This window comes from Amblyomma mixtum, chromosome 3 (genome assembly GCF_055824585.1).
Source record: "Amblyomma mixtum isolate Tamu chromosome 3, ASM5582458v1, whole genome shotgun sequence".
Lineage (NCBI taxonomy): Eukaryota > Metazoa > Arthropoda > Arachnida > Ixodida > Ixodidae > Amblyomma > Amblyomma mixtum.
Window position 1 is genome coordinate 344,115,658 of NC_143014.1, and position 72,089 is coordinate 344,187,746.

A 72,089-nucleotide genomic window follows, 5' to 3' on the forward strand; every position below is an offset into this window, starting at 1 on the left:
GCAGCGCCGCGTCGTGGTGGCTGCAGGAAGACATCGCCGCTGTGACCACGCGAGCGCGCGCCCTCGGCACACCAGCCAGTATATCCTGGTACAGTGCTCTAGAATATTGTATTCTAGAGCACTGTAATTCTGGGTCATGCGAAACTGTGCTGCTTAGTCGGCTTGGCTTCGGCTTCAAATAAGGGACTCCATAAAACACGCATCGCGGCGACAACGATCCCGACGGACGAGCATGGAGAAAAGAAGACGACGAAGCGCCGCCTCGCATAGAGTAATATAGAAGTAAAGAGCGGACACTCCCGTAGGCCCCAGCGGCCGACTTTTGTGCACAGCGCACCTAGCGGACCCGGGGAAACGCACTGGCCTCAGAGATGATAGGCGTAAACAGGAATCTTGGAGGCTTTAGTGTGAAAACCTGGTGGTGGGCATCTGCCCTTGACGCAGCTTTGTTGCCTCTTTGGAAGTGCTTAGGAAGAGCCGCCGCCGCCGCCTTTAAGGCCGACAGCTGCAGCTTCTTGTTGGACAGTTCACGGGGTGGAAGAAACAACCGTCGCAGCACCACAGCAGTACACAAAACGGACGTGCCCACGAAGCTTGCAGACGCCGCAAAAAAATACAGCCGCTCACACCGTCGGTCCGTCGCACACTGCCGCCTGGGCGTGCTTGCCCGTTGGCTTGACGCACTTAAAAGACGCCGCTGTTGCTGACGTAACTGCGACCGTAGGCGCGCAGCGCACGTCACTGCAAGCCAAGATATGCCAAGACCATACTCTTTTTCTTTTTTTATTTGCACGTTCAGTGCCATCTGGCAGAAACGGGGAAGCGCCGAACTCGGCCGCGAAAGGGCCCGAGTGTCCGCTCTTTACTTTTATGTTACTCTATGCGCCTCGTGCCACGGGGCGCGTGAGTGAAAAAGAAGAAGGCGCAGATCGAAGACTGACGTGGACGGAGATGTCTCGGCTTAGTAGACAGGACTTCTTCAGGATGTCGCAAAGAGCCAGCAGCCGCCCCCTGAAGAGATCTGGAGTGGCGCCTTCAGGGCGACGGCCAGATCCGGTGAGGACGCCCCGCCGGCTCCAGCTTGGCTGCCCCCTGAGGTGTGTCCCACGGATGTCTTCCGCCGTCCCTGGCTTCTGTAAGGGCCAGTCACGAGCGGCATCGCTGGGTGGCCCTGACGCAGCCGCGACGATGTGCCAGCGATACCCAAGGCCTCGATTTCAAGGTGGGCGCTCTTACCCAAGCGGCGTGTTTAGATCAACTGGAACTGGAGTGCAAGGGCAATAGTCATGTGCATGTCTAGCGGTGGCTATGTTAGTTATCACTTCACCTCGCCCGTGAGTTGTCCGCTTCTCTGCGTGTGTCAGGCGCAGTAATTCATGCTGTTAATTGTATTTCGGGCGCTGATCTCACCTTCTGTAGGGCACAGACATTTATGCTTGAGGGCCGCTACATTCCGAATAGACGTGGATCTCATGTGGCAGAAGCCGCTCCGCATCCCTCTGCTCGCTAATGCTCTTTCGATGAACCTCTCAGGGGGTGCAGCCACCATATCTGCGCCGCAGCTTGCCGCCTCAAAAAAGGCTGGTCCTGGAATGGCACCGGGACGATGTGCAATCGACGCATGCTTCGCTGACTGCACAACGTTCGATGGTGAGAATAGGCCACCTTCCTTTTCCACTCTTTGACGCTTAGACCATTGCTACCGCGAGAAACGCGAGCACAATTGACAACCTTCCAGCTGTAAGCACCGATGAAATTCACGCTCGGGTCTAAGCTGACATGCATTTAATGCTGTGTACTGTCCAATCACGGAAATAAAACGCGTCTCATGCACTCTTCCTGGCCGCCTCTGCGTTTTGGGTTGGTCGAATTCATTTGCCCATTACCCGTAATTGGCAAGGCTCCTTAGAAAGCCCTTGGCCAAGAATTTTGGGATCGTGGTGTGGTCGTTGTACACGCCGCGAGCTAAAACTGTCGCGTTTCCATGCGGCTCAACGGGTTGCACATACGACTTCAAGTATGCGTCGTATGAGGAAGCCGACGGGGGAAGCACTAAAGTGGCATTGCTCTCACTGTTTTGTTTCCACAACAGGCGAAATGTTTCGGATTTCTTTTTTTATTCCCATACTCAATTTCTCTTTGAAAACAGCGCAGGCTGGGTCCGCCGACGTTGCAGTGATGACGGGAGTGTTCGGCCTGGAGCTACACGACACCACCGCAGTGTACCACCGAAGCCGTGCGCTGGAGCTCTGCGCTGGAGTAAGCTCTCGTGCGCTTTTTCTTTTCCGTTCTGTTAATGATTCAAATTTCAGCTTCATGTTTGATCCTGGATTTACGCGACTCCCTTACTTAGCTCAAAACATAGTCCACGATGGTGGCTCAGTGGTTATGGTGCTCGGCTGCTGACGCTAGAGACACGGCTTCGATCCTTGCCACGGCGGTCGACTTTCGATGGCGGTAAAATTCTACAGGCCCGTGTTCTGTGCGATGTCAGTGCATGGTAAAAAATCCCAGGACTTCGAAATTTGCGGAGCCCTTCACTACGGCGTCTCTCATAGCCTGAGTAGCTTTGGGACGCTAAACCACATAAACCCAACCAAACGAGATCAGACAATAGATATGCCTTACATACGATATTGTTACAGTTGTGGGATTGGCTCTATGCCTCCTGCTGGCGTAAAAATATCGATATCAATCAATAATTTCCTTTCTCCCTAAATTGCTCACAAATAACACTTTATACACACGAATAACGTGCAAAACTGTTGGCACAGAGCGGAAGTTGTGATTTTAAGTACTGATTTTAAGTACTAAGTACCCGCATAGAGCGTCATTGATCACTTGCATAGCCTCTTTTACTTAGCTTAAATTTCAGTCAGCGCCAATGGAAATGAGTTTACATATGAATTTGTACTGATATTTCAACTTGCTGGTGCAGAATCTTGGGAAAAAACAGCGGGAAAAGCAACGGATATGGAACGAATAATCACAAGAAGCGCCGACTGGCGACTGATAATTTATTCACAAAACGAAGAACAAGTACACAGGGCAAAACACATATCTAGAACGACGGAACTGAGTTTTCCGCAGCTCCTAAAGCCGATGCGGCAAGGAAGGCAAGAAGTGACGGTGAAATCGTATGAGTTTTACTGCACATGCTTACATCCAGACTATATTTAACCATATGTTATCGTTAGACAGCGCGTATTCATTTCAAAACACGCCCAAAACGTGTTCTAGGCAAGCGTTTTACCCTCTGTACATACTCAGAACACAGCATAAGAGAACAAATCAAGGAGGCGCATATAGGTATGACAACTCCCTTTCATGGAGGACAGTTGTTGGGTCACTAACACATGCGTGCTCATTCATAGATATAATAGCCCTCTGATATCTCCCTTGTTAATTGATTAGGATTCTGAGCCAAAATTGTGGTTTGGTCATGAAAAACACTGGTCTATAAAATTCCGTTCTCCTGTGGTGTATGTATATCTGACAAACTGGCCGGTGCTTCAAAGTACAATTGCAGGACCATAACCAATCATTGAAGAAGCCGCCGTTTTCAAATCTAGCGAAGCAATGTAGTGAATGCCGTGGTTTTCAGCTTTTTATTGAGCAAAGCATAATACATATTCGGTATACTAATCAATTAACAAGGGAGTTGTTAGAGGCTTATCATATCTGAAAGAACGTGCACACATGTGTTAGTGACCCATCAGTTGTCCTGCATGAAAGGGAGTTATCATATCTAGATGCGCCTCATTCATTTCTTCTCCTTTGTTTTTTGTGTACACTTTCTTTCAGAGCATGTACTTATTCTGCTTTAAGTGAATATACGCTCAGTTGCGAGTCGGTTTGTGATCTCTAATCTTTTTACGTCCGTCGCCATTTTGCGCTGTTTTCTCCAACAACAGTTTGCATATGAACACAGAACTCAGAAAATCTCACCTACTAGAGCCACTGACTGACCTTTGTTCCTTTGTTAAAAACCACTAAAGTCGTCGGTACAAAAAACTCACAGGACAACCAAAATTATAAGCAGCTCTCCTCCCTTCTCTCTAAAACTGGTCTTGGACATTTTTTGTAGAGAGCATGGCTTACTTCTTTCACAGTCTCGCAAATAAGCTGAAGCATATGAGTTTCAAGCAGCAACAAAAGAAATGTCGGAAGGGGCGCTCAGATGTGCGTTGCTGTAAATCATTCTGGACCGACAGGGCATAATTAGAACTTGGCCCTGGCAACTTATGACGCCAGAACACTATCTCCCAAACTCAATTCTTAGGTGCCTGGAGAGCATGCATGCAGTTTTAAAGGAACTAACATCAAATTTAGTCCTCATAGCAGTGCTTTCATGGTTTGAAATTCTATGAGCAGAGACTTTTATCGGATGTATACCTTAAGATATGCAGTGGGAAGTAGCATCCTTTGCATACATAAAAACAAGCGGCGAATATTCAGAATTATTTGCAAATGCCGTTGGGGTTGATGTCGCAAGGAAGGTGAACCAAAGGTTCGAAATGCAGGCTCTACATTCCCAGTTCACATCACCAGCCACATTGAAAGGGCAATAAAATAGAGCGAAACATACTTGCCTTCGAGAAGCATGTGAACAACAAGGTCAACAAGGCTCTCTTCTGCGGTCGAATGTTCTGCCTTAAATAAGGAAAGCTGTATCTCAAAGAAATGAATGCCAAGGTAGCCAAAGTTATTGTGAAGTGCGCATTAGAGTATAGAGCTAGACATGAGGGAACAGTTGGAAATTCTCCCGAAAGCAATGCACTTTCTTTTTCAAGGTGCAAAGGCAAACCTCGAGCCACAAACGCTAGAAAGACTGGCCTAGCAGAAATTTCAAGTCTGATGATGCACAGAAAGAAAGCGGCACTGGAAATACTTTCTCCAAATCTCACATAAGAACACCCACAGATCACAGACAGCAAGGAGTGGCATATTGCCAAGTATCCGTTATGTTCTTGAAAGTTTAAAACAGGCCCAACAACCTGACGTGTTAAAGTTCGGGTGCTCGATATGGAAGGTAACATGCGCCGGAGGAAAGTCGGCCATATTGTCTTTACACTCTAGTACATTGCTGCGAGGTGCTCACTGGTGTTGCATGACGCTAGAAAGAGATGAAACGAAGAGATCAAAGCGAGTTTTTATTTTAATGGCGGCCCAGATTGTGCGTGCCGATTCTCCTTGTGGAAACACGCCATTGTTAGCATTGCCATATAAGGAAATGGAATTCCTGGCATCGGTGGCACCGTTTAACGACTTAAACAATGTAAATGCAGCGCTTTATATTCTGTTGATTTATTTTTCACGGATGGTCTTGTTCTGTGTGGGCCACCTGATTTTCTGTTGTGTATACCAATGCCTCCCTGGTCATGGCTTCTAGTGCGGTATTAATGGCCAAGAATTATCGAAATGTGTACGAAGCACACGTAAATGAGCTTTTAAATATTCAAACGAACCTCCGGAGCGAATGTAGTCGTCTACGTTAGGGGCTATACTCAACAGTGATTGGCAATCGGAAAGATATTTCAGTTGTCAACCACTACATGTCTGCAAGCGGCGATAAAGGAACCATTAGGCACATATTCAAGCTGTGGAAAATTGAACAGCAGCACTACATGAAGCACGGAGCACGGAAGTAACCTAAAAGCAGTGAATCGAAAAATAGGTATAGCTAAAAACCGGATGTATGCGCTAAGAGACAAAGAGGGCAATGTCATTAGAGACATGGAAAAGATATTTAAAGTAGCCGAAGAGTTTTACGCGTCTATACAGTAGCGAATGTAACCCCAACGTTACTAAGAGAGGCAGTCGAGCACAGCAATGGGACCACCTGCCACTAACGAAGGAGGAAAGAAAGAAAGCCTTAGGAGCAATGGAAACGGGTAAAACAGCTGGTGAGGATCAGATAACAGGAGATTTGTTGAAGGACGTAGTGCAGATTGTGCTAGAAAAAATAGCCACCGTGTATACGCAACGCCTTGTGACCTCGAGCGTACCAGCAGCTTGGAGGAACCCTAAAATTATCTGAATTCATAAGAAAGGAGACGTCAAGGACTTGAAGAATTACAGACCAATTGGCTTACTGTCAGTACCCTATTGGAAAAAAAGGCAATGATGTAAATATTGGAAACCAACACTGGAAACCTTGGTGGATTATGGTAATGGAAAATGCGTTGGAATGACTGGGCATGTTGGAATGACTGGGCATGTTGGAATGACTGGGAACGTTGGAATGACTGGGCATGTTGGAATGACTGGGCATGTTGGAATGACTGGGGCATGGTGGAATGACTGGGCATGTTGGAATGACTGGGAGATGTTGGGGCAGGGGCCATGCAGCAATGTTATGTCTGTCGCAATGAGACAGCAAATTTCAAAATAGATGAAGCTCCTACAGCCAGTTTTATTTTGTGTTCATGCTCCTCTTGCTCTTCTTTAGCCACTTGTCAATGCAGCTGGGCCCCATGAAACAGCCTTGTTGATGTACCACCGGTGCATGAGGGCTTGGGAAAACTGGGCGATGCACTCTGCAGAAAAGATTGAAATGAAAGAATTAGGATCCACAAGTTTTTATTCTTGCCAGTATTAGAGTGCTAAAAAAGTAAACTCCGTATTGTGGCCACAGGAATAAAGTGAGCCTAAATCAAAAACTACTGAAGCTATTCGCACTCAAAAAGAAAAATAATTTGAGGTTCTTATTCAATATATCATATGCTCGTCATTAAGTACCATCATCAGCAGCATAACTAGCACCACTGCAAGACAAAGGCCTCTCCTATATCCCTAAACATAAGCCTGACGTGTGCCATAATGAGCAAAATAAAAAGGCCATCGTTTTCTGTCCTCTGAAGGCTTTTAGTGGGGTATTAATAAGAGGGACAATATAAAGGTAACATCAGAAGGGTGACTGCAGTAGCACAGCTGAGATGTCGCAGACGATACACTACGAAAAGAGGCATACAATCCATTGATACATCAGTTGCAAAAAATAAAAACAGCAGCAAAGAAAAGGTAAAACAAACCATTGTCAATGCTCCAAGCGATATCACTTATTTCCATAATTTTGAGGGACCACATGCAATGAAAATGTGGTGAGGTAGAGTCACAAGCGAAGGCCATTCTGTTCTCGATTTAATTATTACTAACTCTATGCAGCTGAATGCTTTTTCTGGTGTTTTATCTTGTTGTGTTAGTGACCATCTTCCTGTGTTTGCTTGCATTGAGAACGCTAGTACAATAGGAAGTAAGTCCACATCAATCACATACCAAGCTATTACAGAATCATCATTGAAATCCTTTAGGGATGCGCTCATGAAAGTATATTGGAGTAAGATAGCTGAACTTCATGATGCAAATGTTGCCTATAATACGTTTGTCGATTGCTTTAAACAGATATATCACGACTGCTTTCCTCTTGTAACACGCGTGAAAAGTCGCAGAATCCGCAAGCCATGGGTAACGCCAGAGCTTCGCGGAGAAATACAAATGAAAGACAAGCTGTACAGAAAATTTTTGAGCAGCCGGAAGGTTGAGGACCTTGCGGTATTTAAGAAATATAGGAACAAATTGACTAAAAAACTGCGGTCTGCACGAACAGCCTATCACGTGTCACTTCTAGATGTTAAGAATGCTCGAAATGGTGTACTATGGTCGAGATTAAACACACTTCTGCAGCGGGACAGTTCACGCACTGCATTAACAAAATTAAATATTGATGGAAAGGAAGTTTCTGGCGTCGAACTGGCTAATGTATTCAATACTTTTTTAACGAGCTTGGCTACCCGTGCTATAACACGTGCTGCCGGATCTGACGCTTGCAAATATGTTCGAATTCAGAATGATGAAACAATTTTTCTGCACCCAGTCACGGTAGACGAAGTAGTGTCGGTGATAACAAATCTTAACAATAGCAGTAGCTGTGACATTGATGATATCCAAATACGGCCAGTCAAGCATGTAGTTGACATAATTGCTCCCATACTTGCTCACATCTTTAACATCTGTTTAGAAACTGCAGTTTTTACGAAAAAAAATGCAATTAGCAAAAGTTGTTGTTCTTTACAAAAAAGGAGATCGCAACGCCCTCGCCAACTACAGACCAATCTCTATTTTGCCAGTGTTTTCGAAAGCATTTGAGAAAATGCTGCATCTAAGAATGTCAAATTTCATCCATAAATTTAACTTGCTAACATCATTTCAGTTTGGCTTCTGCAAAAGCAAATCCACTGAACTTGCATTACTCCAACAAAAGGAATATATAATAAAGCAACTTGAAAACAAATCTATTGTCATTGGTGTATTTGTGGACTTCTCAAAGGCTTTTGACCTGGTAAATCATAAAATCTTACTAAATAAATTACACTACTATGGTATCCGAGGAAAAGCGCTCTCATTGTTAAGTTCTTGTTTGTCGTTTAGACAGCAAGTGGTGTACATAAATGGTATACAGTCTGAACCGAAGCCGCTCTTCTACGGTGTCCCCCAAGGCAGTACGCTAGGGCCTCTGCTCTTCAATATTTACCGAAACGATATTGTCAACATTAGCGATAATACAAAGTTTTCCATCTATGCAGACGATACGAGCGTATTTTTTTTCGGGTGAAAATGTTCATGAACTTATCAAACAATGCAATGCCACAATGCCTCTTGAGGTCTGGTCTGCAGTTAACCTGATGCAAATAAATGATAGTAAGACCAAAGCTGTCATATTTAGGCCGAAAAATAAAGTTATCCCACTGCACGAGAATATTATATTAAACTCGCGGGCTGTAGAAATTGTTGAGCAGTTTAAATGCCTTGGGGTCATATTTTCTGCCAGTATGTCATGGGATTATCATGTCAATTATATCTTGAAAAAAATAGCTCAAATCACTGGTGTTATAGGCCGTCTAAAATACATACTTCCCACAAAAACTAAGATGCTGGTATACAATTCAATATTCAACTCGCATTTAAACTATTGCCAGTTGGTGTGGGGCACTACAACATTCACTAACCTTGAACGTATTCATTTAATGCAAAAAAGATATCTCCGAAATGCATATAATTTACCGTTCCGACATCCCAGTGCAGCTTTCTTTTGTCATTCCAGAGTTATTAAAGCACATAATCTTTATAAATATCGCCTCAGTGTTACTTTTAAAACAGAAATCAAGAAGAATGTAACAAATCTTAAAAATTTTGCAGAACTAAGGAAAAAAGAATCAGTCTATCCAACAAGACGTGGCGAAGAATGGACAGTGCCAACACCTCGACTAAATCTTGGTAGGGAATGCCTTCAGTACACACTTCCATCTCTTCTAAATAGGTATATCCACATTAACCTCGATTTGTTTTCTTTTCCACGTCATGAACTACATAATTTGTTTTTGCATAACATTGTTTAAGTTTCATTATGTATACATATTGCTGTTTCGTGTATTCTCCGGTGCTTCCTTGATGTGCTTGTTTTTTAAAATTGTATAAACTCTTGTGTTGCCTCCCTGTCAATAATAAGGATTGTAGACTCGTCAAGCTGCCCAAGGGCAGCTTTTTTCTACGATTCCTCAATCTGTAGTGCTAGATGGGAAACAAACTTTGATTTGATTTATTCTTCAATGGGAACAGGAAAAATTTCTTGATTTAGTTGTGATGGCATCCTGGTCTGAAGCGGGGCAGCAACATTTAACATTAAGTTGTGGAAAAGTATTGTAGAGTATATGGAACACACCTAAACGAGCGTTTCCCCTTTTATGCAGTGATGTCTGGTGGTCAAATGAGATGACTGATTACACATATGCTGTACCAAGTGTCGCTGTTGGATTAAAGGGAGTTGGTGGCGTAGCATCAAACAGTTTGGTGCAAAATTGAAAGAGCTAGGGAATACTTCAGTTTGGAATCAATAAAATTTTTATGCATAAACTGCGCAGCATGGCAAGAGCACACAGATCATGACATCTCCTGATAAACCCGAGTGCCCTTGTGGTGCCAGCAGCATGTATCGTGACATGCTCCAAGTATGTGGGGCTGCATCTGGTTAAGGTTTCTCCATACCATTAACCCTAGAGGTGGGAAAGGAGGTCAATACGTTGTGACAAAACAATGCAGACAAGACAAGGACAACGAAGGAATAAATATGATGGCATGAGTGCTGACTATCGCCAATGTGTATTGGAAACCACGTCAAAATATATACACTGTGGCCTAAAAAAACAACGAACAAAGGGCACTTTGTGTCAACCACATTGCATGAGTGTAAAACAAAACAAAAACTGACAAAGAAGCATTTAAGAGCATGAACTCTTCCTTAGGAAGCGATAAAGAAGATGTGCTAACACAGTGATTGCGGTTTTTTTTTAAATTTCAGTGGCCTCGATTATCTCACGCACAAACTTTTCTGTGTCTGTCAGGCAAAATGCAGAACATGAATTCCGGTTCACAGCGTTTAGGATCTGGCAAACAATTGCAATTGCGACAGTGAATCATCAAAGTTCTCCCGCAAGCTTTGTTCACATCGTCGTGGTGGTCTTTTAAACCTCTCAGTGACACACTTGCCTGTTTTCCCAATGTAAACATAGCCGCATTTCAAGGCGTTCGAACACACTATGTCTTCTGTGCAGTGCACGAAGAGACTTTGATGGATAATCTCGGTTGACTACAGGTACTGAAACTTCATAGGGTTAGAAAAACAATATCGACGCCAACTCGACTGCCTATTTAACCGGTGCGACCAATTGTGGATGAAGGGAAAGGTACGTACAAACTTCCTTTTGGGAGTTACAGTCTCGACGGGGGCACAAAAAGAATGTTTCAACTTCTGCTTAAAGCAATCGGCTAAAGACACTGACAAAGGTTCTGAATATCCAGTAAAGGACAAACGGCATATGAGCTGGGCAAAACTGGATGTCATGGCAATCAAACAGGATTTCATTAAGGAATTTTTGAAGCAAAGGTTAGTGACACCTCTTGACCAGCTTAGACTGAACCGAAGAAAATGGTAAAAGTAGCTTGTTTTCCCTTGGTTCGTAAGCCCAACAAGTGTAACCACCCAAGATTGAGATCCAATAAATGTGATGACATATTATCCTCTATAATTTCAGTGGTGATTCAAAGTGGACTGAGGCTTTGACTGAACTCCTCTCTCACCTTAGACAATGCTTCGTCAGGATTGGAGATCCTGCAATAAGCCACGTAACAGCGGCGCTAATAGTTTTTTTTTGCAAAAACAAGCTATTCTGAAATGTAATAAAGGTGGACTGAAGGTATGAGCTTAAAAGTGCGACAAAATTATTCACCAAAACGCCTGAGACGTTTGGAATGCCACTGCTCCATTTAGGTTAATGAATTCTTCAACACATTATTGATCCTGATTGAGGGATGGTGTAATATAAATCCTTATGTCAACATAGCACCCCATGAAACTGGTGCGAGAGTTATTGTGTAGAAACTGCGTTACTTTCTCTGCAGATCTTACACGAGAGGAGTCATCAATGCTCAGCAACTTAATTTTATGTCGCAAAGAGAAGGCGATTTGTTTCTGACAGGTTCCATTCTCTTAAACTACAACCCTCAAGGAGCAGTCACCTTTATGGGTCTTTGCGGTAAAGAAGATAGCTGGACAATTTTTCTTACTGAAGTTGATGGCATTAGCCTGATGGTTAAACTCTAGATTGTTAATGTTTCTTGGCACTGGACTTTGCTTTTAACAAATCAGATAGTAAGTGGCACTCAAATTCAGAATACACTGCATCTGTGGCCTTGGACTGAAAGGCGCCTTTCGATACGACCACAAAACCACCGTTTATCAGCAGTTGAAAGCAAGAGGGCCCACCCTCTTAAATACGACACAGTTTGGCCTGTGGGCAAGTTCCTAAAGAGGGTTCAAACCGTGACACTGCATCAAAACATCCCGAAACACACCTGTCACACTCAGGTCTGTGCGTGGAAAAGGCAACTCGTCAAACCATGGCAAGCATCTCCACAATAGTTCTCTTCGGAGGAACGGAAAATTTTGGTCCATAAGCACTTCAAGGACCAGACGAGGCAGCGACTCCAAGCTGAAGGTGCGCACCTTGTTGTCAAACTCTTGTGCCTGAAAACAAGCCAGGGAGTGGCTGGTTGACGGTGTCACGCACCGTTGACCAGGTGAAAGCCATCTGGAATGCCACTTTGCAGCCACTTTGCGCTCACTAGCCCGGAGCAGAGAAGCCAAGGCACGAGTGTCTGAAAACAAGGTGCACAATGTTGACACTGAGTTGCTGCCTCGTCTGCTGCTTGAAGCATATACGGGCCAAAATTTGCCATTGTTCCTTCGAAGAGGACTATTCTGGAGCTGTTTGCCATACTTTGACGTCTTGCCTTCCTGTGCCTGGACCTGAGCGTGACAGGTGTGTTTCAGGGGGCGTTGGTTGATGGGGTGTCGTGGTTTGAACCATGCCAGGAACTTGCCCGCAGGCTGAACTGTAACGGGTTTAAGACGGTGGGCCCTATCGCATTCAACTGCTGATAAAGAAGGTGGTTTTGTGGTCATGTCTAAAGGCGTCTTTCTGTCCAAGGCAACGGAGGCAGTTAATTCTGAGTTCAAGTGTCACACAACAGCTGATTTGTTAATAGCAATGTCCAGAGCCAAGAAACTATGTAATAATCTAAAGTTGAACCATCTGGCTAATGTATCAACTTCAGCAAGAAACTAGCAGAGGTGCCAATGAGAGGTCAAAAGACCACCGTTACGATGTGAACAAAGCTAGCAGGGGGAATCTGATGTTTCATTGTCGCGACTGCGATCGTTTGCCACATCCTTTATGCTGTGAGGCGTAATTTCTTGTGCTGCATTGTGCTAGACAGACACAGAAAAGTTTGTGCATGAGATGATCGAGGCCACTGAAATTGTAGAAAAAACGCAATCAATGTGTTAACACACCTTCTTTATCGCTCCCTAAGAAAGAGTTCATGCTCTTAAATGCTTCATATTCAACTTTCGTTTTGTTTTTGACAGATCCAAAGTGAATGTTACAAGGCGCCCTTTCTTCATTCTTTTTTTAGGCCACAGTGTATATATTTTGATGTGCTTTCCAATAAACCTTCTTGAAAGTCAGCACTCGCACCGTCGCATTCCTTCCTCATCTTTCTCTTCTTTGCGCTGTTTTGACACGATGAATTACAAACAAGCCCATTCATCTGTCTTGCAAAAGTCAATACAGTCAGAGTAGCTGAGATAGTTGGGGCATCCTTCAGAATAATGCAGTCATAAAGAAAAGGTTGGGACATAAAGACAAAGACTGTTATTGAATGGCTAATATTAATGTAGTTTAGTAATGTGCTTGGTTTGGTTTATGGGGGTTTAACATCCCAAAGTGACTCAGGATGAGGGACGCCTTATGATTTTGCATATTGATATGCTGGGCTTCATAAGAGAAGAAGTACAATAGTTTTTTAAGGCCAGCCGTAGAACAGGAAGCAATGAATCTACACTAATATCAAAGAATGAAGGCTCAAGCATGAGAGTGTAGCTAAAAGGTTATAATGACAAACATGAAAAGCTTTGGAGAAATTCAAGTCGATGACACTTGCCTAAAATAAAGAATCTAAATTTGGGTGAAAATCTGTTGTGAATTCAAAAAGTTGGATTGCACATTAGTAAAGAGAATGGGAGCCGTGATGACTGGTATAGAAATATTAGTTTGAATTATGGTGGCAAGTAATATGCGGACTCATTTCGTGCTCTAACAGTTCATGCAAAATGCACATCAATAAAATAGGAGAAGAGTTTGGGTATCAGAACGGTTTCCAGCCTTAATTATTGACAGGTCAGCTTCAGGTTGTCAGGGATAGAACCAAGAGGTTTGGATTGGCTAACAATTATTGGTAAAATCTGTCTTCAGATATCCTCAGTAGTTTAAAGTATGTCAGAAGGCTTCTCACGCAGCCCTCAGGTACTCGAAAGCTTGTGCTTATCAATGACTTTCGAGACATGATGAGAAGCAATGGTTAATGCAGTGAAATGGGTAACAAATAACTGATTTTTCTCAAGAAAGTGCCCATGGAATATGCTGTCAAACAAATTCCCAAGGATCCTTCAATTAAGCCCAAAATGACAGTTTATGGGTAGCCACTTTGTTATAACCATCACATACAAAAAAAGAGACACCAGAAGCCCTCCTTATTCACTGAAAACAAGGGAGAATTATGAGACATCATTCCGGCACACAAAATCACACGGATGAAGAGAGTAGACTCCATGGACACCATATTTCAACTGAGGTTTATTCCACAACACAGGCTTTTTATGTGCAAAGGGGTACTAGTGATCCCTGGGGCTGAAAAGTATTTCAGCCACCAGATAATTATTCAGGACGGCAAAAACCAAAACACAAAAAAACATAGGGGTAAAGGTATCTTGCCACTCACATTAAACACATCGGCACGCCTATGCATCACCTACCTGGCTGACCCAACAAACATATTTGCCTCCAGATAATCTATTTCTTTTTCTGGAGCGCTGCAGAAGGGCTGCTGACGTAATTCTCTTTTTCAACAGAGATACAAAAGGCTTAAAAAATTTCCCAGCCCTTTCAAGTGCTAAACTTGCATAAGGCATGTGTTTCTTTCAAAAACGCCTTGCATGCTCGCTTGTGCGAGCAAAGGCGAATGTGCTCAGCTAAATGACCTCTGCCACTTAATGAATCAGCTGTCCTGCAATGTTCAAGCAAGCGTTCATTGATGCAAGCCTCGTCTGTCTAATGTAATGTTTGCCACAGGCAAGGAGAATGCTGTACACCATGTCAACCTCATGTTTAACGAGGGGTTTGGTGTGCTTAGTTTTGTAGGCAGGCTTTTTCGTAACGTCATTTATCAGGTGGCACATGCATCCCAGCTTTCCCAAGCTGAAAATACGACATGTACATCGTGTTTGTCACTGGCCTTCTTGAGGCGGTGTGACACCTGATGGCAATAGGGCACAATGACAGGTCACTGTTGCGAATGTGCGTTGTCTTCCGGCTTGCGCTGCCCAGCACACTTCATCTCTCGAACCTGGCTTTCTACCACTAAGGCTACAATTTCTCCTGTGAAAACTGCCTGCTCCAGTCTCCTTACTTGCGCATTGATGCTGTCACAGAGTCGTGACAGCGTCAATGCCGAAGTAAGGCGACTGGAGCAGGCAGGCAGAAAAAGAAATAGATTATCTCAACGCAAATGTGTGTTGGGTCAGCCAGGTAGGCAATGTTTAGTCACGCCAATGCATTCAACTTGAGTGACAAGCTAACCTTACGCCTATGTTTTTGTTTTTGCAACATTGAATAATTGTTACCTGGTTGAGGAAACACTTTTCAGCCACAGGGGTCACTAGTACCACTTTGCATGTAAAAAGCTCATGTTGTGGAATCAACCTCAGTTGAAGTATGGGGTCTATGGAGTCTACTCTCTTCGTTCATGTGTTTTTGTACACTGGAATGATGTCTCATAATTCTACCCAGAACCAATTAGCTCAGCTCTCCATGCTTAGCAAAAACAAGGCAGCAGTAATGAAACCAGTTCTCATGTGTGCACTTTTTCTTTTACATCTGTGACCTGCGATGAGTGGCATAAAAACACATATTTAAGTTAACACACATGCATCATAATGTTAATATTCGTAGTCAAATAGTATCACATAATGCAGCCAAAAACATGCAGACATTTCGCACTTCATGCATAGAATGCAACGGTTAAAAGACGAGCAATATTGAATGTAAAACTTCAAATGGCCTGCAACCGGCCCATTGTGACAGCCAACTAATATTACTCATATAAACATGTAAACATATCAGGCCAGAGCTATCCAAACTGCTCCAAGCAGTAGCATTAAGGAAAAGAGCAATGAAAGTAAGAGAACATTTCATGGCAACCACAAGAACAAAGCACAATGCAGTAACAACTTACAACACAGCTTTTGACTTCATCTGGTGGCCACGAAATCCATGCCATTGACTCGGACTGGAAGACAGATGTGCCACCTGCGGATACCAATTTCCCATTATCACTGACAGGAGTACAAAAACAAGCATGCGAACTCGGTCCAACAGTGAATATCACATGAATGTAAAAAGATCAGGAAAAATATACTTGCCCAAGTATACGCCTCAATACAAAGGAAAACTACCCTGTTTAAAATGCATCAGTTCCCCTAGCACTAGTAAAGGAATCTTGCTATGAGCAAAACAAATCTGCGTTCGAAAGCGTAGATAAACATCGTAATAACTGAGACAATTATTGCGTCACTTGTTTTCCTCAGAAACCAATTTTCAAACAGCAGAGTGATCGAAATGCAAGATCCTATACTCTGGGTAGCCAGAAACGCTATCGGTATCATAAAAAAAGAAAATCTTCACATACTCATTTAAAAATTAGATCCTGACGGCCGGAAATTAACTTTCGTTGGTAACTGCAACCTGAGACAGTGCTTTCTTTATAGTGGGGTTTGAATTCAGATGCGGAAAATGGGCACTGATCGTATTGGAGGGTTCCGGATTAATTTAGACCACCTAGAATTTCTTAACGTGAGCTGACATCGCACAGCACAGGGGCATTCTTTTTTTCATTTCACCTAAATCGAAATGCGGCTACTGCCATCAGGATCGACCCCACGACCTAAGGTTCAACAGTCTAGGGCCAAGCAAAAACCGCGGCGAATAAAAAGTGTTTCAATCCCCCTCAAAGTGCTAACGCTATCTTGAAAGACAATCATACATTTTACGCACAGCCAAAGTGCCGGTCCTTGAAACGTGCGCGGTGGTGTGAACAAGCATGGGCAGAAACGCGTAGAACGAGGCATATACGAGGACAAATCTGTGCTCAACAAGAAACAAAACGCGCAAACATGCGCATACCAAAATCATGCAAAGCTAGCGCACGCACGGTCGCATCCCCTTCGCCAAAACAAGTACCGACAGCGACAATTCTTGGCAGAGCAACTCACCGCGGCGACAACAAAAGCGCCTTAAACGCTTTTTATAGCATTGAACACGAATACTGCAGCAGTACGACAGGTCACCGTTCCAGCATTATATGCTTCGGATAATGCACGAGTACTGCTTACCTTTTCAGATGATTGCGTAGTCGTGCAGAACGCTGTTTGCCTTCGTGTCACGGGCACTACACCAACCAGTGAGATTTCAGCACGAGTGCTACGTAGCCGGCACTCTCTACCACGTAGTCACACAGAAGAAAATATTCCGGGCCTTATTTGGAACATTTCCACCGCGACACTGCCCGCGCGTCTTTGTGCCTGGACACCCATCCTGGACTACACAAAGAAGCGCACAGACTGAAAAGTTAGAGAGACCAGAAAAATGACACTTTGCCTCGAATAGGCTACGTCGACAGCACTGCGCGATTGTGCACCCTTGAGCAAGAAGAAACACACGCAAACAACAACACAGTTCACGACGGCTCACAATCCAAGTAGCGAATTGTAGCAAGCGCCGAAGCGCGATGCACGCGACGCAGCACCCGCAGCACCCGAACCGCCATGAGGGTTATACAGAAAAACAGCTACCGACAGCCACCTGGCGGTGACAACCAGTTTTTGTTTCGGTTTCGTTGTGAAAAAGCTTGTATCCTACTTTTTATTTTATTTTTGGTATTTTTATTGGGTATTCAGCCGTATCGGCATCCACAGAAATTGCAGCGATTGCGAGCAATTACCACTGATAGAAACGCTCGAATTAACGACCTGTTGCTTGCGCTGCGGTTGAAAAATGCCTGAGTTCTCACGGCAGTATGGATTGCTGCTTTGCTCATTCACGAAATTACATGCCGATTTCTGTTTGTATGGGGAAGTTTTTTTTTATATTGATGGGAGATCAGCAAGGCTAACAAAATACCCAACGCAGCAGTCGTAGAGAGTAGGTTGTCGTAAAAACATGGTGACGCTGTTTGATCGGCAGCACGACGTGAGAGGCGGCAGCGTTGAAACGCGCGTCGAGAGAACAACCTCCACGGTATATGCTTTCTTGAGACTACAGTGAAGGTGTGCATTTTTTATAGTGGAGTTCTCTCATCCAACGTGAAAACCAAATCAATTCTTAGTATGAAATATGCTGTGTAATTTATATCCTCATATTGTGTTTATATATATCTGCATTTCTATTTTGAAAAACAGTGTTGTACTGGTAATTGTGTACCGAGGTGCATGTATAAGAGTGCAGCCTTGTCGAAATATTCTGTGTATATATTTGTATTCGTAACCCTTCTACAAAGAAGCTGTGTGGCCAGCTATGTGGTTAACAATTTGTTAATTGAATTAGTATATGTTTTGAAATGCACGCTCAATAAAATTTTCTGAATGAAATTGAGAGTTCGGATTCAGGAATGCAGGGCTCTGCAAACCTGCAATTTATTATTTTGTGAACAATGAAGTTAAACTTTTTCTCAAATATTTTGCTAATGATAATCTAAGCCCAAGTATATAAGTCATTACTTTTTAAAAAAAATTTCTGAAACTGTCAAGTCAACAAATGCACGTGTAAAAAAGAGAAATTTGTCTTGCAGTTTTTATTCTAACAGCATAAAGTGCCAAGTGTACAGTCTTTGTCAAAAGTAACCAGGCTGCATGGTTTGCTTCTAGCTTGTATAGTGGAGCCCTTGTGTTATTCCTAAGGATCAAAACGTGTTGGAAGGTAATAAGACCCTCAGTCCTTACCTTTAGCTACCATTCCAGCTTTAGGGAAGCTGTGAGGGATCCACTGTACGAGCTAGAAGCAAACCATGCAGCCTGGTTACTTTTGACAAAGACTGTACGTTTGATGGATTTGACCCACTGAGATTGTTAGTGCATTGATGAGTTTCATTTTGTCAACCATATAGGCACATGCATGCAGTATCTGCTGCCCAGCATCGGCCATTCAAATACAGCCATGGTTTGTGCCATGCCAAACAAGTAGGTACAGCTCGTGGGTAAAAAAGATTAGCACACATGACGGAACACCAGAGCGCCGGAATGACAACGCCTGGCACTGCGGGTGGCGGAGAGGCTGATAACGGGAGTGCCGGGCCGTTCCCATTCTACAGTATTAAGGGGGTCTGCCACGGACAGTAAAATTACTGCGGACTGCCACGGACAGCAAATTAGCGGACTGCCACGGACAGCAAAACTGCTGACTAAAAGCAGCGCTATTATATATTGTTCCCGCGAGTTCCTTTTGACAAACCATCGCGGACATAAAAAAACAGTAATAAAAAGAAGCCATCTGTGCTCATGATAACCGAGCCAAAATAAATTCCGCAAGCACAGTCACGTAGGGTCGGCACTTCAACGCTCGGGCGGTGCACGCTTGATAAAGCTTACTTCCTGCCCCCCCCCCCAGGCTGCAAACATGGAAACGGCCCGTTAGGCAGTTCTGCCTACCGCAGCGCCGCGTGGTGAGATATACGAATTCTGATCGCCAGTGATCTGTGCTAATATTTTTTGCTCGCGACTGTACACATCCATAGGCTCCCACCGTGGTTTCCACATAGTCCAGTGTTGCCTGCCAGGCCCACCGAGATAATCACGATGGATACCACCAAGCCCATCCCGTCCCATCGTGTTCACTGAAGTGTCCAGCGTGGTTTCCATTCAGCCCAATATTGTTTACTGAAAGTGCCAGTGCAGCCACCACAATTTCCACTCAATCCAGGGTGGCCCAAAGTCGCCATTAGTGCATCCAACATCTCTCCCATTCGCTCCAACAGCACCCAGCGTGGAAACCAACACTTCCAATCAGCCCACCGTTTTCTCCAACATGGAAACCAACACTTCCATTCGGCCCACCGTTTTCTCCACCGTGACTTTTGCTGGAATTTTCAACAGGGTATGCCGACAAGGTAATCGCTAATATAGTTAGGACAACCCTAGCCTTCAATCAACCAAATGTTCAGGCAGGTTTTCGTAAAGGATACTCGACAATAGACCATATTCACGCTATCAATCAGGTGAGAGAGAAATGCGCAGAATATAACCAACTCCTATATATAGCCTTCATTGATTACGAGAAAGCGTTTGGCGCAGTGGAAACCTCAGCTGTCACGCAGGCACTGCGGAATCAGGGTGTAGAAGAGTGTTATGTGAAAAAAAGAATGATATATATATAGCTACCATCATCATCAACATCAGCCTGACTACACCCACTGCAGGGCAAAGGCCTCTCCCATGTCTCTCCAATTAACCCTGTTCTTTGTCAGTTGCCGCCACTGTATCCCCGCAAACTTCTTAATCTCATCCGCCCACCTAACTTTCTGCCGTCCCCTGCTACGTTTGCTTTCTCTCGGAATCCACTCCGTTACCCTTAAGGACCAGCGGTTATCTTGCCTTCGCATTACAAGTCCTGCCCAAGCCCATTTCTTCCTCTTGATTTCAACTAAGATGTCATTAACCCGCGTTTGTTCCCTCACCCAATCCGCCCTCTTCCGATCTCTTAACGTTACACGTATTTTCCTTTCCATAGCTCGCTGCGTTGTTCTTAACTTAAGCTGAACCCTCTTTGTTAGCCTCCAAGTTTCTGCCCTATAGGTGAGTACCGAATAGGTGAGAGCTACCATAGACCTCCATAAAGTCAGCAATAAAATTCCAATATGGAAAGGTGTGAGGCAGGGAGACACGATCTCGCCAATGCTATTCACCGCCTGTTTAAAGGAGATATTCCGGGGCCTAAAATGGTAACAGTTGGGCATAAAAGTTAATAGAGAATACCTAACTAATTTGCGATTCGCTGATGACATTGTCTTGCTAAGTGAAACGGGACATCAATTGCAAAGCATGATCAGTGAGTTAGACAGGCAGATCAGAACGGTGGGGTTAAAAATTAACATGCAGAAAACCAAAGCAATGTTAAACAGTTTAGCAAGGGAACAGCAGTTCGCAATTGGTAGCGGGGTGCTGGAAGTAATAAGAGAATATGTCTACTTAGGGCAGGTAGTGACCTCTGATCCGGATCATGAGAAGAAAATAACTAGAAGAATGTGCATATGGCAGGTTCCCTCAGATCATGAATGACAATTTGCCAATATCCCTCAAAAAAAAGTCTACAACAGCTGTATTATCGGTACTCACCTATGGGGCAGAAACGTGGAGGCTAACAAAGAAGGTTCAGCTCAAGTTAAGGACAACGCAGCGAGCTATGGAAAGAAAAATGATGGGTGTAACGTTGAGAGATCGGAAGCGGGCGGACTGGATGAGGGAACAAACGCGAGTTAATCACATCTGAGTCAAAATCAATAGAAATAAATGGGCTTTGGCAGGCCATGTAATGCGAAGGCAAGCAACCGGTGGTCGTTAAGGCTAAAGGAGTAGATTTCAAGATGAGGCAAACGTAGCTGGGGGCGGCAGAAAGTTAGGTATATTAAGAAGTTTGCGCGGATACGGGGCGCAACCTCCAGAAGACAGGGTTAATTGGAGAGACTTTGGAGTGGAGGGCAAACGGAACGGAAGGTGAATGCCGATTTAAGCTTAAAGCGATAGAATCAGTAAACCTTAAAGCATAACGCAGATGACGCTTGCGCTAGTGAGGCCAGGTTGAAGATGAATCACTTTGGTTTCTTGATCATGCGGTTATTTTTCTAATCGCAGTGCTGGGCTAGTTGAGCGATTTTCGAACGCTAAACCTCAGGCTTACATGAGCACTCGTTATGAAACTAAATAAGACGGTCGGGGCAGCGAAGTTTTTGCTGTAGTTTAAAAAAAAAGACCTTATAAAACGTGTCCTGCGCGTCAGCCATGCGCTCCCTTTATGACACTTCACCTGTCTTGAGACGAATTCCCGCCTCGCTGCTGCATACTGCTTCCTGAAGGAACTGATGTGTGATTAATTGGTGTGTTGCCCGCTTCCCTTCAGGTCACTGCTGTTCGTCGTTGCATCCGGCTCTGCTGCAGCTGCGGCTGCACTCCCCAGACTGCTGCCCGGAGCCTGCTCTGTGCCTCGGCCTCGTGCCTGGGCGGCCGCTGCTCTACCACCATCCGTTGTTCTCGTAAAGACGGCCTCTTTTATGCATCTGCGGGCATGTTGTTATTGCAGCTTCTTTACTTGTTATGCAATTCCTCTATTTGTAATGGAAAACATACAATGGATTGACTCGAGAGGATGCAGAGGCAGCTTTTTAATTAGGGAGAAAGTTGTATGTGAATGTATTCTTCCACTGTGCACTCTCCCGTCTTATCAGTGTACTCAGCTCGAACAAACTGCCTCTTCTGACAGCCGTCCATGTGCAAACTATGAACAGGTTCGAACCTACGGGTGAAGCTGAAAGACTGCCTCTGCGGTCCGCAGGATGAATGGACTGATACTTTTACTTAACCATATGCGAGTGGTTGTGTAGCACGACCCATGTTATCTGGAACCTGCAACTATTTATTGCATTCACTGCCATTTTATACCGGGTGTCCCAGCTAACTTGAACCAAGGGTTTAAAAATGAAATATTGGGGTCAGGAGAGTGAAACTACCTGCATATTGGTGACAGGCATTTGGCGCACCACAGGAAATTTTTTGTATTGCAATTACTTAACTAGTAATTAAAATAATTTTTTTTAAATTTTTAATATTGACTTTAGACACTAAGTGTGATTCGCAAAGTTGGAGAGCACTTTCAGAAACCCCCATTCCATTATTCGCCATAAAGAAAACCTTACGTGTACCTCTTTTTTCGAGCTCGAAAGAAAGCCCGCGAAATACAAAAAAAACCACGTGACGAGCGCATTCGCGCGCCGCGATCGTGCTGCTCTCAACCGTGCTTTCAGTGAACGAAATCAGCTCCGGTATTCATTCGGCGGCCCCGTTTCAGAGGCAGGCCGATATCTTGGTGGTGGTTTCTTCGGCCGTGTCAGCCAGTTCGCGCGTGACGGTGTAAATTGCAGCGAGTGCGCTGCGCTTTGCAGTCGCGATAAAGACTGCCAAGCTCGAAGTTTTCAAATGAGAGGAGTTTTATTTGCCAGTTGCAAAGAAAATAAAAGTGGCGGTTTATGGCTTGGCTGTGCGGCGATGACAGCCGTGGCATGCGGTTGTCCTGACTCCATTTCATTTCGGTTTCTTACCAATTATAAAAAGTGCTCGAATAGGTCACCTTGTGCGACGATACAGCTATGGCATCTTGTAACCAAATCAGCCGTTGCATTTCGTATGACAGCCTCAGGCATGTTTAAACAGACTTCCGTTATTTTGTCTTTAAGGTCTTGCGGTGTGGAAGTTGGTGTGGTGTACACCTTGTCCTTGATATGACCCCACAAAAAGTAGTCCAGAGGTGTCATATCAGGAGACCTGGCTGGCCAGTTCACGGGACCTAGTCGTCCTATCCATTTCTGCGGGAACGCTGCGTCGAGCCAGGTCCGAGCCTTGGCGCTGCTGTGCGCGGGGGCGCCATCGTGTTGAAACCACACATTTGTGGCCCTGGCGAGCGGTAGATCCGAAAGGAAGTCGTCAACGGGTCCTCTGAGGATATCATTGGTGTAGCGATCTGCTGTCAGCGTCTGGTCGAAAAACACAGGCCCGATCAAACTACCGTCGAAAAGTCCACACCAAACACTAAATGACCACTGGTACTGGTGCTGCGTCTGTAAAACCCAGTAGGGATTTGAATCGCTCCAGTAATGAGCATTGTGCAGGTTCACCTGTGAATTGCGCGAAAAACTAGCTTCGTCACTCCATATCACTTTGTTCAAAAAATCCGGGTCGTCCTGCATCTTTATCAGAATCCAATTAGCAAAATCGGTCCTGTTTTGGAAGTCCCGTGGCAACAGATTTTGATGAAGCTGTACGTGGTACGGATGCAGGCGGTGTTTGCGCAGTATTCGCCAAACTGATGACCTGGAGACTCCGGTATCCTCGCTCACGCTGCGCACGCTTGCTTGGGGTTCCAGAGCGAACAGCGATAAAATATGCGTCTCGAAGTCCTCGTCAAAAACAGGTGCTCTGTGTCGTGTGGACGTAAAACTGCCCATCCGTCGCAGCGTCTCGAAGGCACGCAGGATCGTTACTGAACTTGGCCGCCTGCCTGGGTGCCATTGTTGCATAAGGTCTGCAGCGCGCCTTCTGTTCCCATGACATGCACCTAGAGCCAGAACCATGTCTGCTTTCTCTTCATTTGTAAACGGCATGTCTGCAGTGCTAGTAATCACTACACCAAAGATTCAGTCTCGCATGAGAGTGGCATAAGAAGAGCACACGACAAACTGTGCTTCACCGCTGCTTCCAGCTTTCAAAATCCTCATTAGGAAACTGCAACACACAGCCGCCAACACCTCGCGGCGAAACATTATTCCCTGTATTTCTCTTTTGCTTCTGAGTGACAAAGCAGACTCGCCATCTCAGTATCTTATCAGATTGGGACTAAGTCGTCGTCGCCGGGTGCCAACTAGCTGACGCGGACGAAAAACCCCCGCCAAGATATCGGCCTGCCGCTGCAACGGGGCCGTCGAATAAAGGCCGGAGCTGATTTCGTTCACTGAAAGCACGGTTGAGAGCAGCACGATCGCGACGCGCAAATGTGCTCGTCACGTGATTTTTTTTGTATTTCGCGGGCTTTCTTTCGAGCTCGGAAAAAGAGGTACACGTAAGGTTTTCTTTATGGCGAATAATGGAATGCGGGTTTCTGAAAGTGCTCTCCAACTTTGCGAATCACATTTAGTGTCTAAAGTCAATATTAAAAAATTTAAAAAAATTATCTTAATTACTAGTTAAGTAATTGCGATACAAAAAATTTCCTGTGGTGCGCCAAATGCCTATCACCAATATGCAGGTAGTTTCACTCTCCTGACTCCAATATTTCATTTTTAAACCCTTGGTTCAAGTTAGCTGGGACACCCGGTATACTCAAGAGAAGGCATCTTTTTGCCCTGTGATAAACTTTACTCGTGTGCCTAAAAACCAACTTCGGTCCTTGCCATTTTGTGTTGCAGTGAAGGAACTGAATTTCTCCTCGAATAAAATGCTCAACATAGTGACGCTTTTAAATAGAAGTAATGCTTTGTCGCATAGACTCAGGGGACCAAAACGAAGCGTGGCCTTGACGGAAGCATGGCCTTGTGGCAGAGCATCCGCCTCGCATTCGGGAGGTGCTGGGTTCGATCCCCAGTGCCGCCGGGTACCCACCGGTTTCTTTAATGGGTACAAGATTTCGCCTGGCCTGGTGCTCGGCTCTTTTAGGGTGAAATGCTTCGGAAAAGTGTCTTAGACCAAACAGTTGCCTTGGCGGATGAGTGATAAGTTCCCCCGCCAAGCAACCATAAGTCCGCCTCGTGCGGCATAAGCCCAATTTGTGGCCCTTTTTTAACCGAAGCGTGGCCTTGTGGTAGAGCATCCGCCTTGCATTCGGGAGGTGTTGGGTTCGATCCCCAGTGCCGCCGGGTACCCACCGGTTTCTTTAATGGGTACAAGATTTCGCCTGGCCTGGTGCTCGGCTCTTTTAGGGTGAAATGCTTCGGAAAAGTGTCTTAGACCAAACAGTTGCCTTGGCGGATGAGTGATAAGTTCCCCCGCCAAGCAACCATAAGTCCGCCTCGTGCGGCATAAGCCCAATTTGTGGCCCTTTTTTAACCGAAGCGTGGCCTTGTGGTAGAGCATCCGCCTTGCATTCGGGAGGTGTTGGGTTCGATCCCCAGTGCCGCCGGGTACCCACCGGTTTCTTTAATGGGTACCAGATTCCCCTGGCCTGGTGCTCGGCTCTTCTAAGGTGAAATGCTTGGGAGAATGGTCTTAGACCAACCAGTTGCCTTGACGGATGAGTGATAAGTTCCCCCGCCAAGCAACCATAAGTCCGCCTCGTGCGGCATAAGCCCAATTTGTGGCCCTTTTTTAACCGAAGCGTGGCCTTGTGGTAGAGCATCCGCCTTGCATTCGGGAGGTGCTGGGTTCGATCCCCAGTGCCGCCGGGTACCCACCGGTTTCTTTAATGGGTACCAGATTCCCCTGGCCTGGTGCTCGGCTCTTCTAAGGTGAAATGCTTGGGAGAATGGTCTTAGACCAACCAGTTGCCTTGACGGATGAGTGATAAGTTCCCCCGCCAAGCAACCATAAGTCCGCCTCGTGCGGCATAAGCCCAATTTGTGGCCCTTTTTTAACCGAAGCGTGGCCTTGTGGTAGAGCATCCGCCTTGCATTCGGGAGGTGTTGGGTTCGATCCCCAGTGCCGCCGGGTACCCACCGGTTTCTTTAATGGGTACCAGATTCCCCTGGCCTGGTGCTCGGCTCTTCTAAGGTGAAATGCTTGGGAGAATGGTCTTAGACCAACCAGTTGCCTTGACGGATGAGTGATAAGTTCCCCCGCCAAGCAACCATAAGTCCGCCTCGTGCGGCATAAGCCCAATTTGTGGCCCTTTTTTAACCGAAGCGTGGCCTTGTGGTAGAGCATCCGCCTTGCATTCGGGAGGTGCTGGGTTCGATCCCCAGTGCCGCCGGGTACCCACCGGTTTCTTTAATGGGTACCAGATTCCCCTGGCCTGGTGCTCGGCTCTTCTAAGGTGAAATGCTTGGGAGAATGGTCTTAGACCAACCAGTTGCCTTGACGGATGAGTGATAAGTTCCCCCGCCAAGCAACCATAAGTCCGCCTCGTGCGGCATAAGCCCAATTTGTGGCCCTTTTTCATACGTTTCCTGCATCTCGTTCGCTTCTATTTTTTCTACGATGTCTGTCCACGTGACTCTCTGCCCACAGTAACGGGATTTGAAGGCGCAGGCTCCTTTCCCAAGCAATGCAACCCTGGGCATCCAAGCACCAGGCCGGGGCATAACTTGTACCCATTTCGAGAAAACCGGTGGATACCCGGCCGGCGGCGGGAGTCGAACCCACCACCTCCCGAAGCCGAGGCGGGCGCTCTACCACGAGGCCACGGCTGCGGTGCGGACAGGAAATATGCTACTCACATTCGCCAAGTTTGCAAGGTATTCCAGTACTGTCACAGCAAGAATCTTATACACCGTGACACAAAACCAGACAATATCCTGATCGGCTACAACGGTGTGCTCAAGATAGCAGACTTTGGCTGGTCCGTCCATGCTCCGTCCTCAAGGCGTTAAACACTGTGCGGTACCATGGATTACTTGCTACCCGGCTTTGGCTGGTCTGTCCATGCTCCGTCCTCAAGGCGTTGAACCATGTGCGGTACCATGGATTACTTGCTACCAGGCTTTCGCTGGTCTGTCCATGCTCCATCCTCAAGGCGTTAAACCCTGTGCGGTACCATGGATTACTTGCTACCCGGCTTTGGCTGGTCTGTCCATGCTCCGTCCTCAAGGCGTTGAACCCTGTGCGGCACCATGGATTACTTGCCACCCGAAGTGGTTGAAAACAGCGTCCACGAAGAGAAAGTGAATCTCTCGGCTCTGGGTATCGTAATCTGCGAGTGCCCTGTCAGAAAGCCTCATTTTGATTCCAGCTCCCAAAAACTACCCCTGACAGAATCCGGCGTGTGGAACTCCAGTCCCCTGTTCATATCTCCGATGAAGCCAAGGATCTCATTATTCTAACCAGCCGGAAAATTGCGTTAACCTTGTTTCACCGCAGTGCGGACCGCGTGGCAAGCATCGGGTTACAGCTGTGGCTCTGACAGGCTGAGAGACGAGGAGCTCTGACGTTCCTCGTGGCCTGATAGCTTTTGCGAAAAAATTTCATTCGTTGTATTGGAAATGTATGTTTTACGCGCATACAAAATGACTATTCTAACGTTTTTTCACTGTCCTTGTTTATAAAGGCCAATATTCCCACTTACCCGCTTCGAAAGCAAGAGTTCTGGTTTTCTCCCAATCTTTGGAACTCGAATCGGAGGCGAAATGTTATGTCACACCATGCCGCGACTTTTAAATGCCTTATTTACCAATGACGTACAGGCGGGAAATATAACCTGTCTTCCATCAAAGCTATCTTCCTGCAAAAACTGTTTAAATATGAACGGCGCTAAAGTGATACTATATAATGTGTGTAATGTTTTCTTTCTGTTATTGTTTGTTTACAATTCTCAGAGTATCAACACGTATGTAAGCAATTTTGAACGCTGTATGTTTGCTATATCCCTTGTCAAGGGGGCTAGAGTTGCACTGAAGTGAAAAATAAATAGATCGTTTGTTTTGCCTGAGCCTGCCTTTGAGATTGCTGCCATTGCTTCAGGACCAAGTGGGCTATAGAGGTGGGCAGTGTAGACATGCAGCCTGCCCATGGCCTTGAAAGGTCTCTTGTAAAACGTTTTAACAGCGAACCAGGTTTAAAATCTACATATATCTTTTGCACTTAACACAAAAAAAAACACTTGTAACCAAGACATTACTCCTGATCAGAAAAGAAAACTTAAGCAATTGATGCACTGCATTTGTGTAGTAACTGCGTGCATCAGGCTGTAGCTGCGGTACGTGTGCCTCACTGGAATGTGGCAGGCTCAGTGACAGCTGGGTTTCGCAGTTTTAGACATTGCCTTCGGGACTACAGTGGTGCCGAACATAGCGGTAGTGCGACAAAGGTTCCTTCAGCTGCATCCCAATTTCCATGGCTGGTGAGTGAACTGTGGACAATTCGCCCTCGGGCGGTAAGTAGGCTGCATCAGGCGCACATTTGGGGCATCAATTTCTGGGGGCGTGGCACTGAGCGTCATCGCAAGGTGTGCCAAAGAAGCTTTGCGCAGGGTTAGCAATCTGCTCCCATTTCTCCATATTTCTTTGAAGGAAAGAGCAGCGCTACAAACGAGAATAAGTGCTTGTCTGGTCGTCAGTAACACTGTCCTTGTTCGTTGCGCCACTTTTGCTTACGAAGTTGTTTGGGTTTGTGCGCCACTGATGTCTGCCTGTTGTACTTGCCATCAGTGGTTGCGTCAGAAACGCAACCTTACATTATTTTGCTATCAGTTCTTGTGACACCACCACAGCATTTTGCGACTTATTTTGCGTGCCATCGTAATGGGATGAGAAGCACTCCATTTTGCTGTTTTTGTGAACGTACAGACTTGTTGCAGGGATCGCATTAGCCACAAATACATTTTAGAAGAGAGGGGCGGTGCGGTTGATGCTGAGCTTAGGAGAGGCAGTGACATGGCATCATGGTATTAGTGGAGATGTTTTCCGTTCTGCTTTAAATGCCACCTTCATTGTTTGACTTTGCTTTTAAGAAAATGCTCCTAGGACTAAACAGTCAAATAACTGGAAGATGAGGTAAACAGCTGTTTCCCAACTTGTGCATGAAGTTAGACCAAATTTGATGCGCATATGTAATATCTGTGGCATGCCTTGTAAGTAGGGGTATGCGAATATTCGAAATTTTCGAATATATTCCGAATATTATATTTTTAGTATTCGTATTCGATTCGAAATCCAAGTATTCGTGTTCTTTCGAATATTCGACCCGACGCGAATATTCGTATCTAGCCGAATATTCATTGTGAGCACCGGCGTTCATTTCAGTCCGCAAGCCCTATCGACCGAGACATAACAAGGCGGCACCCAGAGCAATGCGCATGGATGAAGGAAAATTTTTCCTTCGAATTTTCCCTTCGAGGAAGAAAAATTTTTTCTTCCTCCAAGGGCCATGCCGTAGCTGACTGCGCTGCTGAGCTTTTTTGTGGCTATACCTGCGAAGCTGCTATAGTCAGAGCTGTGCACGAAGTACCTCGCAATACGTGCCAGGTCAGTGCCAAGTGAGAGGGCATTTTTTGTGGCTGGAGGAGTCGTTTAAGCTAGAAGGGAACTACTTATGCCTGAAAATGTGGAGCAGCTGATTTTCCTTCACGACAACTTTTTATGTTCATCCCAGCAACGCGCTTTTGTGCTGATGGCAAGCTAGCCTTAATCAATGCTGTGTACTAGCCATCCTCTCTGATATTTCCACTCCTCTAAGAATAATGTTTGAGACATTGATACTTTTTGTGCAGCCACACACACCTTTTGTGTTCATTTAATCATCGATAGTTGAACTTTGATGTTCTTGGGTGCTCAAATAAATGTTTTGTAGTGGTTAAATGCGTCTGTCCTTGATTATTCGATATTCGATTCGATATTCGGAACCAAGTATTCGTATTCGATTCGTATTCGAAAAATTTGATATTCGCACACCCCTACTTGTAAGGTAATTTTCTTTACTGCGGCGTAAGAACAACAATAAAACACCGCGCTATGGTCTGCGGTAGGCAACAATTCGCAAGTAATGACACTTCCTGTTCCCAGGTGTGTACCTTCTCTGGTTATTCTAGGAGAATCGAAAAATTGCACTGGATACAGTGTGGGCACTCTGCGGTCAAGACCGGGCCCATCGAGTGTGCAGTGCTGGTTGTAACTTCGCTGCGCATTTTTTCCGGCACCTTGCTCAAGTTCTTTGTCTTCGAAAGGAGTTCGCAGCACTGACTACCGCTCGCAACTGCGGATGAAGCTTTGGAAAGGCGCCGTCCATGCAATTCGATTTCACTCATGGACGAGGTGACTACGACCCCATCTCGCCTTGAAACCCCGGCAGTGGCTCTTTGGAAGGAGTTCTTTCACGCGCGATAAAAGAGAAGACCTTCCATTGTAGATTACGGTCACACGAACAGCTAACACGAACGCGACGTTGCCAAGATTCAGAAATACTGAGGTCTGAATTTTTGTGAAGCTATAAGCTGACATATTCTAAGGCCCCACCCACTGGAGGCATCAGCTGACGTCTCAGTTCGACGAGCAAGGCAAAAAAGGCTCCATTTGCCCAGTCAATCAAGGTCACTTTCGAACGACGCCATGAATGACTAATAAAATCACATCCCAACCCCGTTGAAGGGGCGAACCTGTGCTCGCGCGGCGTCCTTGCTGGCCAATAGATTTTAGCTTGCACGCGAGAGGTGCTAGGTTCGATCCCAAGTGCCCCCGATTACTCACTGTATTTCAAATGGCCCCAAGATTTCCCCCTGTCTGGTGCTCGGCTTCCTGGGCAAAAGGGCCTTGGACCAAGCAGTCACGTAGGCAGCTCAGCGACTCGAATCGCCGTGAAGCAACTTAAAAACGCCATGTGCGGCCCAGCCCACTTGTGGCGCTTTTTTGATAGCCTTAATCGCTTATGAGCCAATTAACAGTGTGCCGATTACCGGTGCGTCTCTGCGCGGGAGGAGGTATGCGTGCGTGTGTGTGCGCGGGAAGCCGTGTATGTGCGTGTGTGTAGGTGTGTGTGCGCGCGCGTGCCTGTGTGTTGGTGTGTGTGCGTGCGCGTGTGTGCGCTTGCACATGCTTGAGTGTGAGTGTGCGGAAGCCGTGTATGTGCGTCTGTGTACGTGTGCGTGCGCGTGTGCCTGTGTGTGTTTGTGTGTGCGCGTGCGAATGCGTGTGTTTGTGTGCGTGCGCATGCCTGAGTGTGTGCATGCGGGAAGCCGTGTATGTGCGTGTGTGTGTGTGTGTGTGTACGCGTGCGAATGCGCGTGCTTGTGTGTGCGTGCACATACCTGAGTTTGTGTGCGCGTGTGCGTGTGTATGAATGCGTTTGTGCGTTTTTAGTTTATTCTGGTTTAACGTCCCAAAGCAACTGTGGCTATGAGGGATGCCGCAGTGAAGGGCTCCAGATGTTTTGGCCACCTGGGGCTCTTTAACGTGCACTGACATTGCACTGACATATTGGAAGATATTTATAACGATTGCACAGCTACTATAGTTCTCCATAAAGTCAGCAATAAAATTCCAATACGGGAAGGTGTCAGGCAGGGAGACACAATCTCGCCAATTCTCTTCACTGCCTGCTTACAGGAGGTATTCCGGGGACTGGAATGGGAACAGTTGGGGATAAGAGTTAATGGAGAATACCTGAGTAATTTGCGATTCGCTGACGACATTGCCTTGCTAAGCCACTCAGGACAAGAACTGGAAAGCATGATCAATCAGTTAGACAGGCAGAGCAGAACGGTGGGGCTAAGAATTAACATGCAGAAAACCAAAGTAATGTTCAACAGCCTAGCAAGGGAACAGCAGTTCGCAATTGGTAGCGACGTGCTGGAAGTAGTAAGAGAATATATCTACTTAGGGCAGGTAGTGACCGCAGATCCGGATCATGAGAGGGAAATAACTAGAAGAATAAGAATGGGGTGGAGCGCATATGGCAGGTTCTCTCAGATCACGAATACCAATATCCCTGAAGAGAAAAGTATACAACAGCTGTATCCTACCGGTACTCACCTATGGGGCAGAAACGTGTAGGCTAACAAAGAGGGCTCAGCTTAAGTTAAGAACAACGCAGCGAGCTATGGAAAGGAAAATGATAGTGTAACGTTAAGAGATCGGTAGAGGGCGGAGTAGGTGAGGGAACAAACGCGGGTTAATGACATCTTAGTTGAAATCAAGAGGAAGATATGGGCTTTGTGTTGTGTTGGGTTTTATGGCACATAGTTTTTTATTCAGTTACCCTAAAGGCCCGTGTGGGCATTACATAGGGGGGGGGGGGGGGTACAATAAAAGTTTAGAATACGGAGAAAATACACAAACAGGCGAGTGCACACAAAATTCGAACATGAAGCAAACAGGTAGATATATGTGGCTCATACAACATTCACAGCCCCAGGAAGCACTTCAGATTGTCGACAAATGTGACGTGGTCAGTGATGGACGCCACGTTTTCCGGGAGCTGATTCCAGTTGCGAATGGCAACAAGAAGCGGTGACTGAAAAAACAGATTTGTGCGGGCGAAAATGGGCTGTACCTTGTGTTGGTGATCCAGTCGCGGAAATACTTGGTTAGCTGGTACTACGTGTAGCGCAGAAAATGGTGAATGACTATGGTAAAGTTTGTGAAAGAAGGACATGAGCTGTTTCAGGCAGCTAACATAGGCAGCTAAGGCCATCATGCGCCAAACACACGTTTGAATATGTCTATTTGGTGCGAGGAAGTTTAAAGATTATTTTTGTACGAAGCATACTAAAATAGCCCAACCCCGCTCCTCGAGCGCGGCGGTGTCGTTACCATTGACCTTTCGTGACCTCCATGTCATACCACGTGATGCGTGACGTCACAGCAGATGAAAAACGGGGGCCCAACTCACGCCGTCGCGCGAGGCGTCGCGACCAAGGAGGACCACGTGATGCGTGACGTAACGACATAGGAGAAACGGGGCCCCAGCTCGCGCCGTCGCGCGAGGCGTCGCGACCAATGTGTTTCCTGCTTCTGCCGCTAGGTGCGCTGTAGTGAACACGTGATGCTGGAGCGGCGGTATACAAGGGGGTGCGCCTGCCTCTTCTAGGCGTACACGGGATAGAGATGCCTCCTGGAGACAGGGCTGCTCGTTGGAATGAGAAGCAAAAGTTGCGGCGTGCTACAGAGACTGATGAAGAGCGTGAAGAACGTCTAGCCAAGCGGCGTGCTCGATATGCAACTCGGCGACAATATGCTTCGCATCTGACTAGGCTTAACCTAAGCTAAGCCTCAGCCATTTTTAAGCCTACTAGAGGTTTAGGACGTTTGCATCTTTTAGGACCGAAACAAGAGAGGAGGTTTTTAGTAGTGAATTTTCGCCTAGGTGTAAGCAAGGGTGTAGCGGGATGTGCTCTTCATAAAACTCTCGGAAATGCTTTTTTCTAAGTTGATCAAGTTTTGCACAGGATATTAATATGTGTTTTGAGGTGACAATCTCTCCACATTGTGCGCATGTAGGTTTGTCTTTTTTTGCAAGAATAAAATTATGTGTTAAGTGCGTGTGTCCAATACGAAGGCGACATAAAATTACTTCAATAAAACGCTCTTGATGGCTGCATGTTTTCCATTCTTCTATAACTGGCTTTACTAGGTGTAACTTGTTGTTTACTTCATTATCCCATGCTTCCTGCCATTCCTCTCTTAGTTTTTTTTGTACAAATCTTCTTCGAGTATCGTTATGCGGCACTTTCACTTTCTGTATTTTAGCATTACAGGCGGCAGCGGCGCACACATCGGCTCTCTCGTTACCGTAGATTCCTACGTGACTTGGTACCCAAGCGAATTTAATTTCAAGACCTTGTGTTTTGGCAGCTACTACATTGTGGACTATGCCTCCTATTAAAAGCTCTGTTGCATTTTTGGGATGTAGTGATGTAATTAAGCTAAGGGAGTCTGCAAAAATGATACTTTTTTCAATGTTTTTCTTCAGTATTTTTTCCACCGCTAAAGATACCGCGTAAGATTCGACGGTGAAAACTGACGCACACTGAGGCAACCTTACTATATTTTTTGTTTGTCTTGGACTACACCGCAACCAACATAAAGCGTTGTTTTGGAACCATCTGTATAGAATGCTGTATGATCACTGTATTTCTCGTTCAGTGCTAAGAACTCCTGGGTAATCTGTTCTTGAGATGTATGTTTTTTACGAATGTGCGTTAGTGTGAGATCACATACAGCAGGGAAGTTGTACCAAGGTGGCAATGGGTCAGGTCTCTGTGCAATATCCGGTAGTGCATTTATTATGTTAATTTCCTGGCACTGCTCTTCAAAGCGGATTATGAGTGGTCTGATGGCTTGGGGTTTGTTGTTAGACAGTGTTCGAGAGGGACATTTTGTAACTATCGGGTAACAGATGTGTTTCGGTAACGAACGGATTTTCAGAATGTATGAACATGTAAGGGTCGTTCTTCTGTCAGTTAGTGAAGGTTCATTTGTTTCTACGTATAGACTAGTCACAGGTGACGTCCTGTATGCTCCCGTCGAAAGACGCAAACCTAGGATCTAGTCTTTTCAGGTATGATGGTCTCGCTGAACCATACACCACACACCCGTAATCAACGGAGGAGCGCACTACTGCACGATAGATATGGAGAAGACATGTCCTATCAGAGCCCCAGTGTCTTCGTGAGAGCACTTTAAGTATTTTTAGAGCTCGAGAGGCTTTTACTTTCAAATTATTTATGTGCGGGAGGAATGTGAGCTTTTTGTCGAATGTTACAGCTAAAAATTTGTGTTCTTGTTTTATTGGCAGAACGGTTTCATTTAAATGCAGGGTGGGATCGGGAAGCAGGCCTCTCCGTAGAGAGAAAAGAACGGCAACTTTTTTTGTGGGGAGAACCGAAATACATTTTTGTCTGCCCAGTTACTAAGTCTCTTTTAATGTCAGTTGTACCTGTCTTTCACCGGTTGATAAGCTGTACGATGTGCATGCAATCTGGAGGTCATCGACGTAAACTGAGTACACAATTGACTTTGTGATTACTTTGGGTATGGAATGCATTTTTACGATGAAAAGTGTAGTGCTTAAAATGCATCCCTGAGGTACACCCTTCTCTTGAGTGAAGTTCCTCGAGAGGGTTGAACCGAGACGGACTTGAAATGTACGGTTTGATAAAAAATCTTTCAGGCAATTTAAAATTCTACCGCGGATGCCTAGATCTCCCAAGTGCCGAGAATCCCAAACCTCCAGGTGGTATCATAGGCTTTTTCCATATCAAAGAAAACAGCGAGACAGTGTTGTGTATGTATGAACGCTTCTCGAACAGTTTTTTGAGTTGGACAAGATGATCCAGTGTCGAACAAGCTTTTCTGAAACCGCACTGGTAGAGGTCAAGCAGTTCGCGAGACTCGAGAATAAACATTAACCTAATATTTACTATGGTTTCGAAGGATTTGGCAAGACAGCTTGTAAGGGCTATTGGCCTGTAACTAGTAGGAGAGGTTGGGAGTTTCCCTGGTTTCAGAAATGGTACTATTACTGCCTTTTTCCAAGCCTCAGGCATTTTCCCCGACACCCAGATTTGGTTTAAAAATTTCAACAGTGCTTTTACCGAAGGTTCAGACAAATGGGCTAGCATTTGATAATGTACCTGGTCGGGCCCTGGTGCAGTCTGTTTGCCACTAGCTAGTACTCTGTGAAGTTCATGAAGTGTAATCAAACTATTGTAGGGTTCGTTGGTGTAGCCACTAGTTGGAAGTCTGTTTCTCTGCTGTGTTTTTGTGCTTTAAGGGAGAGTCAGTATAGTGTAACCAACTGGAAACATGGGAGAAGTGCTCACCAAGTATGTCGGCCTGTTCGTGAATACTTGTTTGTGCATCAGGGGGGGTCAGGAAAGGAACTGCAAAAGGAGAGAAGTTGCCATTAAGTTTGCGAACTTGCTGCCACATGTTTTTTGAAGTAGTGGAACTATTTATAGAAGATACATAACATTGCCATGAAGTTTTCTCAGCATTGCGCCGGATATATCGAGCTTTGGCCCTTGCCTTTCTAAAATTTATTAGGTTTTCCTGTGTGGGGTATCGACGGAAAATTCCCCAGGCTTTGTTTTGCCTCTTCCTTGCTTCCCTACATTCCCATGTATAACAGACCTTTCGGTTTTTTCGCACAACTCCAGATGTCTGCGGAATCGCTAGGTGAGCAGCGGTAATGATACATGTTGTGAACTTCGAATTTATGTCATCAACATCAAGGCCGTCCGAAAAAATTTCTTCCAAAGCGGCATTTTCTTGGAAGAGCGCCCAGTCGGCCATGGCCAACTTCCAACGCCGTGGTTTGGTTAATGTGATTGATGGTGATGATGTTAGACTGATAACGACTGGAAGATGATCGCTCCCGTAAGGGTTGTCAAGAACATCCCATTTAAAATCTGTAAATACACTTGGTGAACAAAAAGATAAATCTAGGCAGTTCATTTTCCCACTGCTTGGAGAGCAGTAAGTTTGTTTGCCCCTGTTCAGGAGGCAGACATTGTTGCTGAGGATAAAATCTTCTATAATCCGGCCTCTGACGTCGGTTTGTTCACTTCCCCAAAACGAGGTGTGAGCACTAAAATCCCCAACTAAAAGATATGGCTCCGGTAGTTGTATTAAAAGTGCTTCTAAATCATGAAGTTTGACGTTAGATGAGGTTCAATGTATATGGAACATAATGTTATGGTTTTAAAATCAAGGACGGTGACCGCAACTGCCTCGTATGAAGTTTTTAGGTCAATTTTTCGCGTTGCAACACCACCCTGGACCACAATAGCAGCGCCTCCAGAGAGCCTGCTTGAATTCTGTCGGTCACAGCGGAAGATTTGATATTTTTTAAGAATATTTTTTTTCTGTGGTCCTAGATTAGTCTCCTGGAGACACAGTGCTACCGGGGAGAACGAATTTAAAATATCTGTTATGTCAGTGTAGTTCTTTAAAAGTCCACGACAGTTCCAGTGAACTAGAAATGCCATCCTTTAGACTAGTTGGGATAGATTAGGTTGGTGGGCATTTTGGACCGGTTGTTGGGACTTTGTCCCTTTTTTGCGCTCGAGAGAGCTTTGCGGCCGCTGCAGCGGGGGCGAGGGAGGAGTTGTATCCATTGCCTCTGCAGAGGCGCTGGACGACCGTGCAGGAGGCACGTTCACGTTCGAGTTTGACCTCGACCTGTGGGAAGAGGTCTTGAGACCCGCCGACCCGGGGGTCTGCGCAGCCTCACTTGGAGTTGGCGGAGTAGCGTTAGCTGCTCTGCCTTGAGGCGCGGATGGCCCCGCCACAGGCTCACTGCGTGTGACCTGGACGGGTGCCGAAGCCTGGTCTGGTGCGCCGCGCCCACGCCCCACCTCGGCAAAGTTGGGTTTTGTTGTGAAGGAGAATGAGTTGGTGAGAATGAGTTGGCTTCTTTAAATGAAATGTTTTCCTTTGTCTTTATGGTGATTATCTCTTTCTCTTTTTTCCAGGACGGACACGCCCTGGAGTATGCTGCATGGTCTCCTTCACAGTTTGCGCAGTGCGGGGCTGCGTCACATTCATCAGAATGATCCTTCGAGGCGCATTTCGGGCATGTCATCCGACCGCGTCAACTTTGTGAGCCGTGGCCGAACCTTTGACAGTTGAAACATCGGCGAGGGTTGGGAATGTATGGTCTTACGTTAACTTTCAGATATTCTACTTCGACTGAATCGGGCAGTGTGCTGGTGTTGAACGTCAGGATCATGTGTTTTGTGTCTATTTCCTTATTATCCTTCCGGATCTTGATTCGGTGAACGTCTATCACGTCTTGGTCACTCAGAACTTCGAGCATCTCTTTTTCAGTGATGTGGACAAAGTCATTTTCGGATATAACGCCTCGGACGGTGTTCAGATATCGGTGTGACGTCACGGAGACAGGAATATCCCCAACAGATATAATGTTTACGAGTTTTGAGTGTTGGACGTTGTCACGCAGTTCGAGCAGTAAGTCACCGCTGGCCAATTTAGATACCTTGTAGCCAATGCCCAAGGCTTCTGTCAAACACTTTGATACTAAGAAGGGGGACAGGATTCTTGCTTGCTTATCTTGTACTTCAGTGTGGATGACATGGTATTTCGGAAAACTGACTTTTCTTTTTTGGAAAAACTCGTCTGCTTCGTTCCGCCCTCTCTTGAGAGAGCGATCAGGTTTGGAAAAAGGGAGAGCCATAAAAATTCTAGTTTTTCGGTCATGGTGCCAGCCACCCACCATGGAGCCCAACAAGGGGACGGGGCAGAAACTTGCGAGCAAGTTCTGCGCACGCCAGCTGTACACCTCAACTATAGCCAAATATGACACAACTCAGGGTAGTTGGCCACACAAGGTTAACCCTAGCCGCCTATGAAAAGTGAAAAAAAAAACATGAAGAGAGGAGGAGACAGGAGAGTTGTAAGAAAGAGATAGGAAAGTGAAAGATAGAGGGGAGGATAGGAAAAGGCGACTGCCGATTTCCCCCGGTCGGGTCAGGCCGGAGGTGCCGTCTACAGGAAGCTGGGGCGAAAGTGGTGTGTTGCCTCCTCCGAGGGGCCTTAAGGGTCCAAACGCTCGGCATCGGCTCAACCACCAGGATGCCCTTTTCCCCGGACACGGCGATGCCACGCACGGCTAAGCGTGGGTGCTCGGGCCCGCGGTGACGCACTGCTCACCATCATCCCCCTGCGGGGATGTCCCTGCGGATGCTCAGGTACCCGTGGTGTCGCAACTCACCATCGTCTGCATGAATCAGACGCCCCTGCGGTGGAAATGGGCTTTGGCAGGGCACGTAATGCGAAGGCAAGACAACCGCTGGTCCTTAAGGGTAACGGAGTGGATTCCAAGAGAAAGCTAACGTAGCAGGGGACGGCAGAAAGTTAGGTGGGCGGATGAGATTAAGAAGTTTGCGGGGATACAGTGGCGGCAACTGACAAAGGACAGGGTTAATTGGAGAGACATGGGAGAGGCCTTTGCCCTGCAGTGGGTGTAGTCAGGCTTTTGATGATGATGATGATGATGATGACGACATCGCACAGCACACGGGCATTTAGAACTTCGCCTTCATCAAAATTCGGGCCGCCGCGGCCGGGATCGAACCCGCGTCTTTCAGGCCAGCAGTCGAGCGCCGTAACCCTTCAGCCACCGCGGAGGGGCGTTTGTGCGTTTTTGTGTGTGTAACATCGCACGCCTGAGGGTGTGTGTGGGTGCACGCGTGCGTGTGTATGTGTGCGTGAATGTGTGTGTGTATCTGTATGCTTGTGCTTGAGTGTGTTTCTGCGTGTGTGTGTACGCGTGCCTGAGTGCATGCATGTGCACACGTGCGTGTGTGTATGTGCGTTTCTGTGTGTGCGCGCGCTCATGTGCATGTGCGTAAGCGTGCGCTGCCTGTATGCGGTTGTGTGAGTGTGTCTGTACCCGTGTGTGTATCTCCCTTACAAAAATGGCTATCAACTTTCTTTAGAATTTGTAGCAACATTCTATTGACTCTAGTAACCTTGTATTAACTTTTACATTCTATCAACAATTATTCATACAACGTTGGTAGAAGTTGCTTCTTTGTATGTACTCCTGTGAATAGAAAGTTCCTAGAAAATAATTTTTCACATTCTAGGCACCTTTGTTAATACAAAGCTGGTAGACTGTTACTTCTTTGTATTTACTCCTGTCAATAAAAAGTTACTAGAAAATCTGGGTGCAGTTTGACACATCGAGAGAAATAAATGAACAAACTGCATGGTGTTTGAGATGATCAACACTATCTTGTTCGCATAATCGTGACGACATCTTGCCTGATTGCGTGGTGGAATCTGTTGACGCTAGTAAACAATTTCACTATATCGAAAAGCGACCAACGTTATTCACAGCAAATGCGTTTGGAATCAAATCAGGCATGGGAAAACGTTTTAAAACAGAAGATATATTCCATTTTAATACTTTATGGACTTTAGATACTGTTGTGAGCAGAAATATTCTAGAAACTGACAAAACATTTTGGTCATGCGAATAGATTGCGTCAAATCATGCACTCTAGGCGAACGCTTTAAAGCAATTAAAACAACCTTGATCACGAAACAAACATTACAGTCACATTCTCTTAGCCGAGCATATTCTATGAACATTTGTTGATAGGAAGTTCATACAATTTCCTTACTGCTTTCTATGTACTGCTGTCAGTAGAAATATACTAATACCGAGAAAGCATTTTGGTGATACGAATAAAAGCCTAAAATAATCAAGTACTGTTGCCGAAAACTTCAAAGCGGCAACTAAACTAACCTTGTAGACGAAACACAAATTTTCAATCAGATTCTCATAGCTTAGCACTCTGGTTTTTTAGAAATTTCAGTTCAATTTTCTCAATACTAGCCTTACTGCTTTCGCATTTTCGAGTGCGGGAAAAATGGCAAAGTTCATAACAGAACCTTCATCCCGAAATTCAGAAATGCGCCTTGAATTGAAGACATTTAGTGACACTTTTTGATTGTATGAAGGATTGTAGGAAAAAAGTTACCAGCAAATGAAATAATTTTGGTACAAAGTGAATGAATCATAGAATACTCAAGTATTATTGCCTCGCACTTCAAGGAAATTATAAGAACTTTCAAAGCAAAAATAGGAGTTAGATATTGTCACGTAGCTGTGACTGCAGTTCGGCGAAGGGGAATCTAGCGAGAGAAGGTTTTCGAAATGAAAGTCTTTATTTGGGCTGACTTGCGCCCGCAAAGAACTGCATGACTCGGCGGCGGCGTAGCAACAAGTGTGTTCGGCGGTCGTCGAACAGAATCCCCGCCGCTGTCGGCCGTGCTTTTTTTAAAGCTGATAACGAACATTCGAGATAAAGCTTGTGAAGAACATTCTGGCACAAAGTAGAATCGCCTCCGCCTGGATGCGATCAATGGAGATAATTCTAGTCGCGTCTTGCGTCCCAAACGAAGCGATAAAGCGAAGTGCCGGCAGCCTTGAAGCATGAACAAATAAACACAACAAACAAACGCTACAAAGATTCGCGGCAATATTGTGTTACATAAGCACAATGATGGCTTCGTTACAGCGAATTAATTTCAGTGATGGCTCATTCCACACGAAAGCAATCGTTTCTGTTGCGCATTCGGCCTTAAATTCTGTACTCAAGCAGTCATTGAACATATTTGACATTTCAGAACTAACAAATAGTTTCAGTAGAGCTGTACAACAACTCTGCCAATTCGATAACACGTTGGTGTTGCTGTCGTTGCAAATCTTGATAGGTCATATTTTAACTTGCAGTCGTAGAGTAATGTACCGTACGACGGTGCTAAAACACACTAATGTCAAGATCGTTTCGCTCTGAGGTTTCAGAGGCATTATTGTTGCGAGCTAGAAAAAGAATTCAAGTTTAGCATCCCACCGATGTGTTTCCACGCCCATTGAATGACACGTTCTCGCTAGCTCTTAAAGGAGCCCAAATTATATCTCCAGCTTCAGGAGAACTCCTTCCTGAACCTCCACCGCAAGCACGCTTTCTTCCCATCACAATACCCTGCGCACTGCCCGCCATGAAAAACTGCCCCGTACACTTTATGCCACTCCACGTGGGAGCGCCCAATTTAAACCCTCGCACTACCCTCCTCCCCGAGCGACCAGCAATGGCTGATCGCACGGGGCTGAAAACCCCACGCGAAAAGGGCTGCACCGCTTCGCGCTCTGAGTAAATTCTGTGCAACGTGTGCAGGCTTACAGCTTCGAGAACTCAAGTTACTTCGTTCCTGAGCGACTGTACATGCTAAATTTCGGGCAAGGGAATAATAATTTTTATTCATGTTCGGCGGCCGATTCTATAAAGAGAAGTATAGAGAAACAAAACAGGTAACAGCGGCCCGCTGTACTCAACTCCGGTAAAAAGCATGGTGGGCTTTCGTGCGCATCTATTAGCACAGGATGCCCTACTACAAATTACACATGACGTGCTTGATGACACGATCCCCCACCTCACTAAAGCTATTCTGGCGGTTGACCTCACAAAGGCATTTGACAGGATTCGACACGATGCCATTTTGCGACAACTACAGGAACTACAGGTAGGCTCAAATACCTACAACTGCGTTCGCGCCTTTCTCTCGGGCCGCACTGCCTCCCTGCACATAGCTGAGCTGAGCACACCACCTTATACACTCGGCGAGCTTGGAACACCCCAAGGGGCGGTCCTCTCCCCCCTTCTATTTAATATTGCTCTCATCCCCCTAGCTCATAAACTCGCTCTCATCCCACACCTAAGGCATACCTTGTACGCTGATGATATTACGGCATGGACCACTCACGGATCTGATGGAGAAATTGAGGAAACTCTTCAATTAGCAGCTGACACCATCTCCGCACATGCGTCATCTATTGGGCTCGAATGCTCCCGCTCTAAATCCGCGCTTCTCCTCATAAGATCGAAATCTGCAGCTAATTCGCCCATTCAAATCACTTTACAAGGAACCCCTATCCCCGTCACCCCCACCCTCCGTATCCTTGGCCTTTACTTGCAGGATTCCGGACGCAATGATCATACCCTTAAAACACTCAAGGCCTCCACGCAATCCGTGTTGCAACTTCTACGCCACGTATCCTCCCTGCACAAAGGTTTAGACGAAGCGGATAGCATGAAAGTAGTGCATGCTTTTACACTTAGCCGCATTTTATACGCCACCCCATATCTTAAGCTGAACCGCATAGACACAGAGCGAGTGAACGCCATGATTCGTCTAGCAACCAAGGCAGCCTTAAACCTACCCCGCAGCACTAGCACAGCCAAGCTCCTTGAATTAGGCATGCATAACACCATTCAGGAACTAGTAGACGCGCACCTTCAGACACAGTATCTAAGACTTGCCGCGAGCGCAACTGGCAGGCATATCCTCGCTTCCCTTCGCATCAACATTCCCGCTAATCAGACATCCCTTATAGCCATTCCTCGACACATTCATACCCCCCTCGTTGTGAAACCCCTTCCCCGGAACATTCATCCCCAGTACCACATCCCTCGCCGCATGGCTCGCGCTAAGGCCTTACACAAGTATTACGGACAAGCCCAGGACGCCATTTTGGTAGACGCCGCGTGCACAACTCATGAAGCTGTAGCAGTTGGTTACAATCCAGCCCTAGCACAGCCCCTCACACACCGCCTTCCCTCGGGCTGTACGTCTGAGGAGGCAGAGGAAACCGCCATCGCCCTAGCCCTTGTACATTCCAATGCAAACTACATCTTTAGCGACTCCAAAACGGCTCTGTTCAACTTCGCGAGAGGCAGGATTCACGCCCCTGCTTGGAAGTTGTTGAACACCCCCTCCAAAAACTTACCACGCAGGGTAGAGCTCCAGTGGGTGCCGGCTCACTCTGGGAATCCAGGAAACGAGGCTGCCGATAAATTGGCCCGAGGTTTGATTTGCCGGGCTCAGGACGGCCTCGGTCCAGGTTTCTCGAGAGAGCGGGCGCACACCTTTGCAGAGCTCACGCAAATGCCCCGCTTGGACCGTCGGACTTACCCTCCTCCACACCCCTCCCTTACCCGTTCCCAACTGATCCTCTGGAGACGCCTCCAGACCCGCTCTCTCTCATCCCCTCAGCTGCTATCTCTCTACTGTGGCACCTCCCCTGCATGCACCCGGTGCGGCGACCCTCACGCCACACTCTCCCACATCCTTTTCGGCTGCCCTGCTGATCCTCCCCCGCAGGGACAGCCCGCGTTATCAAGTTGGGAGGACTGGGAGGTCGTGCTCTCGTCTCCGGACCCGCCATCGCAGCTTGCTGCGGTGCTTCGGGGTGCCGACGTCATGTACAAACACCGCATGAACGTTACGACGTAGAGTGGGACCGTGCGGTGGTCCAGGGACCCAAGGGGGGGTCAAACACACTTGCCATGATAAAGTTTTGCTCTCTCTCTCCGGTAACAAGGGATTTGCATGAGGAAGGTGCACGGAAGAACTTTAAGCCCTCATTCTTGACTTGTTACATTTTTCACTAGCACTGAGCGACAGAGGAGCTTCCAGTATGGGAAAAGCTAGGGTGAGAGCAGCCCCCGCTTTGAGCACCGCTAAAGCACCGGCAGAGTGCCTCTTCCGCATCTTCACTTGCATCTCCTTCAACGCTAACACGGTGCGAAGCTGTGGCGAGGGAAAGCGTGGTGATAGCTGTTTTTTCTATCTTCCGGTAATGCAATGACTAAGGAACCCTAGAATTAAGTGTTGGATTTTAACGTAGTCGTACCGAGTAGACGTGTGAAAGCATGTGTTCATTCTTCGCATCTTCTTACTGGCATCAGCGGACGTGAGGCCGAGCCGAGGACCGCGAAAGGCAGAGGCAAATATCAATCAAGGTAGCACACAAAAGACTACGGTAGCGAGACAGTCAGCGGGGTTCGCTCGAGCAAAGAGCGTGTAAGGTGTCCAAAGGCGTGTTATAAACACACACAAAACAGAGGCGATGCTGCAGCGCGGCCTTGAAAGTTCCGCATGTCACGCTAGAGCGGCGTGCGAACGCTCGCGTTCCCAAGGCACACTGACGAACTTACACTAAATGGCATGAGTCAAGCTGTGTACACTAAGCGACACAATATCAGAAAATAACAACCGAAACCTTTAGCGTTCGTCAACATCATCATCATTCCAGGTTCTGCCACGCAGTTGCGGGGAGCTCGGTTATAGCCTTAGAACCAGGTAGACAGTACAGCCATGCAGCAGCTGCGGCTTCCCGCATGAGCCCAGCTGCGTCGCCAGTAGCTGTCCGCCTCTGCAAGCTTTCGTTCACAGCGCCGCCAGAAACAGATGGTTGTGAGTAGTTGCATTTCTTCACCTAAATTATTATTAATTTGCTGGCTTTGTAATTGAAACAAAATATTTTGTCGTTCAATGTACAAGTATGTGGCAAAAAGAGCTTTACCAATGCTTTTTTAAAGCGTGTACCTTCAGGCGAGTTTAGCGCCCCCTTTCCGTTCGCTGGTGGCGGATTGAGGTGCCTCAGCCATACTCAGGGGGGTAAAGCTGAGCTAGCAAAGCGGTCCACGCATGTAAGTCGCCATCTTCCAGCACAGTTTTTTCTCGCAAAGTCAAGGATGGGTGAAGTTTGAACTTGAATTCGGAAAACTGCTGCAGAGAAAATAACCATATGTCACTTTTACACGTATTTTCAATGTTTTAAACACATTTTGTAATCTTTAGCATACTGATTGTGGTCGTTTCTTTTAATATCGGACGATTGTGAACATATTCACGAGTAAACAGAGTAACCACTGCCGGAGTTTCGGTTTTAAACTTCTGCTTTCGAACCTGATTTCAGATTGCTTAATCTGTGGGATCAAGGCACTTAATGCAAGGAGCTGCATACGACAAAGAGTCACTCGCGCTCTCGTGCACCGCGAAGCCACCTTCCTGCGTTTGATGGAAGCCAAAGCTCCAAAAGGATCGGGCATTTTGCATCATTTGTGAGTAAACGTGGGAAGTTATAAATATGCACATTTCGCGACAACTGTGTACTGCAAAGCGTGTGAACGAAAATCTCCCGCTCTCGGAACTCTCTTTAAAGGCGGATGACACCAAGCGACTTTTGGCGTTTAGCCTCGTCGCGGTGGCTCAGTAGTTACGGCGCTCGGCTGCTGACCCGAAAGACGCGGGTTCAATCCCGGCAAGCGGCGGCTGAATTTCTATGGAGGCGAAGTTCTAGAGCCCCGTGTTCTGTGCGTTGTCAGTGCACGTTAAAGAACCCCAGGTGGTTGAAATTTCAGGAGCTCTTCAATACGGCGTCCCTCATAGCCTGAGTCGCTTTGCGACGTTAAACCCGAAAAAACCAAACCAAACTTGCTGCCGTTTACTTTTTCACGGCATTCGGCTTTCTTAAAGCCATTGCCTCAATCTGCTTGACAGAGTACGTATTGATGCTACTCATAAAAGATGTAGGTGTTCTCGCTTCAATGCGGTTTTATTCCGTTTTTCAGCACTAATGCAAGCCGTAATTAAAGGTAACACTGTTGAAATGAACGGCCGCGCAACGACAACGGCACAAGAAGGACAACACATGTGCACGCTACCAACTGTTTATTAGACGGAAAAGAGGCACACTTATGATCCTCAGCTCAAGCATGTGACAGCGCATTATTGCTCCGAACACAGTCAGTGGCAGGAAATCGGCATGAAAACAAGACAACATACATGTAATCGCAGGACCTTTCTTATCCCGTGCGTATAAGGTACTTGCGGCACTAGCGTCTTATAAATGGGTTTGAAACCAAACAGAGGAATAAAAAATATCTCAGCAAAAAAGCAGTGCCATACATTAGAAGCAAAAGCAGTCATAAATCTAAAAAAACCAACACAAAAATAAATAGCACAATTCTAGACATGAAACGAAGGTTTCTCGAGCGGTACATGCTTTAGTTTAGTTTATTGAGATTGAGGTTTAACGTCCCGAAGCGACTCAGGCTATGAGGGACGCCGTAGTGAAGGGCTCCGGAAATTTCGACCACCTGGGGTTCTTTAACGTGCACTGACTTCGCACAGTACACGGGCCTGTAGAATTTCGCCCCCATCAAAATTCAGCCGCCGCGGCCGGGATCGAACCCGCATCTCTCGGGACAGCAGCCGACCGCCGTAACCACTGAGCCACCGCGGCTGGTAAAGGTACATGCCGTTTCATGCATTTCTGCCTCCACCATGTTTCACTCGTTCGTGATGCTCTGAGCGTTGCTGCGTACGAAAAATCCCATTATGAGCTCGTCCCGCGCCAGAAAAGACACGGCACCGTCTTCCCAGGCGAAGGTGAAAGATAAAAAATTGCGAGGGGCCCGCGGTACTCTAACAAACCTTCGACATTTAATATAGCAAAATGCTGAACATTCCAAACAAACCAGGAAGAGCAGTTGCTCCGTTTACCTTGGGCATTCGTTTCTTTTGCGAATTGTGTTCGTCCTTCTGGGGCCAAAGCAAATTTCCGACGAGTATTTGCACTCGACAGCAGAGGACATGCAAAGGAGAGGACATGCAGAGGACATGCTCTACAGACGAAATACACTCCAAGCGCGTCACAATCGCGGTACTTGCCTTCAAATAAAAATTCAGAAGTCACAAGCCACCTATATGAAATCACAGTCGGTATGCGACACTCCATACCATTGAAAATAATCCAAATGCTACGATTTTCCCGTTGTTTACAGCAGTTTAGAGCAGTCGAAAGCAACTCGGCATACCGCCATCTTCCCACGGACTACGTTGCCAGGTTCCAACTCTGTTCTTTGTACAGATTTAGCAAGCGTCTAAACAGCTGGCAACACACACAAACTTGTGTGATGGCGGCGTTCATGCGTTGCCCACTGGAACGCATGGACTCATGGGCAGCTTTTCCTCTAGAGCTGGTTGTATTAACTCTATGGCCATACTATTGGCCGCGCGCTACACTACCTTCTTTAGTACGCTGAAACGCTTCTTTGTTGACGAGGTTCGACGGTTTTAGCTGGGTGCCTTTCTTCAGCTTGTTGTGTTGAATGTGCGGCCTCGTTAGTGTTGTGGTAGTGTGACTGAACTCCGAAGGTGACAGATGACTCCTGCGCTGCGGAAGACGTTCTTACGCGCATAGAGTTCTCAAACACTGCTGACGTGCTGCACTCAAGACCACGCTGGAGCGGCCATCGCCCGGTGCCTGATAGAAGAAACAGGATTTATTCACAAAACAAAAATGGGTCACTGACCAAGTCGAAAGATGGAAAATGACGTTTCGGGTCCCATACGAGGCCCTTGTTCACATTAAGGCTGTCACAGAAGAAGGGATGGTTATATACGGTTCAGAATCTTCTGCAATCTTTTCACGTAAATATGATGTAGCGTGCCCTGATTCTTGTTTAGCGTGTTGGCCGTTGTCTGGATGATTAGGGATTCTAGATGCAGTCTTGCAGATAGGTTTCTTTCCGTCGCCAAGATTTCCACCTCATCCCAGCCTATCTCGTGGCCAGTGGACAGCACGTGCTCTGCAACTGCATTTTTTGCTGCGCGCTTGTTTCTGACGTCGCCCTGGTGCTCCTTCATGCGCCGCTGGAAGTTCCCGGTTTCCCCAATGCAGACGGAGGGGCAGTCGCTGCAAGGTATCCGATAAGCAACGCCAGGGAACATGGCACGTGGTACCGGGTCCTGCACTTTGGCCACATCGGCTCGCAGCCTGCTGGTTGGCACGTGTGCAATGTGCACTCCGTGTTTACGGAAAATCCTAGAAAGGGCCTCGCTGATCTGACGCATGTAGGGAATCGCAGCACGTTTTATCTTTTTTGTCAGCTGTTGGGCTCCTCGTGTGTACGTGGTTTTCTTGGTGACTTTGCTGGTAAAATTTCTAGGGTAGCCGTTTCGCTCAAGATCGTGCTGTATAAGCTTCATCTCGTTGCCAAGGCTGACCGGGTCGGAACAGATGTTTTTAGCACGGTTGACAAGTGACGCAACCACTGAACGCTTGTGAGCCGTAGGATGAGCGGAATCAAAATCCAGGTATCTCCCCGTGTGCGTTGCTTTTCGGAAGACGCTGAAGGCTAACCGATGCGCATCACGGTTGACGAGCACATCCAAGAACGGGATCATGCCGTTCGCTTCCTCTTCCAAAGTGAAATTTATGGATGGCTCTACGGCATTCAGGTGTTCAAGGAAGCTGTGAATATGCTGCTTGTTTAAAATGCAAAAGCAGTCATCAACATACCTCAGAAACACCTTTGTACGATGTGTGAACGAGTTCAGGGCATTCTGTTCAGTAGACTCCATTGTCAGGTTGGCAGCCGTGACTGAAATTGACGCTCCCATTGCTGTTCCGAAGATCTGCTTGTACACTGTGCCGTTCTAAGTAAAATACGTATTGGCTAAGCAGAAATGAAGCAATTCGCTGATCTCGCTGACGTTCAACGGCGTGCGATAGGGAAATGAGGGGTCGCTTTTTAGGAGCTCCTTGCAGGTTTCCACAGCAAGATCGACCGGGACACTTGTGAACAGGGAACATACATCAAAGGACACGAGCACATTGCTTTCTTCGAGGACGATATCCTTGACTTTTTCAATAAAGTCTTGCAAATTCTTGATGTGCGTCGCTGTTTGTTCCACCAACGGAGCCAACACTTTGTGCAGATATCATGCTTCGCCCTGACCAGACGGTGTTCCGTCGAACCTTGGACTATATAGAAGAAACGGCTTGCCTTGATTGCTGACGAATGTAAGTACAGAGCTGGAAAACGACATCTGCGATGTGTCGGGAGGATGCACGAGGGCTGCGAATGCATTTACGGTTGGTCTTCACGTCTTGTTCTCAGTGAGGTGCAAAATGCGAGCACCACGCGATCGTTAACAGGGAAAAGTTGTTCCGTCACGCTCGCTTGCCAGCTATGCAACTTTTAACCCGCCGCCTTGCGCTCTTTGCGTCAGCTCCTCGGCGGAGAAGTTGAGCAATAGAATTTGGTTGCACGCTGAGAACTATGGGGTGCTGCTTGATTCGTTATTCCGGCTGAACAGGAGCAGGGCGTGAAAAGGAGACCATAAGAACAAAAAGTGCTTGTAGCGGCGTGCGTCTTTTGATTCTGCTGCCTAAGTGTTTACTGGATATGGAGCATTGCCCGTTCTCCGCCGCAGTCTCATCAAGTGCTGTGTTTCTTAATACCTCTGGTCAACGAAACGACGATTAAAAATAGCAGAACCATTCCATTGTAGTGCAGCCGAGATAATCGCTCAATGGAAGGTTTGTTGTCATTTTATTTGAATAACGTTCACTACATTTATGTCATTCCCCCATTTTCAGTCTGAAGCGATAAAAGTATAACGTGATTCGCTAATAATAGCTGTAAGAAAAGTATGACTAGCTTTGTAAACCATGTTTAAGCTAACTGTTGGAGGCGTAGGTAATTAATCATTAGCCTCCACTCATGAACACATTGGACTGAACAGCTAGAGGTTGTAATGGGATGTGGCTTCTGTGATGATGTTTATGAAAGCATGGCTCTAATGCAGCCTTTCTTCAAATGCGCCCGCAGTCAAGCTCTGTACAGCTGCTCCACCTGTATCAGCACACTACTTTTGCACCAGCTTTCATCCGTCATCGAGCCAATGCTACCTCAACCTGAGGCAAATGGCATCAAGACCTGCTGTTGCAGCCTATTAGCCATGGACACTGGATATCAAGCATGTGCCACTTGTAAAAGGATAGGCACACGAGTGAGTATCCCAGGCGGTCGTTTTTTTTCCTTGTCTTTGCTTTTAGCCTGACAAAAATCTTCTGGTACAGGCTCCCTCTCTCTTTCATTTATTTTTCATCTTTTGAAAGAGGACCAAGAGAAAGGGAAAATATATTGCGGGCATCATGAAAGCACTCCTCTAGTCAAGTGCATTGTGCTATAGTGTGTAATGCTTTTTTAGAGTTTTTTCCCTCATGCGTCTCATGCTTGGGAATCTTGACCACAGTATAGTCCAAATTAAAAATATTTTCTTCACGACGTTTATACAGCGGTCTAAAAGCAGCAATTAAATTTTTGAAGGTTTACTTCACCTGTACTTACCACTTACAAGGTATGGCATTTTGAAGCCAACCAGTGGAGTGATAACTCTATGGCAGTGTTTTTATTATATAGTGTTTAAGTGGAGCACTCTGCTTTAGAAGCATATATGTAGCTAGCATCAATAATTGATACCCTACCAGATTATTCTTGCATTACATGAAACCCTGTAAAGCTTATATTGAAGCTGTACCGAAGAAATGCGTTTATTCGATATGTCATGAGCATTGCTGAGGTTTTCTTTCACACTTCTCACAACTCACTGCACTGTACAGTTCATATGGATTTGGAATCCTGAATATTTGTGCATTCTTGTTTTTATTCATAACGACGTTCAGTTACTGGTTGCATAACACTAGCTGAGCCTACGTCAACAAATATGGCTGTCATCTTAACAAGACCCCTTGCATTACTTGAACCGATGCGTTTGATGTTGCCTCTCTCCCGTGCCATCAAGGTTTGTAATAAGCTGTGTAAATCGCTTCATTTACTTTCTCGAGGCAGTTATTGCTGCAATTAGTGACAGGTAATTGCCTAGAAAGGACAAACTAAGTACTCATATTAATCTTCTTTGGAGCACTTGTTTACTTATTTCCCTTTAACTTAAACAGATATGAGCAGGCCTCAGCACTGGAGAGATGTGCTGCGGGACAAATAAAAAAAAAACTACTAGTCCAGCTGCTCCCTTAGGGGCATGTTGCTAAGGCTTTTATCGCTTGTAGTTCTATGAAGCTTTCCTTACAACCATTGTCTTTGACGCAGTGTGTGCCTTAATATTTTGATTCATTTGTTTTAGAGTGTGCCACTTTGGTGCCCTGACAAACTTTCTCACCTCTGTACTCTTTGTTCATACATTTTCCTCCAACATCTGGTATAGCTTCAAATTATGCTACATTATCTAGTAAAGTTAAGTTACTCTCTCCCAGCTGCTCTAAGACAAAGAAATGTGCACGTTATATTGCAATGTGTTTGTGCCACTGCTTTTAAAAACAAAAGCTGGCTGAATTTTTGTACAGATAAGTCAAGAAACACGAAAAAGTTTTCATATTTGATGGCCTGCATGATATCTTCACATGACTGGAATCGCTAAATATCTTTGTGGTGGGCTAATTAGGCATAACATGATGTCAGTTCCTGTGAATATCATTCAGTCTTCGAATGTGAGGGTAGAATTGAGCACAACAGCATGTTGTAGCTTTTTCTTGTTCAAGGAAGCATTGCATTTAGTTCGTCTTGTGACTACTGCTTATGCTGTTACTCAGCAGCCTTATCAGACTCACTCGGAGTGCTACGTTTTAGTGCACATTTAACTGATTGTTGCCTCTCCTTCCTTGATTCTAAAAGAAGATACTATAACTCTATACCCCGTATCGTTTTCTTATGCACTTCTCTTGTCGCTGCATTCCACCATGGAGGAGGCTACCTGTTGGGGCTGTTGACGCACACATTGCATCACTAGGACGCTACCGCCTCCTGCTGGGGCTGCAGACAAGTAACGACAAGCAGGCTGCCTGATATTGAGGACAAGTGTCAGGATAGTGCACCAACAAAGTCACTTAAGCATTCCTGTGCTGATGCAAGCTTATTAAAATCACCTCAAAGCATGATATATACATCGATGTAGACATTTAGCATATGTTTGGCATCCTGTTTGACTTTGAATTCACTAGTGTTTGCAGCCTTTAATGTTGTTCTTAAGGCAGTGTAAGTATTGTTTTACTGTGGGATTTTTAGTATTTTAGAGAGGTGTGTGTGCATGCAGGCACTGGTTTTTTTCCACAGATTTGTTATGTGGCTCATGGAACTTTCTTGTTACAGAAGAAATTATTTTATTTACAGAAGAAATTATTTCAACCTTGAAGCCTAGTCTTAACAAGTAAATATATAGTAAATAAAAGAGTGTGCCCCCCCCCCCCCCCCCCCCGTGATGACACCACGTGATAGCGTGCGGTAAAATCTAGCGCTGCTGCGCTCGCGCATGCGCGGATTAGCGTGGCAGACTGACTGTAGAGCAACCTCCTTGCTCTAGACGCCCGCGCCGCGGGTCGCACATACACGCGCACTAAAACATACCAGAATCAAAACATAAAGGACTGACTCGGAGAGCGAAAAACTGAGGGAGAAAACGGCTTCGTAAACACTCGGCTTGCGAACGCTGGCCGCGTGACGTCACGCTCCCTCCTTAGTTTTTTTTCCTCCATGCTGCTTGGTATGGACGCGTCACAGAGCGCGCAGTTCGTGGCTTTGCTCATCGTGGAACCGCTGCAGGCGCTGGTTTAAAAAGGAGCCATAGAGAGTGCGGTGCAGCGGCGTCGGCATTGCAACGAAAGGCTGTGGCGGCTTGTTCGAATCATGTTGGTCTTTCAGCTGCAACGCTGAAACATTCCGGGAGACGCACTGAAAATACTTAAGGTAGCTGAAATAAGGCAGTTGAAAAAATTAGAGATCACTGCGGCACCCGCACTGGGAGAATGCGAGAGCGTTGACGCCTCCTCGGCACTCGTCACCTCTATTTGCCTGTCTTTATTGATCAATTATAGATGGATTGATTAGTTATCAGTCAATTATTATTGATCAAACGATCAATTGTCAGTCAGTTGATTATCAATTTTTCAACCTTATAGGTTAAAATTACCCATTACCCAATTACCCAAAATTACCCATTTTGCTGTTAAATTCGATGCCTTATTTTATTTTCCTTCCGCTTACTATATACCCGTCCAAACCATCCAACCCTTCATTGCTTTTGCTTCTAATTAATTAATTAATTACTTCAAAGCAATTATGTTTGAATTGATTACATTAGATTTTATTCACCGAACACGTTTCAATCCAATTCAAACTTTTATTTTTCACTGATTTTGAAAAATTTCCTGCTGTTGCTTGCCGTTCGCGCTATTTCGATTAATTTTGACTGATTACTGGCCGTAATTAATTACCTAATCATCTTTGTGACAATTTCTTTTACGCATCATCCTCACACCATCCTCTGTCGATTACAACCATTCATTTTATGTTACCTCTTCTGAGAACATCACAACTGCTGCGAACACGTTTCGTGACACGACACTTTCGGCATAGCCTAAAAATGCTTGCGCATTTATAAGTTATGCTATTTTGGCTTGCGGCTCAGTTATGTTCAGTAAAGAAAATGGGAGTATGAAATAAGGACGACACATTAAATCTTCAGGAGAAAGCATTTTTCGAAACTACCAGGTAGCAATAGCTTTCAAGTCGTAGCTCTACATTTGCCAGGATAAGCTGTCATCGTTATGACAACTAGATAAAGATTTTTCTGTTCGAGACAGCCTGCAGCTACGATTATTTTAAGGAGTGAAAAGTGAACTCCGTTCGCAAATGCACTGCACAGCAGCTGACGCCAAAGCATTTCGGACGTTCTGCCTGGTCCTGACTACAACCAGGCACTAATGAAACGAAACTAAAAAAAGCGCTTTAAGAGAAGAGGCAGATAAAACTGAAATCAAGTTCGGTTCAGCACGTGTCCAGGCGCGGTCACTGTAAAGGCCGAACCACAAGACAGTGTTTCTTCAGCGCCGCGTCATCGTCTTATTTAGTTTGGTTGGTTTGGTTTATGGGGTTTAACGTCGCAAAGCGATTCAGGCTATGAGAGACGCCGTAGTGAAGGGCTCCGGATATTTCAACCACGTGGGGTTCTTTAACGTGCACTGACATTGCACAGTAGACGGGCCTCTAGAATTCAGCCTCCATCGAAATTCAACCGCCGCGGCCGGGATCGCACCCGCATCTTTCGGCCCAGCAGCAGAGCACCATCATCTAGCCAATCGGCATTGTCAATCAGCGCTGCAGGAGAAGACTGTCAAACACATGAGGGCGCACGAAGTGGCGTCACTAGGCGGGCGTTAGGTGCGTTTTTTTTTTCGTTCGCTGTTGTGTTGCGCTCTCGCACGAAGTGGTTCCTCCTCCTCGCGCGTATCAAAGGTGGTTGTGCTTCAATTAAAATTTCTTATGGCTGTAAGTTCGTGTAATTACAAGCAAATAGGCACAAATTCTATAAATTTTAATGGTTATAAATACAAAGTTGTAATGTATATTGTAGCAGATACATGCGAAGTATTGTATATGCTATTCCTGTAAATAGGTGCAAATATATGTAAATAAACGCACGGAAACTTCCCCTTCTTTCTGCAGTCTGTGCAGCGAAGTTCCTCAGCTACACATCAATGAGCTTAAAATCTCCCACACTTCACACAAAATTGAAAGAAGCAGCAGTACTGCACATGACTAACCGGTGCCATTTTACTGCTGCCGTGAGGACACCTCGTTAGCGTCGCAGACCGCAGCAGGTATTGTTTACACATTTATTACATTTACACAGTTATTACACAGTTCACATACAGTTATTGTTCACAGTAAAAATTGACTCTCTGGCTCTTTTTTGGCTATGTAGAAGTCGGTGTGGGAGGAAAAGACGCGTTTATCGCCGATAAAATTGTATTTAAAAATTCTCCCGCCAGTTTATTTAAGCTCGTGATGTCCTTACCGAAACGGATATGTGGCCACTGTTTTGAAGAGAGTGGCGGATTAGCAGAGCCTCCGGGATAGGCGCCCACAAAAATTGATGTTGATGCACTCGTTTTTGTTGTGAAATTGGCCGGGGAGGGAGACTTCATTTTTTATGTCTTTTCTGGCTTATAAAAGTTCTGTCTTCGGTGAGAGTGGTCTTTTTGTGATTAGAATGCGGTGTCTTATCGATATAGACCAACTTCTATTTTTCTTCAGTGTCTCTTTAATCTGTATTGTTGTCTAAGTTCGTTTCCTGCTCATTGTGGCGCAGGGTGTTTGGCTTCCCGAGGCACTATACGGATGTGGGCAACATCTCCCTGGGCAAGCGAAAGCAGCTGTTGGCCAAGGCCTGGAACGTGCAGTCGTACGCCACATACTGCGGCCACTGCGCTCCTTCTTCAAGCGCACCAACAGTCGGGACAACCACTGAGCTTCCTTCAATTTGTGCAGCTGTCCTCCATATGTTTACAAAACCGTCCAAAGTTGCAAAAGCTCTTTTATAACCTTGTACCTCTGTGATAAAGCATATCAAAATTTTTTAAGCTACGCCTGATGATGCACTGAAGGTGCATAATATCTGAACCCTAAATTTGGGGGTGGTGGTGTGACACTTTTATTAGAACATCCTTTCTATTAGTCTTTCAATAGTTCCTGGGACAAGGCGACGAGGGCACGTTGCAGCTTCAGATCCAGGGAGGCGAGCCAGATGGGCCACGGTGGGGGGTGGGGGAAAAAGGATAGGCGGGGGACTGGAAGGCTGCCTGGCACTGTGTAACGCAGTGTTCTATGTCTGCATATGTGTGTGGACAGTTTGGGCACTGAGGTGTGGAAGTGTACCGGTATAGGTAAAGTTTGGCTGGTGTATGTAGGAGATTAAGCTGTATTCGGCGAAGAATGCGAGCTTCACGGATCGATAAGGATGAGGGTGGCGGTGGTAAATCAGCTAAGTCCAATTTTTGCTGCTTATATTATTCGTCGAAAGTGCGTTTGTAAGCCTTGACCGCCTGCTCCGTCGGTGGGCTCATACATGGGATCCCCGGCGCCCGGTGTATAGTTTCGCAGGCAAGCTGGCAAGCTGGTGAGCCAGCTCATTGCCAGGAATGCCCATGTGACTAGGTATCCACCGAAGGGTCACCGGTCGTGGGCTTAAGGCTATGAGGGTGGCATCTAAGGCCGATCAGATAGGGAATGGCTATTTTCTGGAAGGCACGCAGACCTGCCTGCGAGTCTGCATAGACAACGTATGCAGGGGGCATGGGGTAGGGTGGCAAAGTGTAGGATGGCATCGGCAATCCCGTGTATTTCTAGGGCCAGAGTGGAGGGTGGGGAGGTGTATGGACCGCTTGCGTGAGTCCTGGTTGTAGAGAGGCAAGGGTGGAGGAAGAAGGCTGCTGTGGAACCCGTGGTTTCCGTGAGACAGGCGTCTGTTTAGGCCACCGCCGCAGCATTCAAACGTGGCTTGTGGTTGTATGCGTATGCTTGGCGGCAGCCTGCGTGTGTGTGTGCGGACATGTTACGTGGAATGGGTGCGAGGCGGAGGTTAGGGGGGGGGGGGGGGTAGATCGGAGCCTGCGATGGGTCTGGGAAAGAGATAGGTGCGTAGGGAGTCTGGGATAGTATCCACCGCCCAACTGGTGAGCTGGGCATGCAGATGATATGTCTCTCCCGGTGCAGGTTAAGGAGGGCTTGAAGAGGGTGGAAAAGGCCTGTTCTGTACAGGATGTCTGTAGAAGCCTGAGAGTGGAGTCCTTGTGTTGCTTTATTTAGTGTACTTAGGGCCTGGGTTAGTTTGCCTTGTTCTGTAGTTGCAAGGGGGCAGTAAGGTATGTAGTACACGAATTTGTTCAGGGCCAGCGCTTGAGCAAGGCGGCTGGCGTGTGTCTCGGAGAGGCCGGCATGTTCTAAAACTACGCGGCGGAGTAAGTGTGTGATTGAGTGGAATGTGTGTATGGACTGATTGATGGCAGAGGTGAAAGTGTTGGAGTTGAGTGGCATATCCAGGATGCAACAAGAGTCGACGCTAGGGATGCGCTGTCTGGCAAGGGTGAGGGAGGACGAGGGGTTCATCGTCCGTTGATATTTACTGCGTGTTATGAGTGGAAGTTCTGATTTCTCTGGAGCGGGTGGCAGGTCCTATTGGGAGAGGTGGGAGGAAATGGTGTTAAGTGCATGTTGGAGTGTGGTTTGGACCTCTCCCGGTGAGCGAGTGGTCACCCACAAGGTGAGATCGTCTGCATAGAAGGCGAAATGAAGGTCGGGAATATCGGCTAGGGACCGGGCGAGCGGGACATGCCTAGGTTAAAGAGAATGTGAGAGAGGACGGCACCTTGTGGAGTGCCACGAGTTAGTGGGATGGGGTGAGACAGTTTGTCGAAATAGCGGTTACGGGCAGAGCGGTGGGAGAGGAAGGCTTTTATGTATTTGTGCATGCTGTGTCCGCACTGCGTGTCAGCTAGTATGGTGAGGATGTGGTCGTGTGATATGTAGTCGAAAGCCTTGCGCATGTCAACTGTTACTAAGGCTTTGACCTGCGCAGCGTCTGGAGCATTTGTGTTAAAGAAGGTGTGTTGAAGGAGAAAGAAAGGGTGTTGGGTGGATAGTGCTCGGCGAAAGCCAATGAGGGTGTGGGGAGATAGTCAGTGGCCTGAAGATGGGAAGTGAGGCGCGCAAGAACCATGTGCTCCATGAGCTTTCCCGCGCAGGCAGTGAGAGAAATTGGACGGAGGTTACTGATGGTGCAGGTTTTATTGGGTTCCGGTATGAATTATACCAGGGACGATATCCAGTCCACTGGCAGGGTGCCAGAAGTCCAGGCGTCGCTGATGACAGTAAGAAGAAATGTTTGGGCTTAGGGGGGAAGGTTCTTGAGAGTTCGGCATGTGATTTTGGCTGCACCGGCGACAGAATGTGTGTTACAACGTGTGAGTGCTGTGTCAAGTTCTGTGTGCGTGAAGGGGACGTCTAGTGCGGGAAGGGCTGGGCCATGATATGGTGAGTTTAAAGAGGGTGTGTGTGTGTTTGTCAGTGTGTGTTTTGACGGTGTGTGTTTGCCGCGCTGCGCACCAGTGGCGCTACTGCCGATGTGACGTCATACCAGCTGTAGAATATGTTTTCTTTCTCTCAGTCGCAACAACATCAAAAACAAAATATAAAAAATACCGAAGACGGTTTGAGTCGTCGCGCAGCGGCGGCCGGTAGCCACGCGTGACCTGTAGACGTGGCGCACTGCGTTCCTTCAGTTGGAGGCGCTGCGCTTTTGCTTTCGCAACCTACCAGGCTTAACCAAAGCTAAGCCCCCGCCAATTTTTTTATGTAAAGTTCCGTCTAAGCGGTCGCATGTTCGTGTCCAGTGTTCGGTGTCGAGTGTCTTGAAGTGGGAGATAATGTCGTTGCAGAGTGCTTGTATTCTGTCGTGGAGCTGTGTGTTGTATGGTTGTGTAGCTAATGTGCGTTGGCGACGTTTTCTCCGCTTCCACAGTAGTAGAAGGTGAGGGTCAGGGTTGTTACGGGGAGTAAGATTGGAAATTTCACATGTGGCCCGTGACTGGGTGTTTCTTAGATCATCGACCCGTGAAGTGTAGTCGGAGGGGTTAGACGTGGGGGGGGGGGGGGGGGGGGGGCGGTAAGCACCGGCGAACGTCTGACCCCGAAGTGTGTCGCACCTTCGCCCTTTGTCGGGTGTGTTTGTGGGTATGTTGATAGCACGGATGGAATGGTCGCGAAGTAGGTGTCTGTCAGTATTGTGCCAAGTAACATGTGGAATGCATAGAGCGAAAGTCAGGTCGGGTGTGGTGTCTCTGTGGTAGGAGGAACCCTGTCTAGTGGGGCGTAAGAAGTCATTCAGGAAGGAGTAGTGTCGAGAGTATATATGATCGTGGAGTAAACGCCCAGCTTTGTGTTTGGTTGTGTAGCCACACTGTGTATGTGGTGCGTTGAAGTCGCCTGCCACAATGAGCGTGGAAGTGATGGTTTGGAGGAAGTCGAAAAGGTGGGGTAGGAGGGAATGCTGTTTGGGGGGGGGGGGGGGGGGTTGTAGAAGTTAACGAGAATAGTGGGAGGGGATGTAGGTGCGAGGAAGAGGTCGACGGCAACTAGATGCTGTATGATTATATCAGGAATCTGAAGGACTGAGAATTTGAGGTCTCTTCGGATATATGCTGAGACAAGTGGTGTTCAATCCGTAGAACTCGCATGAATCGCTCTGTATCCCGGGAGGGTGCATTTGCCTCTGGTTTCCTCGAGTAGGTGGCCAGATGGGAGTGGGGAAGGGTGAGGAGATGCTGGGAAAGGGACGTACGTGCCGTGCGGATGCATCGGAAGTTTCATTGGAGAAAGCTATGGAATGGGGGAGTGTCATAGTCTGATATGTCCGAGGGGTGGGGGCGGTGAGGACGGTAACAGGGCTTTTTTTCTTTTTAAGGAGTGGGGAGTCAGATGGGGAGGTGAGGGCTGTAGGTGTATGTCGAATTTGCTCTATGAATTCCGCCTGCTTGGCGGCGGCGTTGGAGAGTGTAGTGACTACTAGAGCTGTGAGTTGAGTGATCTGCAGAGTTTGTGCCTGTATTTGTTGTTCCAGGGCTTCTTGGCGTTGTGGTATGGTGTCAAAGAGGGAGGCGACGTGTTCATGCGTGTCTCAAGGGCCTGCATGTCAAGTTGAAGCTGGGCTAGGGTACCGGGTTTATCGGGTTGTTGTGGGGGGAGTGTGCTGGGGCGGGTTGGGGAGTTGAGGGAGTGGGAAGTGGCCCACCTGGATGCGGTCGCGAGGCTGGTGGTTCTTGGCTCAGGACACTGGCGGCATCCGTACTGGAGGCTGGGCTCTGGGTGGAGATAGGTTCTGGGACGTGGCTTGGTGCGGAAGTGGTCGCTAGTTTGGGCGTCAGGGAGCATTGTGTTCGTGGTCGTGGAGGTCCTTCCAGGACATCTGCATAGGTCTTGGTAGTGCCAGTGTGAATGGTGAAGGGAAGATACTTGCGAGAGTAGTAGTTTGGAGTGGTTGCGCGGGTTTCAGAGCTGTTGCCCGACAGATGGCTTGGTGGTGGGTCACGAGGTTTCACCTTTGTAGAGGTTTCTGTGTAGTGCCGGTATATATATAACACGTATGCAGAACTAAAGTATGATGCGACACCTTCGTTCAGTCATCTAAGACATCAGTGTTTCTTACAAAGAAGCTGTCACTGGCTTCTTAGATAATTGTGATATCTTTTGTCATTACTGTGCTATATTATGAAATTGAAATTGTAGGGTATTTACGCCTTGTTTTCATAACCACTGAATAAATGCTTTCATGTTTGCTTGGGTAACATTTTGTGTGTTCATCTAGGTATACCCAGAGGATCCCGCGAGTGCTTATATTTTAGCACCGTTACTGATAGTCTTTGTTGCTTCAAAACATGCGAAACCAATACGCTGTGTCATTGACAGCGTCTGCTCAGTTTTCTTACTCATCCAGTGTACTCACATGTATTAAGAAATTCACAGCTAAAAATTTAAAAACTAACGCCAAACAAGCTTCGGCAGAAAGCGCCCGATGTGTTTCAGCAATTATAATAATTACAAAAGAAGGGAACATAATTAAATACTTTCAATTGAGGGAGGTGCGGTCTAAAATAAATTGTCAAACTCTGCCCCCCCCCCGCCCCACGTAGTAGATTGTGGCATTTTTCAAGCGTTTTGTTAGCCCGGAGATTAAAAATGCCTAGGAAGGGCAACACCTACGGGTCTGCCAATACCCGCGATGGCATGCAGAATATGCCTTGACAAATCCGTCGTCGAGATTTAACTCATCTTAAAAGCGGCGAAAAACTTTTTATTGCATGCTCCTCTGCTTAGTAACGGTTCCCTTCATCGTAATCTATCGGAAACCTCGGTAAATAAACGTTTTCAGGAATTTTTTCCTCTGCTTCTCTAGGAGGATGGTCGCTTGACGCGAGTAAGCTAGCTGACGACGCAAATTTTTGTTGGTGTGGAGTGCTGTTTGTACGGACTAAAGGGGTCTGTGCATAAGAGATCGGTTTTGAACTATAGCGATGAATTCCAGAGAAGCTTCACTGACATAATGGGCGCATATCTTGCATACCGGCTTTCCTTGTCACCATCCACGCCTTGACGTTTGCTGTTTGTCCCGTTTCTAAAAGCAGAAGGCTCTCCAACAAAGTTGAGTATTCTATTCTCATGTGAAACAAAAGCGCACCGCAAGACTCCTTATTTTTCTTATTGTAAGCGCCCCCGGCAAGCGAGCAGCCCTCACCCCTCGATAACGAAACCTGCATGCCGTGGGCGCGAGAGCGGCGGCCACCGTAGCAGACGACACAGCTGTCCTCGCCCTTTAACATACCTTTAACATACCATTTTAACCTCCCTGCCTTTCCTCTTCTACCTCCTCCTCAACATACCGTGTTACCTTTACCGAAGTACGGGAAGCCCGCCCACCGCGGTGAGCACGCGTTGATTGGTCCCGATGCTACCGGCGGGCGCGTAGCTGCCGGGTACCTGGCGCCGTCAAGGCGATCTGCGCATGCGCATTGGCTGCGCACGGGCTCCCGGTACTCTGGTAACGGTAACACTGTTGTATATCACAACTATTTCACCCACGACAAGTCAAAGCTCACCCTAAAAATATCTTTTCTGTGACTCGCTCCGCACGTGGCGTCAGAGACCTCGGAATCGCGGTATATAGTTGCGCAGTCGCGACGGTCGAGCGAACACCTTAATTGCTGCAAAGATTAACAACTCCTATCATCCCTAGACCGACGATGGTAGAACGTCGTTACAGCTACTGGTGCACTAGAGCTCTTGGGCACACGGGATATACTGTCGTATGCGCTACTAAAATCAACGTTTTTTATTCTGCGCCACGTCGAAAGCACACGTGTTTACTAGCAAAAAATTGATATCTACGGTGCATTCGTTTTTCGCGGAAACCCACCCTGAGATCCAGAAATGAAAGCGGCTATTACAGGCGCATTAGGTACGCAAACAATCGCGAACAGGGCACACATTCTGTAACATCTGGCGTTCCTGCAACATCTGGCGTCCCGCAAGGTTTCGTACTAGGTCCCCTTTTGTTTTTAATATACACAAATGATTTGCCCTCGCATGTGTCCTGTAAAATTCGCATCTTTGCTGACGATTGTGTTCATTATGAAGCAGTTAATAACAATTCTGATCAATTATCTCTCCAGAACAACTTTAACAAGATTCAGGATTGGTGTAAAATTTGGCTAATGGAGCTTAACCCTCACAAATGCAACGTACTCTCTTTTCATTGCCGCCGTAACCCGCTCGTGCCCTTATATCACATCGACTCCGTTCCCGCGCTGCCAGTCGAATTATACAAATATATAAGTGTAACCTTGTGCGCTGACCTCTCCTGGAAAACGCATATAACTAACATCATTGCTTCAGCTCACAAATCCCTTGTTTTCTGAAACGTCATCTTCGCGAAGCGCCCATGCATGTTAAGTTATTAGCTTGCGAAGGACTTGTGAAATCGAAATTAGAATACGCATCACCCATTTGGCACCCACATCAAGCTTATCTCACCAACGCATTAGAAGTTTTGCAAAACCGCTCCGAAAGATTTAATCACTCTTCGTAGCATTACAGCACGAGTGTTACGTATCTGAAATTGCTTTCAGGCATACAGCCACTCGAGCTGCGCCGCCGCACAGCCAGTATTTTACTATTTCACAAGTTATTTTACAGCAATCTACGAACTGCACCCTACATGGTCCCTCCGGCACGCATATCTCACCCCACTCTCCATCAACTCCACATCAGCCGTCCACGTGCACGCACCGTCACCTTCGCAGCTTCATTTTTTTCTCGTACCGCCGCGGACTGGAATGGCCTTCCCGCTGACATTGCAACAACAAACTGTCCCGCGAACTTCGCGCGCAGAGCATACAGCTTTTTGTCATCATCATAACGCATGACTACTTTGTCTCACCAAACGTTGCACCCACCCCTTATGTAATGCCCCTGAAAAGAGGTCTTTATGGGAATAAAATTGATTGATTGATTGATTGATTGATTGATTGATTGATTGATTGATTGATTGATTGATTGATTGATTGATTGATTGACAGAGCATTGCCATCGAATGGAAAGAATAGCGTGAGAAAAGGCACACAATCACTAGCTAATTAAGCAAGATTATAAGCTTTGTGGTGATCTCCAAAAAAGTTTAAAGTAGACACTCTACACTTTAAATGCCAAGAAATGGGCAGTACCTAGCAGAGGACAGTGGGCTCTGTCGGAACGAAGTCGTTAAGGCCGATATTGTGAATTCACTTGCTTCCGCGGCTGATGTCACTTTTTCCTCGAAAAATCGCGAACAGTACAAAGCCATTTTCACGCCGCCTTGCGCAATGCAGTGCGCTGCAAGCTATGTATGACGCGGCACTAAAAGTAGAGTTCGAATTTTCAGCGCGCAACTCAAGGGAACTCGACCTGCAGCAGAAGCAGACGGTCTGCGTATGGCGGCGAAGAAAACGAAAACACAACCAAAACGATCCTTCCGCGCGCTTTTCCAGCGCGACTGGCGGAAGGGGCCAATCATCGTTCGGAAAAGCGCCGAGGAGAGACACTGGCGAGGAGGATGTGCGATGGTTCGCGGCGCGGCGGTGAGGTTCACAGAAATGCGCTACTTTTAATATCAAAGGGTTTTAGGCATCCTATAGCTCGGCTCGATGCGTGGCGCCCCTCCTCGCCTAAACTCTCCGACAAGGTAGATGTTGCGTGGGTGGCGTTTTTTTCGTATTTTTGTTTTCACTGCATGGTCGAGATACGGCGAGGCAACCAGCGCTCGCCGCTCTGCGACATCGCTACCGTAATGGTCGTTCGCGTGACGCTCAGTCGACGAACAAAAGGCCATGTCTATGGCGTCCAGTTGTGTGGTGTCTCGGCATTTCACGGAACAGTAGCGCGACACACCGAAAGGTGCAAGCCGACATGCCAGCAGATAAGATGAGCCGGTTCCTGTCCATTTACAAGTCAAAAGTCTACAAAGTTACAAGTTTGGTCAGAACTAGGACAAAATAATAAAAGCGCATAACAAATAAATGGCCTCCTCTAATTGTAGACATGCACACGGAAAATTCGTAACTGAAGAATGGGGACAAGTGAAAAAAGTTGAAACTAAAATGACAAAAAAAAAGAACGTCCGAAACTCGCTTACAGATATACATACAGTTCAAGCGAAAACAATTCAATTATAGGACTAAAGAACAAACACGTAGTTAAAATTATAGTTACGTCGGTTTCCATAAGGGCACCTTTGCAGTATGTTGCAAGTTACACTGTTTTCGTGAATTGGTGGTATGTATGTGCCAATTCCTTTTTTATCGCACGCATCTGATCATCACCCTCTATTTATGCACTGTGGCAAAATAAACCCTATAAAGAACTTGTGAATACTTTTAAAGCCCCCAGTTTCGCAGCCTCCAACCTTTGTGGAATCAGTTTTAAACGACTTGGGGCAATGAAACATCGTGAAATCTATGGGCTGCGAGGTGGCGGAGAGAGAAACCAGACTTCTTTAATAACTGATTCTCGGGCGTGTGCAGAAATGTTCGCAAATGGAAAGAAAATTGCGAACAGTATAGATTCTGCTGTAATTACTGTATCCGGTGTTCAATACGAGCCAGATAGAACAATCTTGCTTTCATAGGTATCGAAACCACACGAGAAAACCCGGCCGGTGATGTTGCGCTGCTCTTTTTATTTCCGTTCAAGCTAAGCGTTAGTATTAAGCCACCGTTGCTCTGAAAGGCTTCCACGAGCACGTATACACTAAAGGGTTTAGTAGCGATCTACTTACCTCGCAAAGCCTCCCGCGGTGGCAGTCAAATTTCTTTCTTCCGATACGGTGGAGTCATGTCGCCCTCCGTTTGAGGTTTCGTTTGCCACGAGGAACCGCAAAAATTTCGCCCTCCTCGGCAATGCTATTTGAACACCCAACAGCACAGCAAGTCGACATCGTGAGGGTCGTGAGGTCTTTGAGGTCTTTGAAATATAAGAGACATGAGCCACGTGTTACACCAATGTTGCACTTGTGAAAGGTCTTCTTGAAGAGCGACGATATCTGAAGAATTTGTTATGGGGCGATATATGACACAATCATCAGCAAACAGTCGGACGTTGGAAGAAAGACTAAGTGGAAGATCATCAATATATATTAGGAAAAGAAGGGGAACCTAGTACACTTCCCTGTGGGACGCCAGACTTCACAGATGAAAGACGATGAGTGACAATTAGCATAGACGAACTGATGACGGTCAGTTAAAAAGGCACGAATCCAATTAACGATTAAGGGTTGCAGTTTCAGACGGGAGACTTTCTGTATTAAGCGGCCATGAGAAACTTTATCGAACGCCTTTTCGAAATCAAGGAACACAGCGTCACATTGAATATTGCGTTCTAAGTACGAGTGTAAATTGTGTAGGAAAAGGGCAAGCTGTGTCTCACATGAACGGTCTTTAAGGAATCAATTTTTATTAGGATGGAAGAAATTTACAGAAGTTAAAAAGGCAGCAACATTTGAGTAAAAAATATGCTCCATGATTTTGCATCAAACGCAGGTGTGTGAAATCGGGCGATAATTTAACGGGGATGAACGGTTACCTTTCTTGAACACTGGAATGATTTTGCCGATCCGCCAGTCACGTGGTAAAGATCCTTATGATAGTGATTGCTGAAAAATGAGCGACAAGATCAAACTCCTACTATCTTTAGTATTCTTGAGAACTTTTGAATTTATGCCGTCGATACCCGAGGACGAAGTATTGGTCAGCGAGTCAATCATTTTTGCAATGCCTTGAGGTTCATACTGAGGTGACTACTGCAGACCCATCTTAGGGTCTGCAGTATTCTGTAAATAAATAAATAAGATTGGTTTGTGAGGATATGAAATGGCGTAGTAACTGTCTCACTTCTCCGTCGACACCTCCACCGCGCCTCAAAGGGAAGCTGATACGGTTGTCAAATTGCGTGAAAAGCAGTGGATGGGGAAAAAAGGACCTTGTAAGTCATGTGAGTCAATTTTTTCGCGATTCTGTTCCTAAAAAGAGCCGAAATCACTTATTAAAAGCCAGCCGCCGACATGCCCTAGTCGCTTCCGGATGAGTCGGGTGGGGGGACGCCAAATGGAGATAGCTGGTTGAAGTCACGCCACCCACGGAGATGCCGCCGCTGTGGCTCAGTGGTTATGGTACTCGGCTGCTGACCTGAAAGACACGGGTTTGATCCCGGCCTTGGCGGTAGAATTTGGATGGAGGCGAAATTCGCCTCATTCGCGGTGATCGGCAGAACGGAGCTATATTTGCAAATATCCTACTTATTTACAAGGCCGTGTACAACGCTGAGTGCAGTCTGATGGCGCCATCGAGTAGCAGCAGTGCCTGCACCGTCGTACACCGCAGCGCCGCCCGCAAGCCGTCCGCAACAGGCCGCCCCCCGCGGCGGCGGCGCTTCTCTTACGCAATCAGCCGTGGGATAAAGTTATGTCGAAAACGAATCCCTCCTGACGATCGCTGACCCGTACACAGCTCCTGGTAGGAGTGACAGCTGCGATAGAAGCAGGTTCCTGTGCATGCCGCTCAGCAGCTGTCGCCGCCGTGGTTGACCCGGTCGCTTTAGCTGCTACGCTAGGCGATATCTTTCTTTGAACATGAGATGATGGGGTCGCCAGTAAGGCGGTGCCATGAGGAGACCATTTATTATAGCGCTGGTCAGTTCCAAAGCGCCGTCCGCTATTGCTTCGGTGCAAAACAAGCAAGGCCTGGCGACGGCCAGGGAGCAGCGCAAACGGAGCGCCGTCGACCGCCGATTTTGATAGCGGCACTATTGCAATACGTTCGAGGAATCCGATGCGCCGAGCGTTGCCTACTTGTCGCCTACTTGCATGATGTGGCAGGGGCTGGACTTTTTTCGATGTTATGGCGCTAGAATGGGTGGATTGAGTTCCGTGGAACAGAGCATACGCTGTTGCTTCGCCATCCTGCCGTGAACCCTCTCCAGCTCATCCAGTTTAGTATTCTATTGCACTTCTAAAAGACCTTCGGGTGTAAGCAGGCTCCTCACTGTAAACAAATGGACTAACAATTAAACTTCTTTACCTCGGCGACTCGCGTATGCATGCCGGCAATTTGAATTCTACCATATTTACAAGCGTTAGAGGAAGTTGGCGCTTCGTCGTTTTTGCAGCAGCAAGTGCTCAAATGGCGTTTCGCTGCGATTTCCTTTTTTTTTTCTCTTGGCGCTTGCACATGCGCCTACGCTAAACATACAGGGTCTGTTCTGAAAGTAGTAAAACTGGTTTTTTCCTGGCGAACGGGTGTGCGACAGGCGGTCTGCGCGTGCATGATTGTTGAAGGGGGATATTGGGAATGCTTGAGAAAATCAGCAGTCGGCTCTCGGCCGTTGAAGAGAGCAGGTCGCTTGTACTTGAAGCCCTGTCGAAACGACTCGTCACGCAGAATCATGGAGCGTTTACTGGATCAGCGACACGCGATCAAACTTTGTGTAAATCGTGGTAAAACGGGTAAAGAGATTCTCGGCATGATTAAGGAGACCTACGGTGACGCTGCCATGGGTAGATCAGGTTTTTTTTTGAGTGGCACAAGCTGTTCCGAGAAGGTAAGGAAAGAGTGGAAGACGACGACCGGCCCGGACGCCCTTCGACCAGCAAGACCACCGAAAATGTGTAGCGATTGAAACATTTACTGAACAGTGATCGTAAGATCAGTATCAGAATGATTGCTGATGACTTGAGCATTCCTCAAACCCAAGTTTTTGAGATCGTGACAAAACACTTAGCCATGAGGAAAGTGTGCGCGAAGTTGGTGCCGGGAGTCTTGTCAGAGGAGCAAAAGGCCAACCGGAAAGCGATCTTCCAGGATCTTCTTCATCATGTGAATGAGGACCCCGATTTTTTGCCCAGCACAAGCTGGCAACGCTGCCTCAGCCCCCTACAGCCTCGGCAGACATTTTCTATTCCCGAGAATCAACTCGATGCTCAAGGGGAAACATCACGGATCGGTAGAGGCGGTTCAACAGGCCATGACGAGGGAGCTAAACATCATTCCGGTCCAGGCGTACCTGGAGGCTCACTAAAACTGGAAAACTCATTGGCCGCAGCGTGTAGGTGCGGAAGGGTGCTACTTTGACAAATTGTAATCGTTTGTACTATTCTCATGAATAAATTTTATTAAAAAAATAAATCCTACTACTTTCAGAACAGACCCTGTACGTAGGTTTCCGACGGGGGCAAATGTGGCGACTTCGCTTTCGTTGTAGACGCACTCCACAGCGTCGTTGGTTACGCCGTTTTCTGCAGCCGCTGATAGCTCCAACACGTACGGTAAGAGTGCAAGCTGTTCCACACAGCTTGAATAATCCATGATTTCCTAAATCCACTTGGCAAGCCACCTGAACCAACGCGCTACCCAGCAACACATTCGGCGCCGGCCGGAGATCCCGCGCATGACGCCACGGCGGCCCCAGCCAACTGCTGGCAATAGCGACGTTCGCTCGGTGCTCTGAGGCGCTGGTGCGAGTTTTCTTGTTTTAAAAAAAAAGCCGTTTGCGTTTACTTCCACTCTCTTTAAACTATATATTCTTGTTCAACCTATTAGAAACTATAATGTGCGGCAGGAACTCAGTTTTTTCGAAACGTTCCTCAACTTTTGATGAGGTAAAAATCTGGGAAGGCGTACAGTTGAGCGTGCATAGGTCGTTGGTTCGAATCCCTCTCGCAAGCTAGCCTCCAAATTGACAAGCGGATGTAAGCTATATGAAACGAGAAATCGCATGACACTACCCGAGATGCCTTACGGCAAACAGTTGCGTCACAATCTTGGTGCGAATCTTGTCGGGAAAACTGGCGCCACGTTCAGGTGGGCCAGTTGGGAGTATATACGGACGAATGATAATGTATAGGATTGGCTGAAATGGCGGTGCTCGGCGTGAGTGTTACACGGCCACTTGATGACGTCACCCATTTTCCTTGTCATCGCTGCGATATTCTGTACCATCTGCGAGTACACACACTAGCATGCACGCCGCCAGATTTTCTCGTGATAGGATTAGTAATGTTTTCCCATTAATACTAAGCCGGCAGCACTACACAGAGCCTGGAAGAAAAAGGAAAACCCGTGCCCTCACAGCTGGCCACTCAACTCCGAGGCTGTACAGCTGCAAGGACACTGCCAGAGCGTCGGTTTCGCTTGTTCCAGGTCTGTGTCATAAAGTGAGCGAGAAAGACCTTTGAAAATGGTTTCCCGTGTTGGTATAAAGCGATGTGTAAAACCAGGGCGTCGAACCGAAATTTTTTCGGGTTCGAGTTCAGGTTCACGCCTTTCGGGTTCAGTGACGGGTTCGGCTCCGGAGCGACATTCCGTTCCCGGTTCGAACCGGTTCGGTTCTGGTCGAACCGGTTCAAACCGGTTCAGGCTATAAATAATTCTTAACGTAGATTATTGTTATTGAACCTTATTTTACAGTTTGCTTTTCTGCGTAATATCAGTATATGAAATAAAACTGTAAAATTTGCTCAAAGCGAGATGTTTTGACTATATCCACTTTAACTTACTGTACGCGGCAAAAACATATGAATTTATACAGCAGCTACAGCAGCCGCGGAATCAAATGAACTCAAAAATTGGGTACATCGGCTGTGCATGAGCTCGAATCTGTCTGATGAGGTACAGTCAGGCGCGGACAAAAGTGAACGGAGCACGCAACAGTCTGAATATTTTTCAGGCGTCACCTAATTGAAATTTCCAGTAGTGGTAAGTGGTACGCGCATGCTGGTAGAGGAGGTTGGTGGGCTTTCTTCTCAACAAACAACGCTTCTTCATTGCCAATGGAGAAAGCGAGATTGCACTTCGAACGCAATAGCGTGCTCCGTTTACTTATGAGCGCGCCTGTACGTAAAGAGAAAAGCTGATAGATTTTGCAGCTACTAAACCCTTCAGCTACAGCAGTTTTGGAGTCCCTGTCGCGCGCGTAATATGTCTCTACTGAAGCTCGTGTCATTCGGGAATTTCTTCTGCGTAGAGTAAACTTACGCAGGCGCCGTGAGGACCGCCGCATGTGCCTACTATGAGAGGAAGCTTCTCGATATCGCCAGGTATACATACATAGCCAAGACATCTTTACGTCACCCAAAAGCCGACTTGCCAGTCACCCCTCCCACCGCCACACCTGCAGCATGCATCTCAAGAGCTCACCAAAACTATTTGCATCACCAGTTCTACGTCGCCTTCGTGACTGGCGTTATTTATCTCGACCACCTATAGCTCTGTTATCTCAGGACAGAGCTAATCGTGGCTTCTGTATAGTGCAGTGAAAAATTAAGATTTTGGCCTATGCTAATGTCACTATCTCTTGCTTTGATGAAAAGAATATGATAAAAAATTGCTGGGGGTTTAGTTTTGCTAAGCATGTAATAATAATGGCGCACTATCTGTGTCACATCTTGGTAGACATCTGAAACGAGCCGTAAGGCAAGGGAGGAAGGTGGCAGTGAAAGAGGAAAGAGAGAAAGAGGTGCCGTTGTGGAGATCTCTGGAATAATTTCGACCACCTCGGGATATTTAAACATACAGCCGGCCAAACCTTAGCTGGAGTGCGCGGCGACCGTTTTTCTGCGCTCCTGCATTTTACGACGAAGCGAACTTGCGGAGAGCTCAATATTAAGCACGAGCTTAGTAAGCCTGTGCTTAGATTCGATATTTTTCCAAGCTTGCTCCGTCATAAGCTGCAGGAGCACGGAAAAAGCGGCCGTCACGCACGCCAGCTAAAGATTTGGGGCCGCCGCGGTTGCTCAGTGGCTATGGTGCTCGGCTGCTGACCCGAAAGACGCGGGTTCGATCCCGGCCGCGGCGGCTAGAATTTCTTTGGAGAAGAAATTCTAGAGGTCCGTGTACTGTGCGATGTGAGTGCACGTTAAAGAACCCCAGGTGGTCGAAATTTCCGGAGCCCTTCACTACGGCGTCTCTCATAGCCTTAGTCGCTTTGGGACGTTAAACCCCATAAACCAACCAACTAAACCAACTAAAGATTTGGCCGACTGTACACTGACATCGCACAGCACACGGGCGCCTCTCGCGTTTCGCCTCCATCACGGAATATTGAGCGAAAGCAAGTTTTTGCAGGTGGACCCCAACGCCACGTACATGAAAGCGAGATTGAGGTCTCCACTGACCCACGGAGCTAGTTTTGCGCCTTTTTGTCAAAATGAACAGACTCTACAACGTTGTCAACGCCAGTGAACCCAATGAACGCCGGTGGCCCGCTTGATTCGTTTGGTTTGGTTTTTTAGGAAGGGAAATGACGCAGGAACTCTCACATTTTAGTGGTCACTTGAATCACGCTGCAAGGAAAGGGATAAAATGGCCAGTGAAAGAATAAAGGAAGAAGGAGGTAATTGAAAATGGAAAATTGGGTTTTGAGGAAAGGAAATGGCGCAGTATCTGTCTCATATCTCGGTAGAGACCTTAACCGCACGTTAAGGGAAGGGATAAAGGAGGGAATGAGAAAAAGCATGTCCCTTGGCGGCCGCACCTTCATCGCTCCTCCACTTGAAGGTCTAATTGCGGTACGGATGACCTTGGCTTGACTAGGCAAGTAGAGCTTTCGCTTTAAAAGCAGGCTTGGATTGTTTGGGAGCACTTCTTGTCTGTACGGACACAAATTTATGACATCTTCGTTGCGACGTTGCGTTGGGACACTGTTGCAAGTGCTGCACTGTGCGAGGAAGAACGGGAATTCATTACTTAGTTCTTTGACTTTTCTGAGGCGCTTTCAAAGGTTCAAAGGGAGCTCATGCGCGGACCGACTTTCTTGCTACCTTGATAGAGTCTGGCGAATATTTCGTGCACTTTTTGTCCACCAACTTGTTTCAGGATTTTTATTTCTCGAAACCGAAAACAGCCGCTTCTTGCAGCTGTTCTTATC

The 72,089-nt window shown here is 46.6% G+C and overlaps 1 long non-coding RNA gene across 1 annotated transcript; it reads right to left on the reverse strand.

The window, feature by feature from the left end:
* Positions 1 to 6,391: 6,391 nt before the first annotated feature.
* LOC149356196 (uncharacterized) lies at positions 6,392 to 17,408 on the reverse strand. Its single transcript, XR_016289798.1, has 3 exons — positions 17,066 to 17,408; positions 15,910 to 15,983; positions 6,392 to 6,539 (listed from the first exon to the last, which is right to left on the reverse strand). It is a non-coding gene; the product is annotated as an uncharacterized LOC149356196 (long non-coding RNA).
* Positions 17,409 to 72,089: the final 54,681 nt, after the last annotated feature.